Here is a 72,089-nt window from a genome sequence, read left to right on the forward strand (position 1 = left end):
ATATGGCGATAGGTGGTTAGTGTTGTGTTTAGGACGGGAACGTCTACCTTGCATCTCATTGACGGAAGGTGGTTTCACACATCCTAAACATGGTTCTAACTCCAATATTTTGATGCTGGATGGGTCTAGCGGCAAAATATATATAGGGAGTTAGGTTAGGGTTGATTCAGCACCAAAATAAATGGTGCTAAAGTGACGCTAACCATCCATAAATATGGGCCTAGGATTTCAAGTCAACATTTCTTGGTTTTATATACTACCGCGCAGTACTGTTCACCATTTTTCACCAATCACGATCAATGCGCCTTTTGTTTGGAAAACCTACTTGTTATACTGTTGATATGTGTATAGACATGTGTATACATGTATATGTACAACTATTAAACAACTGGTTTTAAAAATCACTAATCAAATTGCATTCTACTGTTGCCTAGGGAGCATAGGCTTAGAGCTTCCTCCAGGGCAACCAGTGTTTATTGTATAGCATGTATACCAAGGTTGCTATGGATACTGGGTTGCCCCGTATTGTGTTTACTATGGAGCCTGAGTAACTGGGCTAGGTACCCCTTCAGCACTTGACTCTCAGGAATAGTGTGATTAGAGATACAGGTGTAGATACAGGTGGTGAATATGTGCTCACAACTCAAAACACACACAGCGGCAGCCCTAAATTAGTCTTCAACCAAATACTCACTTTTTTTTAAAAAGAGAAGTATTTTATTTTACTGCTGCTAACACAAAGGTACATTTGACACTCACACACAACTACACAGTCCCCCTGAGTTTGGGGGTTTGGTGTTTCATATAGGCAGTTCCTTTTCTTCCACTCTCTCCTCACTCTAGCAACAGTGGTTATTCCCTGTTCACTATAAGCAACATCCAAGGTAAGCCTCACTACTAGTCCGGGGTTCAAGAGTCCACACTGACTCTGCATTAAAGTCAAAAGTGTATCTAGCAAGCAAGTTCCCCCTGTGTCACCTGGTCTCAAACCATTCTTATTCGCACCTGCATGGTTGGATTTACCGGAGTTCCTGAGGGCGCCCCCACGATGGGTGCTGGAGAGGCAGCGGCTGTTACAGGAAAGTTAATTGCAATAGCCCAAGGGTGTCAAGGAGACCAGATCCTCTGGGTTTTCGCATGTTCCCAACATGTCCACCTCTTGGCAGCTCCAAACTCCACTAGTTATATAGCACAGAGTTAAAGAATGGCCAAGTGGGGGAATGGGTTTTCGGTTGGGAACAGCGGGGAAGGAGACCTCTGAAAGTAAGAGTTAAACAACACAATAGCAAGATTAATCACAATGACTTTCAATAAGTTTTGTTTCAAATAAACACTTTTGCTGAAAACATGAATGGCCTACGGCTTCACTATAACTAGGCCTCAAGAATCTAGGTACCTGGAAATCAAGAAAGGTTATGCAAGATTTTCTTATGGACATTCCAGAATTAACATATTATATTTTAAACAATAAACTCTCTACAAATACTTCTTAGAATAATCTCTGCATTGTAGCAAGAATCAAAGAGCACATGTTTTTTTTCTCTGCATGAATGAACTGTACTAGAACCAGACTCCAATGCTCAGGGAATATTATGCACCTTAATCAAACTGCACATCTAGATTTCAATGTCAAGAAATAATTGCGCACTCTGCTGATCTGTATTTCAAAGGTTAAACACCAGGAATGAATTGCGCACCTTGTTGCCGATTCGAACATCGAGATTCACTTGCAATGAAACAATCGCGCACACTGTCAATCTGTGATTCAAGAGTTTAATGCCGGGAAAGAATCTTGCACACTGTTGCCTATTCTATTATCAGGACCCAAATACCATGAAAGTATCGCGTGCACTGCTGATCTGAATGCCAAGAAGTAAATGCCTGGAATGAATCACGCACACTGTTGCCGATTCGGAATTCACGATCCAAATACCATGAAATGATTGCGCACACTGCCGATCTAAGTGCCAAGAAGTAAATGCCTGGAATGAATCGCGCACACTGTTGCCGATTCGGAATTCACGATACAAATGCAATGAAATTATCACGTGCAGTGCCGATCTGAATGCCAAGAAGTAAATGCCTGGAATGAATCGCGCACACTGTTGCTGATTCGGAATTCACAACACAAAATGCCATGAAAACAATCGCACATGCGATTTTAAGTTTAGGCCCAAAACTTGATTGTCACTGTAAAACGGAGTCGGGGCCTAACCGGACCTCCGCCTTACCGCCCTGCTTGAAGATCACCAAATAAACGAGGGCAGGCCTGGAAATGACTGGATAGGCCTCCGGGACAGGAGCTCTGGAAAGTGCTGCTGCTCTGCACCGGGACCTCCGAATAGTGAGCACGTGGAGCTGGGCTGGCTCCCTTATATAGAGCCAAGCCCCGCATACAAACCACACCCAACCATGCTGCAAGAAAGGCTTCTAGAAAGTCTTAGAATAAAGGACCACACCCTGTATTCTTATAAACAAGCCTTGCAAATGCACAATGAATTATAAACAGCATTAATTACTTTTCAAGGTAAAAGCTCTGCAATGCAAAAGGTTAACATACTACATGGAAACACAATGCATGAAATATGACTTTGCATAAAGACTGGGTTTTTGCTTTTACGTCGCCCGTAGAGCGCGCACTGTCCTGATGTTGAAAAAAGGGGGGCATGCTCAATAGTCTTTGAACTCCTCACATGTGGTTGTGCAACCGCAGAGTTCAAGGATCTTCTTGGCTCCACCTGGCAGGGTAAGTATTTGGTCCAGGCCATAGTTGACAGAAGTAGTGTAAAGGTCTTGATGCTGATCCTGCATCCCGCTATAGGTGCATAGGTGCCCCCATGATGGCTTCAATCATCCAGCCATGATCCTTACGAAGTCACACTTCTTGCTGATCCTGGTGACTCCCTCTTGCATACAGGGTGACCCTATCTATACTGCACATGGGCTTCAACCCAAACGTGCATTGCCTCCTACATAGGGGGTTGCTGGTCCTCCACCACGCAAGAGCTACAGCCCACTCCACATAGCAATCTGTCCATGATGGCCCATCCTGGCATACGGGGACACATATCCCTCACTACACACAAGCTACCGGCCAGAGGTGGGCAGAACTCGCAGAGTTTCACTCCACAGGAATTCCTAAACAGCTCAACAAGATTCTGCAGAATTCAGCGAGCAGCAGAATTTGGTACGTTGCACTGCTCTTGCTGATTTTTTGTGCCAGGAGCTTATCCCATGCTGAACAATCAGCACAAACGTCTCCACATGACGTGGCAGAAGGCACTACTTCTTTCTGCCACATGTCTTGATTCTCTACTCGAGGGGTAACTTTCTTAATGCTAGCAGCCGCTTTCTCAACGTGAGCATTGGCAAATTGCTGTGATTGCCCATTGTTAGAAATGGGGTTTTTGGTTGGCAGTCAGGTTACCCTCTGTCCAAGCAAAAGCCCTCACTCTAGTCAGGGTAAGTCACACACTATCCAAGATTATCCTGTGCCCACCCTCTGGTAGCTTGGCACGAGCAGTCAGGCTTAACTTAGAAGGCAATGTGTAAAGTATTTATGCAATAAATCATACAATACCACCATATAGCACCACAAAAATACACCACACAGTGTTTAGAAAAATATATAATATTTATCAGGATAATTGTAGGTCAAAAAGAATAAAGTTGCAATGGAAAATTGTAGAAATATCACAGTACAGTGATATAAAGTGTCTTAAGTCTTTAGAATGTAAACAAAGTCTCTTTTAAGCACAAGTACCTGGTTGGGAGTGGAAAAATCTCCTCAGAGGGCCACAAGAGAAGAGGTGCGTGGAAAAAGAGTGTGTGCGTCGATTTCTCCCCAGCACACACGGACTTGCGTCGTTATTTTCCACGCGGGGAAGTCGGCGTCGTTTTCCGGCACTCGGACAGTCTCTTTCTGTGGATCGCGGGAATTACCAGATGTCCGGGGTCTGTGTGTGGATTTTCCTGCTTGTTCTCCGGCTGCGCGTCGGTCTGCGGGGCTGCGCGTCGAAATTACGATCTCACGGCAGGCGTCGCGTCGATTTCTCCTCTGGATGTCGATCTGCGGGGCTGCGCATTGAAATTACGATCTCACGGCAGGCGTTGCGTCGATTTCTCCTCTAGAGGTCGGGCGGCGTTGTCCTTGCGAGGCCGTGCGTCGGATTTTCGATCGTCCCAAGAGCGTCGCGTTGATCAGCGTCGGTGTGCGGCGTTTTTCTCGCCGCGGAACCAGCGGTGCGTTGAAATTTTCAGCGCATGGAGCGTCCAAGTAAAAGAGAGAAGTCTTTTTGGTCCTGAGACTTCAGGGAACAGGAGGCAAGCTCTATCCAAGCCCTTGGAGAGCACTTTCACAGCCAGACAAGAGTTCAACAAGGCAGCAGGGCAACAGCAAGGCAGCAGTCCTTTGTAGAAAGCAGACAGGTGAGTCCTTTGAGCAGCCAGGCAGTTCTTCTTGGCAGGATGTAGTTTCTGGTTCAGGTTTCTTCTCCAGCAAGTGTCTGATGAGGTAGGGCAGAGGCCCTGTTTTATACCCAAATGTGCCTTTGAAGTGGGGGAGACTTCAAAGAGTGGCTAAGAAGTGCACCAGGTCCCCTTTCAGTTTACTCCTGTCTGCCAGGGTCCCAGTAGGGGGTGTGGCAGTCCTTTGTGTGAGAGCAGGCCCTCCACCCTCCCAGCCCAGGAAGACCCATTCAAAATGCAGATGTATGCAAGTGAGGCTGAGTACCCTGTGTTTGGGGTGTGTCTGAGTGAAGGCACAAGGAGCTGTCAACCAAGCCCAGCCAGACGTGGATTGTAAGGCACAGAAGGATTTAAGTGCAAAGAAATGCTCACTTTCTAAAAGTGGCATTTCTAGAATAGTAATATTAAATCCGACTTCACCAGTCAGTAGGACTTGGTATTACCATTCTGGCCATACTAAATATGACCTTCCTGCTCCTTTCAGATCAGCAGCTGCCACTTCAACAGCGTATGAGGGCAGCCCTAATGTTAGCCTATGAAGGGAGCAGGCCTCACAGTAGTGTGAAAACGAATTTAGGAGTTTTACACTACCAGGACATATAACTACACAGGTACATGTCCTGCCTTTTACCTACACAGCACCCTGCCCTAGGGGTTACCTAGGGCACACATTAAGGGTGACTTATATGTAGAAAAAGGGGAGTTCTAGGCTTGGCGAGTACTTTTAAATGCCAAGTCGAGGTGGCAGTGAAACTGCACACACAGGCCTTGCAATGGCAGGCCTGAGACAAGAAAAAGGGGCTACTTAAGTGGGTGGCACAACCAGTGCTGCAGGCCCACTAGTAGCATTTAATTTACCAGCCCTATGCACATAAAGTGCACCTTACTAGGGACTTATAAGTAAATTAATAGTCCAATCAGGTATGATTCAAGGTTACCATGTTTTAAGGGAGAGAGCATATGCACTTTAGCACTGGTTAGCAGTGGTAAAGTGCGCAGAGTCTATAAACCAGCAAAAACAGTGTCAAAAAGTGGAGGGAGGCAGGCAAAAAGTTAGGGGTGACTACCCTAAGGCTGTCAGGTCTAACACCCATGATAAGAAATGTCGTCCAGAAGTGGGGTAGTGCTTGTTTTTCTTGCTTGCCAACTTACCATTGGCAAGACCTGGATGAACAAAAACTCTGCCATGGGGTGTGTGGAGTAGGCAAACCAGTGAAAACACTGTCGGTGGAGTGGAATTTTTTGTTCACCCCCACTCTCCACTCATTCGGCACAGTGATAATCACTGATCACTTTGCAGCAGACCCTCCTAACTTACCAGGGTCACCAACCTTTTCCTGCACAAGGGTGTTGGACAGTGGTTTATTAGGAGGTACAGGTAGGTACCCAAAGCTAGTAATAAGAGCACAATCACATATAAGGTCCAGTGAATGTCTCAGTAAATTAACCCTTGCTCAACTATAGGTAGCTTGGCTCACGAGCAGTCAGACTTAACTTAAGAGGCAGGTGTGTAAAGAATGTAATATTAAAAAAACAGTAAATATACAAGACAGAACACATAATAACAATACAAAATGTAAACATAGCTTATATTTTTATGATTAAAATGACACCAACATGACAGAAACCCAATGTAAGGAACAGGAGATATGATTTTTTAAAGATTAAAAGTAAAACTAGGGCTTAGAAGCAAACAGTGCTGAAAAAGTTAAAAACCAGAGACCCTCCCCCACTCAAAGGGAACCAGAGCCACCGGTAGGTGACTCTCGCGATTGTCAGCGACTCTGACCTGGTGGAATGAATTAGGCACTATCTGCTCTGTTGACACCAGCTGACTCTTGATAGTAGTCATACTGGCTCCTGTGTCACGCAGAGCCTCCATCCTCTGCCCATTAATGGTGACCCACTGCCAGTACTTGGAAGTATTTCTGGGCATGTGGGCCTTGGGCACCATTTCTCCTTCTCCCAGGGACACTAGGGAAATCTCTACCTGCTCCCCAAAGCTAGTTGGGTCCATCTCCCCCCGAGTGCTACACTAGTCAACCCAGGTGCCTGTCCGGTAGTGGACGGTGCCCTCTTGGGGCACTGTGGATCGCCTTTGTAGTGACCATACTGGTAACACTCCATGCATTTGGGGCTAGATTTCCCTGACTTGTCAAATGTCCCTGGCTTTTTCCCAAATTTGGAAAAGGAAGGGTTGCCACCCCCTCCCTGGGAATTCTTTTGGGGGCCTTTAGAGAGTTCCTTATCTGTAAGTTTATCTCCCCCCTCTTTCTTCTGTTGGGAACCCTGACCACCTTTGTGGGAGTCCCCCCCAGGTACCTTTTTGGACACTCTGGTGCTAACCCAGAGGTCCGCCTCCTCAGCAAGCTTCCTGGGATCAGTCAGCTTACTATCCACTAGGTGCTGGCGCAAATCTGTATAAGTAACATTAAGCATATGCTCTCTCAGAATCAAGTCATATAAACCTTTATAATCTGCTACTTTGTTGCCCCGCACCCATCCATTCAGTGCCTTACTGGAGAAATCAAAGAAATCTACCCATGTTTGTGTGGTTTGTTTGGTGCTGTCCCTGAACCTCTGACGGTATCCCTCAGGGGTCAGCCCAAACTTGGCAAGTAAAGTGGCTTTCTGAAGTGGGTATGTGTTTTGATCCGGTGGATCCAATGTGAGAAGTGTGTCCCTCCCCAATGGCGGCACATAACCCCACATAGCTACCCCCCATTGCCCTTCAGGAACCTCATGAGCCCTTAGTGCAACTTCATAAGCAGCTAACCATTTATCTATGTCATCTCCCACCACAAAACTGGGCACCACATTTTTGGGTATACGAACCTTCTTTTCTCCAGCAGGTCCTGTCTGTATGCTGCCACCATTATTGCTGGATTCAGACTGTCTTGCCTTGATCTCCAGCTCCTTGAGACTCAGTTCATGAGCCAACAATAGTTTCTTTTCAGCCAAAGCTCTTTCAGCTTCCACTTGTTTGGCTGCTCTTTCAGCTTCCGCTTGTTTGGCTGCCCTCTCAGCTTCTGCTTGAATTTGTTTGGCTGTTCTTTCAGCTTCAATCTGTTTGGCTGCTCTTTCAGCCTCAGCTTGTTTGGCTTCTCTCTCTGCCCTCCTCTCCTCCTGTTGAGCCTCAATTTTCAGTTTTGCCATTTGCAATTGGAACTCCCTTTCCTCTCTCCTTTCCTCTGCGGTCAGGCTTTGCATGGAGACACTGCTCCCTGGTCTGGAAGGGTGCACAATTGCAGTGGTAACACCATCTACCGATAGTGAAAATTCCTCTGAGGGACCATGTTCTGGCTCCTCTTCCTCATCATCCTCTAAATGGGCTTCTGCCCAGGCCCTCAGCGCCACTTGAAAGTCCTCCTTTCTGGAGGCCCCTTGGGTGGGTACCCTCAATGCCCTGCAGAATCCTCTTAGTTGTTTGACCGTATATGCATCCAACTGGACTAGGTCAAAGTCCCCTGTCTGAGACCCAGTCAGAGACATGTTGAGTGAGGATTTAGTTTTTGAAAATTGTCAGGAAAAGAATTGGGTTTTCAAAAAGAGATAAAAACCAAGTTGACCTTCAACTGTGGGTAGGTAGTGAAATACTTAGCTACTGTATGTCACTGCACAAATACAAGTCCTATCCTCACCGCTGATCACCAATGTTAGAAATGGGGTTTTTGGTTGGCAGTCAGGTTACCCTCTGTCCAAGCAAAAGCCCTAACTCTAGTCAGGGTAAGTCACACACTATCCAAGATTATCCTGTGCCCACCCTCTGGTAGCTTGGCTCGAGCAGTCAGGCTTAACTTAGAAGGCAATGTGTAAAGTATTTGTGCAATAAATCATACAATACCACCATATAGCACCACAAAAATACACCACACAGTGTTTAGAAAAATATATAATATTTATCAGGATAATTGTAGGTCAAAAAGAATAAAGTTGCAATGGAAAATTGTAGAAATATCACAGTACAGTGATATAAAGTGTCTTAAGTCTTTAGAATGTAAACAAAGTCTCTTTTAAGCACAAGTACCTGGTTGGGAGTGGAAAAATCTCCTCAGAGGGCCACAAGAGAAGAGGTGCGTGGAAAAAGGGTGTGTGCGTCGATTTCTCCCCAGCACACACAGACTTGCGTCGTTATTTTCCACGCGGGGAACTCGGCGTCGTTTTCCGGCGCTCGGACAGTCTCTTTCTGTGGATCGCGGGGATTACCAGATGTCCCGGGTCTGTGCGTGGATTTTCCTGCTTGTTCTCCGGCTGCGCATCGGTCTGCGGGGCTGCGCGTCGAAATTACGATCTCACGGCAGGCGTTGCGTCGATTTCTCCTCTGGATGTCGATCTGCGGGGCTGCGCGTTGAAATTACGATCTCACGGCAGGCGTCGCGTCGATTTCTCCTCTAGAGGTCGGGCGGCGTTGTCCTTGCGAGGCCGTGCGTCGGATTTTCGATCGTCCCAAGAGCGTCGCGTTGATCAGCGTCGGTGTGCGGCGTTTTTCTCGCCGCGGAACCAGCGGTGCGTTGAAATTTTCAGCGCACGGAGCGTCCAAGTAAAAGAGAGAAGTCTTTTTGGTCCTGAGACTTCAGGGAACAGGAGGCAAGCTCTATCCAAGCCCTTGGAGAGCACTTTCACAGCCAGACAAGAGTTCAACAAGGCAGCAGGGCAACAGCAAGGCAGCAGTCCTTTGTAGAAAGCCGACAGGTGAGTCCTTTGAGCAGCCAGGCAGTTCTTCTTGGCAGGATGTAGTTTCTGGTTCAGGTTTCTTCTCCAGCAAGTGTCTGATGAGGTAGGGCAGAGGCCCTGTTTTATACCCAAATGTGCCTTTGAAGTGGGGGAGACTTCAAAGAGTGGCTAAGAAGTGCACCAGGTCCCCTTTCAGTTTACTCCTGTCTGCCAGGGTCCCAGTAGGGGGTGTGGCAGTCCTTTGTGTGAGAGCAGGCCCTCCACCCTCCCAGCCCAGGAAGACCCATTCAAAATGCAGATGTATGCAAGTGAGGCTGAGTACCCTGTGTTTGGGGTGTGTCTGAGTGAATGCACAAGGAGCTGTCAACCAAGCCCAGCCAGACGTGGATTGTGAGGCACAGAAGGATTTAAGTGCAAAGAAATGCTCACTTTCTAAAAGTGGCATTTCTAGAATAGTAATATTAAATCCGACTTCACCAGTCAGTAGGACTTGGTATTACCATTCTGGCCATACTAAATATGACCTTCCTGCTCCTTTCAGATCAGCAGCTGCCACTTCAACAGCGTATGAGGGCAGCCCTAATGTTAGCCTATGAAGGGAGCAGGCCTCACAGTAGTGTGAAAACGAATTTAGGAGTTTTACACTACCAGGACATATAACTACACAGGTACATGTCCTGCCTTTTACCTACACAGCACCCTGCCCTAGGGGTTACCTAGGGCACACATTAAGGGTGACTTATATGTAGAAAAAGGGGAGTTCTAGGCTTGGCGAGTACTTTTAAATGCCAAGTCGAGGTGGCAGTGAAACTGCACACACAGGCCTTGCAATGGCAGGCCTGAGACAAGAAAAAGGGGCTACTTAAGTGGGTGGCACAACCAGTGCTGCAGGCCCACTAGTAGCATTTAATTTACCAGCCCTATGCACATAAAGTGCACCTTACTAGGGACTTATAAGTAAATTAATAGTCCAATCAGGTATGATTCAAGGTTACCATGTTTTAAGGGAGAGAGCATATGCACTTTAGCACTGGTTAGCAGTGGTAAAGTGCGCAGAGTCTATAAACCAGCAAAAACAGTGTCAAAAAGTGGAGGGAGTCAGGCAAAAAGTTAGGGGTGACTACCCTAAGGCTGTCAGGTCTAACACCCATGATAAGAAATGTCGTCCAGAAGTGGGGTAGTGCTTGTTTTTCTTGCTTGCCAACTTACCATTGGCAAGACCTGGATGAACAAAAACTCTGCCATGGGGTGTGTGGAGTAGGCAAACCAGTGCAAACACTGTCGGTGGAGTGGAATTTTTTGTTCACCCCCACTCTCCACTCATTCGGCACAGTGATAATCACTGATCACTTTGCAGCAGACCCTCCTAACTTACCAGGGTCACCAACCTTTTCCTGCACAAGGGTGTTGGACAGTGGTTTATTAGGAGGTACAGGTAGGTGCCCAAAGCTAGTAATAAGAGCACAATCACATATAAGGTCCAGTGAATGTCTCAGTAAATTAACCCTTGCTCAACTATAGGTAGCTTGGCTCACGAGCAGTCAGACTTAACTTAAGAGGCAGGTGTGTAAAGAATGTAATATTAAAAAAACAGTAAATATACAAGACAGAACACATAATAACAATACAAAATGTAAACATAGCTTATATTTTTATGATTAAAATGACACCAACATGACAGAAACCCAATGTAAGGAACAGGAGATATGATTTTTTAAAGATTAAAAGTAAAACTAGGGCTTAGAAGCAAACAGTGCTGAAAAAGTTAAAAAAGGTCACGCTGGACCAAGACAAAGTCAAGAGTTCAGGCTGCATATGATGCAACACTTTTAAACTTACTTCTAGAATCATTTCCTGATTCAGGAAAGTGGTCCACAGCACCAGCCAAGGGTTCAGAAGTGCTAGTTTGCCTCTTGGGGTCTGGAACTACAATTCCCACAATGCATCTGTTCAATCCAAGTAAGATCGGGGTGAAGCTTATCAGCTGGAGTTGTCCATCTTGATGATGTTGCAGGTAACCCTTTCAGCATTTTACTACCTATTGCTGATCAAGGAGTCCACATCCCAGCATTTAAGACAGGCCAAGTTATTTTGTTGTGAAGCATTGTACGTGCAGCAGATGCAGTCCATATGACTGTAGTCCACTCTTGTGCAGTCCAAGGGTTCAGCAGGGCAGTCCTTCTTCTCCAGTTGTTTCTTTGGATCTTTGGAGTTCCACAACACCAATCCAAGGTCTGATTTGCTCTTTGGGATGTTCGAACTACAATCCCTACAATGCACCTGGCCAAGTCTTTAAAAGTCTACTGAACGCTAATCAGCTTGGCTCTTCTGACAGGAGTTGATGCATGTGATTCTTAGTAGCTCTTTTATCTGTGTCTTTTACAGGGAGTACACTCCTGAATCCATTAAAAGCCAGACACATTCCTCTTTTGTGAAGCCCAGAGTGTGCAGAAGATACATTTCTTGTGAGTGCAGTCCTTCTTGGTGCACATCTGGGGTTCAGCAGGGCAGTCCTTTGTTTCTTATATTTAGCCATGCCTCAGGGACAACAACTGGGGGAGCACTCCTGAGCAATGGGGTGCAGGTTGCCACCTTTTGTGATGACCACTTGTGGTACATTTCAATCCCAGAAAGCCCTGTTCCAAAAAAAAACAAAATTGAGGACATTCCTCCTGAAGGTTGAGGTCTGGCTAAGCCAGCCAACAGGTGTGGCTAACCTTTACCTTCACTCCCCTTCCAGGCCTCATCTACCTATCTTAATTACAGGGCTCCCATCTGGCTAGGGGTGCAGAAAATGTGGAAGGTCTGGTTTCTGTCCCAACTGTCTTTCCCTCCTTTGAAGACCAGTTTGGTTACCCAGTCTCCTTCCTGCTCTGGTATCTGCTGCTGCAGTTCTCCACCCCCAGAGTTTTTCTTTGTCTGAGCCCAGACCACTTCACACCTCATTAAGGCAGCTTGGTTCACCATGAAAGAGACTGACCAATCAGGACAGGGTACTAAAGGGCTGATTTTAGTTACCTTTAGGAAATAGTTCTAAAACTAATTCCCTGCAATAGTTATATTACATCTACAAGTGGCAAGTTGTTGGATTTATTTTAACTATTAATTTGATACCTTGAATGAAATTTGTAGCTCACTCCTATCAAAAGTAAGACTTTATTAATTAAAAATAAAGCCCTCCTATGTTGGCCTATGGAGCTAATGCACTGCAATGGGGAAAAACAAAAGGTGTGGTTGCTACTTCCAAGGTTGATTTCGACAAGTTGAGTCGGCTGAAAGCTTTATTGTTTCAAAGCATGTGGCCCTTACATCTGCTAGCAAGACCTACGCACTTCAAGTGGCAAGGTCATCGGCGGAGATACAGTCCCTTTTGAATACTAACTTTCCGAGTCACTTCGGTGAACTTGTGGGACGTATATTTAATGCATCTAGCACTGCTGGTATTGCTCATTTTTTCAAAGCCGTTGGTGTTGGTTTCGTTCACACCTTCTCTTCCGTATTCGGTTTGATACCTTCGGCTATACACTCTATTTTCGGAAGCATTTTTGGGGGTTTCCCAATTACTTTGGCTTTATTTGCTGGAGTTTTGCTATTGTTGCTATTTTTTCGCAATGGCTGTCCCGCCGCAACGAGATCCTGTATTGCTGCTCCCGTCAGCGCAGCTGTGTCGTGAACGCATGATGCAGCGTTTTGGAGCAACACTCCTGGCTCATTTGGAGTGTGACTGATCTTTGTCGTTCCGACCGGTTTTGGATTGTGTGCAACCCGTGTTTCGGTGCCTTTGGTGCTCGTTTGAACATGCACTGGCTTTCTGTCTCTCACTGCAGCGCTCTCCAGTGGTTGATCTTGATCTGTTGATGTTCCCGATTAGGGCTCATTCCCAGACTTGTGCACTGCGGTTGCGTTTGCTTCGTGAAGCGGATTATGAGATTCCCTTCCTGGAGGAAGATGGTTTTGTCTCTTTCCGTGGCACTACACGGGGTGCCGCCCTGAATGGTTTTGGGGCTTTGGAACACACCTGCTCCATGGTACTTTGTGGCGTGGATCTTCCGATATTGACATATCTCGAAGTGGAGGAGCTTCTACGTTCTGTTGCTTCTGTTTGACAATTGGATTTTTTTTTTTTTTTCTCTCTCTCCCGACTAAATTGACACTATATTGCAATTCGCTCTATTGTCACATGTTTCCTAAATTTATGACTTTGTTGTCTTCTCATCTTGTCGAAATGTTGGGTTTAAATTTAGGTCATGTTTTTTTTTTATGTTGTTGGAACCACTTGCTACCGACAAGGGGAGGGTGTAGTGTGGTCAGTTTTACGTATATTTTGCGCATTAGCTTCAGGCCTTAGGCCTCTGTGCACTTTGCCCTAAATATATTTTATTCATTTGCTAACAGCTTAGAGCCTCTGTGCACTTTGCTCTAAATGCTTTCTATTAGGCTTCGTACTGTTATTTTACAGAATAGCCAGTTCTACGGTGTTGTTTTTTATTCATATCACACTGTTTTGCCTACTTCAGCACTGGAGTTCTTCATAACATATTCAATCTGTGCTTTAGTCAAGGATACAGTCTGGTACATTGCCGATAGACGTGGTAGGAGTCTAGACTTGCCATTCCTGCGTAGGAACATTTTGTGATCACGATGACATGTTAGTTATAAAATCACTTCCTTGTCCCAATACATAGCAGAGGGAGATTCCGACCAGGGAACCACAACTAGACGCTGACTGCCTCGTTGCAGATGCTGAACCAGATCACAGGCCTTTGCTCAGGTATGAGTGTGTCCGTCTCCCTAGTGATACAGAAAGGCAAGCTGAAAGCTTAACATGCTGTGCTCTAAATAGAACAAGCAGAGGGAGAGTAGAAACGGTTAGGAATTATGATAGCTTTATTTCTATGTTTTACTCTCCTGGTTACTATATCAATCCTACTATGTTGTATTGTTCTGGTTATTGCGGCTCACGCCTTAATATCTAAAATACAGTTGTTTTATTAAAACATTATATAAAACTTATACTGTCTTTGTCATTTGTATATGAGACCATATAGTGAATGAGAGAGTTGGTTTGGATCTGAGTGACCACGACTTCCCTGAGATGTTCCAAAGATGTCATGCGCTCGGCTGCCCAATCATTTCTTCCCCGTGGGAGAAATGAGGCACTGCTAGTTAGCCGGAGCAACAACCGGATTTAGGGTGACAGAGTTCCTTACACGTGGGTCAGACTCAGTCCCCCACACCGTTATCGATCCTGCTGCCTAGAAATCCAGTAGTCTCATTTAGGATAATGAGAGCCCACGCGACAACAGCAGGAGTGACTCCAAAGCTGATAGCCACACATCACAGGTCATGGGAGTAAGTATAGATCACATCTGGATTTCAGAGACATTTATCTGTATATCAAAATAACTTTCCAGGGCCTCAGCTGTACTCTTTACAATTCTCTTATCAGTGCATTCTCCTTCCTGAGATGTACCAAAGTCCCTCCCTTGTGACCCCTCTGAATCAAAGAGCACCTCATGATTTGTACTAGGGGAGCCTGGCTCTCCCTTCTCCAATGTGTTCTACCGAGCTTACAGGAATGCAATAATAAACAAATCAGACTAAGGTAATTTCTCTACCTCCTCTCCTCATGATTCACCATGAAGCCCTGGGTCCCCCAAAATGGAACCCAGCATCTTTCATGCAATGTACCCTTTATCCCCTTTGCTGCCAGGCCTTTTCCCCTCCTGTGCCAAGACTTTTTTGGCTATTTGGGGCAGTTCGCGCTTAGACCCCCATAACGTTTTCTCCACATAAGCTACCCATGCCAAATTTGTGTCCTTTTTTCCAATATCCTAGGGATTCTAGAAGTACCCAGACTTTGTGGGTTCTCCTGAAGGAGACCAAGAAATTAGCCAAAATACAGTGAAAAGTTCGTTTTTGTAAACAAAAATGGGAAAAAAGGGCTGCAGAAGAAAGCTTTTGTTTTGTTCCCTGAAAATGGCATCAACAAAGGGTTTGCGGTGCTAAAATATTTATCTTCCCAGCTTTCAGGAACAGGCAGACTTGAATTAGAAAACCCAATTTTCAACACAATTTTGGCATGTTACTGGGACATACCCAATTTTTACTATATTTTGTGCTTTCAGCCTCCTTCCAGTTAGTGACAGAAATGGGTGTGAAACCAATGCTGGAGCCCAGACAGCTAAACATTTCTGAAAAGTAGACAAAATTTTGAATTCAGCAAGGGCCAATTTGTGTAGATCCTACAAGTGTTTCCTACAGAAAATAACAGCTAAATTTAAAGAATATTGAAATTGAGGTAAAAAACAGCAATTTTTCTCAACATTTTACTCTGTAATTTGTTCCTGCGATGTCAGATTTTTTAAAGCAATACACTGTTATGTCTGCTGGACTCTTCTGGTTGCGGGGATATATAGGGCTTGTAAGTTCATCAAGAACCCTAGGTACCCAGAGCCAATAAATGAACTGCGCCTTGCAATAGGTTTTCATTCTATACCGGGTATACAGCAATTCATTTGCTGAAATATAAAAAGTGAAAAAAAGGTATCCAGAAAACCTTTGTATTTCCAAAATGGGCACAAGATAAGGTGTTGAGAAGCAGTGGTTATTTGCAGATCTCTGAATTCCGGGGCACCCATACTAGTATGTGAATTACAGGGCATTTATAGACATCTTTTTTACACACTGTCTTACATTTGGAAGGAAAAAATGTAGAGAAAAACAAGGGGCAATAACACTTGTTTTGCTATTCCCCTAAATCTCCCAATAAAAATGGTACCTCACTTGCATGGTTAGGCCTGATGCTCACAACAGGAAACACAACATGGACACATCACATTTGTACAATGGAGTCTGACATGTTTTTTGCAAAGCGCCTTGCTGTAGATTTTGGCCTCTAACTCAGCCGGCGCCTAGGGAAACCTACCAAACCTTCACATTTTGTAAAACAAGACACCTGGGGGAATCTAAGATGGGGTGACTTGTGGGGATCTGATCATGTTCTGTTACCCAGAATCCTTTGCAAACCTCAAAATGTGGCCAAAAACACACTTTTACCTCTCATTTCGGTGACAGAAAGTCCTGGAATCTGAGAGAAGCCACAGATTTTCTTCCACCCAGCATTCCCCCAAGTTTCCCGATAAAAACAGTACCTCACTTGTGTGGGTAGGCCTAGCGCCCGTGACAGGAAATGCCCCAAAACACAATGTGGACACATCACATTTTCCCAAAGAATACAGAGCTGTTTTTTTGCAAAGTGCCTAGCTCTGGATTTTGGCCTCTAGCTCAGCAGGCACCTAGGGAAACCTAGCAAACCTGCACATTTTTGAAAACTAGACACCTAGGGAATCCAAGATGGGGTGACTTGTGGGGCTCTCACCAGGTTCTGTTACCTAGAATCCTTTCGAAACCTCAACATTTGGCCAAAAAACAGAAATCGCCTAAAATGAATTCACCCCCACCCCCCCGGGAGAAACCCTTGCCTCATCAAAATAGGCCGATCTGCCCCGAAGGGGGCAGAAATGTCCTAAATATAATTTGCCCTCTAGGGGAGTGACCCTTGCCTATGGGGTTGGTCCCCACCTCTATAAAATGAAAAAAAAAAAAGAAAACTATCCCTGGTGCCTAGAGGTTTCTGCCTCCCCTGGGGGCAGATCGGCCTAATAACAATAGGCCGATCTGCCCCTGGGGGGGCAGAAAAGGCATTGAAAAAAACTGCCCCCTTGGGGAGCAACCCTTGCCCAAGGGTCGCTCCCCTCATGCCAGTTTCCATTCTAAAATAAATCCCTGGTGTCTAGTGGGCATTTTAAAAGCCGGATCGTTTTACGATATGGCTTCTGAAATGCACTGAGAGACTTCAAAGGGATTGAAATTCCTTTCCTTCCCTTTGAAGCCTCTCAGGCCCCCATCACATGATCAGAAGAGAAATGCTTTGCATTGCATTTCTCTTCCGATTGCGCTGGAAGCTCTGATGAGGTCAGCACGTGATCGCGTGCTAACATCATCATACGTCACAGGGGGGGATCGGGGTGGAAGGGGAAGGGCTTCCCCTTCCATTCCTGCCTAGAGGGGTGTGGGAGGGAAGCCCATGGAGGGAGCTCTGAGCTCATGTGCCAGGACGTAATGGTTACGTCCTTGGCACAGTAGAACTGTGCAGGTGGAGATAACCATTACGTCCCCGGCACAGGAGGGGTTAACAGGCACACATATGCCCAGCACATATATTCAACCTGCATGATCTGCACAGCACTGCATTCTTGATGCAATGAACCACTCACAAACACACATATACCCAGTACAACCATTTAACATGTATGCATTGCACGGCATTACATCCATCATGTATTGCACTACTCACAGGTACTTATCTACTTAGCAAATGCAGTTACATGCACGCACAGCACAGCGCCACATCCTTTATGTACTGTACCACTCATTTCCACAGATACACCCAGAACATGCATTTAACATGAACACTCTCCACAATACTGCATTATCCCTGTGTTGTACTCTTCCCATGCAAGCATACACCCAGCGTAATTACAGAAATCATGCACCATGCAGCACTTTACTAAACCATTGTAGACCAAGCGGTGGGTTATGCAGACAGCAGCAGAAATTTAAATAGGTGAGCCTCTAGGATTTATTCCAGTGCAACACATTAAAAAGGACCTGCTCACTCCTAATGATCACTTCATGGTATGCTGCCACTATCACGCCTCTTCTGCTTAACTCCTGTTAAAGTAATAGCCTTTCACTACTATGAGGATACCATTGTGGGTGCCCATCCCAGTACAACAAGAGTGCAATTAGTGAGACAGGCCTATGTCAAGGTGCGAACACATGATCTGTATTAACCTATGACAAAAAAAATCAGCATTGAGGATCAAGACATCAGAACAGTGGGGACGCGCAGAGCATGGGCGCATGTCCGTTGCCATGCAGAGGACCTTTCCATCCCAACAAATGGCATGCACTATGTTATCAAAATTATGTCAGGCCAGATTAAAAACAATTTTAGCAAATCACACACTTTATTAATGAGAAATAACATGCTATTGGGTATTAGAGGTTTGCTTTTCCTGAAGATACTTAGCAATATGCCAGACGAACATCACAAGATAAGGACATGATACACTTCCCCTTTTTCAAATCAGGCCAAAAAAATAGACAAGCAGTGATTTACCAAAGGGTCCAAAAGATTGGTCATAAATGATTCATTTCAATAGGGTGTCATCCTAGGGTATGTCACAAGCATATTTAAAGAATTCTAAATTGGGGCACAATTACATATTTTACTAACACATCCATATTAAAAGTTGATTTTGTGCAAAGGTTCTGTGATCTTGAGAATGACTGATTGGTATTGACACACATCCACATAAAAAGCACACACATCCACACAAGCCACACATTCACAGAGGTGAGGGACACACTAGTACACATTGCATTAGCAGCATAATATGTGGCCACAGTATTAAAGGCCTAATACACATTTTTTGAAAAAGCTAACTTCATGTGACAAATCAAATTTCAAAGTGCAATGAGTACATTCTGTACACTATTTTCTACCGAAGGAAGAGATATCACAATCCGGTCCACTTTTTGGATTCTACACACCAATGTAATGTAACAATTTAGTCAATTTGGTTGGCATGAACTAGGAATACACTCCCCAGAGTGATTGAGGTATGAATTGAATGCCTGATATCAGTGCTTAGTTTGTACTAATGGTTGAATGTGGTTGGTAATGACACTCATTTTTAGGTACCAACACTTATTTTTCTTACCAGACTTTACCACAAACAAGATATGAAGACAGAAAAGGGCAAAATGGGTAAGACAAACACAAGAAAGAAGGTCCTACAACATTGAGAAAAGGAAATCTAGGGTGGTGAAAAAAGAGGCATGTGTAGCTAACCCATGGCCCACCCCATAATAAATCAGCAGGGCTAGAAGTGGCCTTCTAAGAAAATCTTTGTACCCCAGCACTTATACTTGTATATATGGTGGTAAGTAAACATTTGTATATATATATATATATATTTATTTGTTTATTTTTTTTTTCACAGAAAAAAACAAAGGTTACAGGGACTTTATAGTTAGGAAATACAATTAAAAAAACATAGAAATTCACTTAAAAACCAAAGGATACAGGGGTGTTATACTTAGGATCACGTGTACCTCCACCATGCATAGTTTTTTTTGTCAAAAATGTTACTGTAAATATTATCAATGATGTTATCAAAGATGTCCTGAGTACCGTAATTAGTGGGGTAATTAGGAGTGAATAGCAAGGGTGCAAGTTATAGTTGCCTTAGGGCATGAGTTATCCCCTTCGTTGCCAGGCCTTTTCCCCCTGCTGTACCGAGCCTTTTTTTTGGCTATTTAGGGCAGTTTGCGCTTAGCCCCTCATAACGTTTTGTTCACATAAGCTACCCACGCCAAATTTGTGTATTTTTTTTCCAACATACTAGGGATTCTAGAGGTACCCAGACTTTGTGGGTTCCCCAGAAGGAGGCCAAGAAATTAGCCAAAATACAGTGAAAATTTCGTTTTTTTTAAACAAATGGGAAAAAGGGGCTGCAGAAGAAGGCTTGTGTTTTTTTCCCTGAAAATGGCATCAACAAAGGGTTTGTGGTGCTAAAATCACCAGCTTCCCCGCTTTCAGGAACAGGCAGACTTGAATCAGAAAACCCAATTTTTCAACACAATTTTGGCATTTTACTGGGACATACCCCATTTTTACGATTTTTTGTGCTTTCAGCCTCCTTCCAGTTAGTGACGAAAATGGGTGAGAAACCCATGCTGAAAAATTCTGAATTAACCAAGGGGTCATTTGTGTACATCCTACAAGTGTTTCCTACAGAAAATAACAGCTGAAATAAAAAAATATTGAAATTGAGGTGAAAAAATCAGCCATTCTTCTCCACGTTTTACTCTATAACTTTTTCCTGCGATGTCAGATATTTGAAAGCAATATACCGTTACGTCAACTGGACTCTTATTGTTGCGGGGATATATAGTGCTTGTAGGTTCATCAAGAACTCTGGGTACCCAGAGCCAATAAATGAGCTGCACCTTGCAATGGGTTTTTATTCTATACAGGGTATACAGCAATTCATTTGCTGAAATATAAAAAGTGAAAAATAGGTATCAAGAAAACCTTTGTATTTCCAAAATTGCCACAAGATAAGGTGTTGAGAAGTAGTGGTTATTTGCACATCTCCGAATTCCGGGGTGTCCATACTAGCATGTGAATTATAGGGCATTTCTCAAATAGACGTCTTTTTTACACACTGCCTTACATTTGAAAGGAAAAAATTTAGAGAAAGACAAGGGGCAATAACACTTGTTTTGCTATTCTGTGTTCCCCCAAGTCTCCCGATAAAAATGGTACCTCACTTGTGTGGTTAGGCCTAGCGCCCACGGAAGGAAATGGCTCAAAACACAACGTGGACACATCACATTTTTTCACAGAAAACAGAGGCGTTTTTTACAAAGTGCCTACCTGTGGATTTTGGCCTCTAGCTCAGCCTGCACCTGGGGAAACCTAGCAAACCAGCGCCATTTTGAAAACTAGACACCTAGGGGAATCCAAGATGGGGTGACTTGTGGGGATCTGACAAGGTTCTGTTACCCAGAATCCTTTGCAAACCTCAAACTTTGGGTAAAAAAACTCGTTTTTCTCACATTTCGGTGACAGAAAGTTCTGGAATCTGAGAGGAGCCACAAATTTCCTTCCACCCAGCGTTCCCCCAAGTCTCCCGATAAAAATAATACCTCACTTGTGTGGGTAGGCCTAGTGCCCGCGACAGGAAATGCCCCAAAACAGAATGTGGACACATCCTATTTTTGACAGAAAACAGAGGTGTTTTTTGCAAAGTGCCTACCTGTAGATTTTGGCCTCTAGCTCAGCCGGCACCTAGGGAAACCTACCAAACCTGTGCATTTTTGAAAACTAGAGACCCCAGGGGAATCCAAGATGGGGTGACTTGTGGGGCTCTGACCAGGTTCTGTTACCCAGAATCCTTTGCAAACCTCAAAATTTTGCTAAAAAAACTCATTTTTCTCACATTTCGGTGACAGAAAGTTCTGGAATCTGAGAGGCACCACAAATTTCCTTCCACCCAGCGTTCCCCCAAGTCTCCAGATAAAAATGATACCTCACTTGTGTGGGTAGGCCTAGCGCCCACGAAAGGAAATGGCCCAAAACACAACGTGGACACATCACATTTTTTCACAGAAAAAGGTATTTTTTACAAAGTGCCTATCTGTGGATTTTGGCCTCTAGCTCACCCGGCACCAGGGGGGGCAGAAATGGCCTAAAATAAATATTTTCCCCACCCCCCGGGGAGTGACCCTTGCCTGCGAGGTCGCTCCCCCTGTGTTACGTTGGCGCAAAAAAAAAGATCCCCGGTGCCTAGTTGTTTCTGCCCCTTTGGGGGCAGATTGACCCAAAGTCCGCCGATCTGCCCCCAAGGGTCGGCAGAAATGGTCTAAATACAATTTCCCCCCCAGGGGAGCGACCCTTGCCTAATGGGTCGCTCCCCATCTCTAAAAAAAACAAACGAACAAAAATAAACACAAAAAAAAATTGCCCTGGCTCCTAGAGGTTTCTTGCCCAAGGGAGTCACTCCCCTTGCGTGAAATTTGCAAAAAAAACAACAACTCCCTGGTGTCTTGGGGTTGCTGTCCCCCTTGGGGGTAGATTGGCCTCATAAAAATAGGCCAATCTGCCCCCAAGGGTGTCAGAAATAACCTAAATATAATTTTCCCCCTAGGGGAGCGACCCTTGCCCAAGGGTTCGCTCCCCACCTCAAAAATATAAAACAAAACAAAAAAACAAAAAAATTGCTCCCCGGTGCCTAGAGGTTTCTGCCCCCCTGGGGGCAGAAAAGGCCTAATTATAGGGCACTATAGGGCACTGTGCCTCAGGACGTAACCATTATGTCCTGGGCACAGAAGGGGTTATATTTACTTGAGGTAACGCTAACTATAACAGGTGAATTTCTATGGTTTGCTACTTTTAAAATGTGAGTCTAACTATTACGTCCCTGTCATCTTTGTTTTTTATGTGAAGTTCTGTAGTTTAATTCCATTTCCTAACTATAACATCCCTGTAACCTTTGTTTTTTTTCAGTGAATTTCTACTTTTTTTAATGTAAATAAATTTTCATTGCTCTACATTAATCCAGCTACCACAGCACACGGCCGTCTGTAAATCAGTTGCTTCAGGCTTGGGTCACAGGTTCTGCATCACAGGGCCTGCTTGACCACATACTTCTAGTTTGGAGTTAACAGGGAGGTCATGCCGGGTGGGGTCGACAATAGCAAAGTGAGTTAGTTGTTATGCTGGCACATATCATAGCGTACATTGACATTCCCCCCTCTAGTTGAATCTTCAACTACTTTATCGAGCTAATATTTCATGATAGTCAGCATTCAAGGTTTGACATGTTTCTGTTGTGTCCGCTACCATTTCCCTACCTACTTGAACTCTACCTAATTTGACCACTTCATTTTTACGGCATGAAGCCCCCATGTGTAGGAAACAACACTAAAACAGCACCAAAATTAGAACTGGCAGCAATGACATGCACACTCTGACCACCCGCCGGGGGAGCCAGGAAAACTAATCAAATAATTAGCCTTGCTCAGGTGCACCTCCCTTCTTCTTCATGTGGGCTTGCAGATGATGCAGTGCTTGAATGTAGAAAGTCAGTGTCCCATTGTCCAGGTTGTTACCAGGTATAAATGTGAAACAGGATGCACCCTCCATAGCTGTCATTCCAAGACATGTTGCATCATCATGAGGCAGATGGCGCTTAGTTCTTCCTTCATAGTGTTTAGGCCGATCTCAGTACTGTTGCTCATCTTCAACATTTTCTACCTGGTTATCAACAGCCAGTTGGTGTTTGCTTTTGTCTGTAGAGTGAAGAATGTTATGGACCCTCCCACATTTACTTGTGTCAAAGAATAGTCTAAATTCTTCTTGATTGTCCTTGTACTAAGCCCAGCCAAAATAATTAGTAGTTCTTTTCTTTCGAGCATGATGTAACACAGTTGTTTTCTTCTGTAGCAGAGTTTGGAAAAATTTGGCAGGTGTTCTCTAGGGATGTCCAGGGTTGGGGTGTGCACCATAACAAGTAAGCAGAGGCCCCACCATCCGGGGATGAGATAAATGTAAGCAAATTCTCCACACTACCAGTAGTAGTCCATCAGTGCTAAGGTGCCCCAGTGCATGTGTGGTACATGCAGTATTGCTCCACAATTTTCATTTGTGCCAAGAGGGATTGTCCCTTTGCCTCTGAAACATAATGAATACAGTGTACGTTTCTGAACACTTAGGTGCTGCCCCTTCCCTTCCAATCACGTGTACATGTCTATTTCAGTATACCAGATTTCTTGCATTGGGTGTCTATGCTGGTATGTAACTCTCCCCTATGACACTCATTTCCCCTTGTATCATTGAGATAGATGGTCCTATACAGGAACTTCATGTCTGGGGGTCCAATTGTTATGAAAGAAGGCTGCCCCAGACACGCTTAGGGCCCACCTGGGACCACAGACGGAGACAGGGGGTGGACATGTTTGTGCACTGGTGCAGTGGTTGTGCTACTTCCGAGAACCTCTTTTCTGGAAAATATTGGGCCCAAATAGTGTCCTCCCATAGAGTTCCCTGCCTGTGCATCCTGCCTAGTTTGGTTTGACTGTCGCTAGGCTCAGTGTAAAGATACAGTGCGGTATGAACATTTACTACTACTCTGTGGTGTCCTACCCTACTGAGTTGTATCTTGTCCTTGATTCTACGAAGTTACAGGTGGATGAGACATTTTGCTTTCTCTGGGGTTATTTCCTGGGATAGATAAAGCCTATCTGCACTTACAGTCTGTGGCAATAGCGAACAGATGTAGCATGGTCTGGCCTATGTCTGGGCACCCACGGCAGTCGTGCTGATACCATGTGTTCTGTAAGAGTGCGCTGTGTAGTGCATGTGGAATACTAAAATTAGATTCAGTGTAATTGTAAGTGATGTGGGAAAGGCCCCAACGCAAGCGATGTGACAATGTTGAGGTAGGCTCTGTGTGACTAGGCAGATTTCTGGCTATGGATATTAATATGTCACTTTTGAAATTTTGCTAGTCTTAAGATGGTTTTCTGGGGAAATATCTACAATCTTCTTGTGATCAGGGATGTCTTTGCTCTGGTCAAGTGCTGCGGAACTGGGGGAGTCTTGCTTGCATAAGAGAGTATGTAGTAGAATGTCCATAAAAATAGCCCAAAGGGTAGGACAGAGAGGATTTGCCAGTGAAGATTTTAGCAGCACGTCTGAGTGGTGGACCCCGGCTTTTGTTCCTTCCATTTGAAGGGCAGTAGTTACTTTGTAAGGCCCTTCAAACTTGGCCTATTTCCATTTCCTCACTAAGTTTCCGATATTAGCATTGTGGATATAGACTTCTTGCCCAGGTTGAGGTGTCTGGTACGGCAGCTTGGTGGTGGTGCACTTAGAGTTTTGATGACAGACCTATTTAAAAAGGACACTGGCGTTAGTTAACTCAGAGAGATATACATGTAATAGTTCCTTCGAGCTTTCCTCAGCACTTAATTTGGTCCGTGTCTTTGGGATGAGTGTTCCTATCGGTCTGCCAGTTACAGTCTGGGTTGGTGTAAGGTGTTGTTCACTGCTAGGTGTGTTTCTTAGTGAAAACAGGGCATGGGACAGGCAGTGGAGCTACTTTTTGTCAAGGTTAGTGCAGATTTTCCTTACCTTGTTCTTCAACAGGCCGTTGAGCCTTCCAATGGCAGCGTTAGTTTGGGGATGGCATAGCGAGGCCAATTTGTGCATTATACCTAAAAGGGTGCAGATGTAGTCAAACATGGAGTTGAAAAAGTGTCTGCCGTTGTCTGATTGGATAATGTCTAGTACCCTCCACCGTGGTATTGCCTCCCTGATGAGGAATGCAGCTGCTACATTGGTGTCACAGTGCACACAGAGGCCTGCTTCGATCCACCTGGAGAATGAGCAGACCACTACTATCAGGTATTGATAGCACACTGCTTGATCATATCAATAAAATCAATGTGTAGTGATTTGAATGGTCCTGTAGGTTGGGGGATAGGCAATGACACAACCTCCAGTTGAGGTTTGGGTAAGTATAGCTGGCAGATGATACACCCATTGAAATACATAGTTACAGCCTGGGTAAGATTGGGAATAAAACAGTCACTTTGGAGCACAGCTGTCATGTTATCTTTTGCTGAGTGTACCAGTAAGTGTAATTGGGGTAATGCCACATTGACTAGGCTCTGTGGCATGACAGGTTACCCTGTGGATATGTGTTTGCATATAAGGTAGTGTGTAGTTTGTGTGCAACTCCCCGCTTGCTAAAGCCTCTTTCCTTCAGGAAGTGCTGTTTTCTAAAACTCCCTCAAGTATGGTTTTGCTGTCTCAGTGTATGGCATGTCGTGTGATGGTCCTGTTTCCGTAGGTTGAAGTGAGCGGAGTGTGTATCTCTATTTGACTATGCAATAAGGTGTCTTTCTTCCAATCTGATCGACTAACAAGTCATTAAAAATGAGGATGATGCCGACATCATTGAAGGCTGGCATATTGGAGGGTGACGGTCTTGCTGATCTGGCTGTGCAATGTGGGTGAATCAAAGACATGAGTCTTGCAGGGGCAATCCTAGAGGTTGAGCACATCATTGTCCATTCTTCTGCAAAATGAACAGTCGTATTTAGTTTGGCCATTTTGGGAAGTGAATTATTGATAAGGGCAGGTTAGTAACCACACTAAGCAATAGGCCACAAACCCCCACTAGGTCCAGTCAAGGTCTCTATAAATGAATACTGGCTTAACCCTTGGTAGCTTGGTGCCAAGCAGTTAGGCTTAACTTAGGAGACAGTTGTGTAAAGCTTTTGATATCAACAAAAAAGTAAATAGGTAAAACACAAAGCACAATAAAAATCCAACACTAATTTATACAAATGACTTATTCTTTTTTATCTTTACAATGACACCAAAATGACAAAAACCTAATAAAGAGAACTGGCGATATCAATTCAAAAAGATTTAGGATCTCATTACAACATTGGCGATAAGTGCCGCTTACCGCCATGCTGATGTCCGCCAACATACCGCGACGGCAGCGGTATGCCACTACTTGTATTATGCCCCACACTTAGAAATCCGCCACTATACAGACACACACAAGTCCGCCAGCCCAAAGGTCAGTGATAAACTGGCGGTACCAAAACCCACACCGTTACGCCAACAGAAATACGGCCACAGCATCATGAACCACGAATCACAGCTGCGGTCATTCAACTGCGGTAATCCATTGGCGGTACACACTGCTGCGCTCAAAATACACACACACTAACAAAACAACACCACATTGGACAATTCAAAATACACACACCTGATACACATACACAACACACCCACACACCCACAACACTATAAGACACCCACCCACAATACCAGCAACCCTTTACGACCCAAAGATTTTGGCAAGTGAGAGAGAGAGAGAGAGAGACAAGCCAGGAGAACCCACTGAATCTGAGCCACTAAACACCATCACCCATACACCACCCACTCACCTCACAGCACACACCCCAACACATCACCCCACACACCCTCACACATACCACTCACACTACACCCATGACAACTCAAAGACACCCCAGGTCCTCAGAGGAGGAGCTAAGGGTCATGGTGGAGGAAATCATCTGGATAGAGCCACAGCTATTCGGATCACAGGTGCAGCAGACATCCATTGCTAGGAAGATGGAGCTATGGCGGAGAGTCGTGGACAGGGTCAACGTCATGGCACAGCACCCCAGAACAAGGGATGACATCAGGAAGAGGTGGAACGACCTATGGGGGAAGGTGCGTTCTGTGGTTGCAAGACATCAGATAGCTGCACAGAGGACAGGGGGTGGACTCCCACTTCCTCCCCCACAACTAACAACATGGGAGGAGCAAGTCTTGGAAATCATGCATCCTGAGGGCCTGGCAGGTGTAGCAGAAGGACTGGACTCTGATAAGTCAACTCTTTACTACTTTCACCACCCCTACCTGCATGCCATCACAAACTACTACCCCTACCCTCCCCCCATCACTCCACCAGCTCACATATACCCCACCACCAGAACCCACCCATCCCAATACCAAGCCCTGCATGCTACACCAATGCATGGATCCCCATCACAGACCTGCATGGACACCCATCATCTACGTATGCACACTAGTGACAATCACTTAGAAAAACCAATTACATCTCACACAAGCCAAAGCTGCCTTACTAATAACAACCATAGAGGCAAACATATTCATGCACAAGATGGCACACACAGATACAATAACAATGCATTGCACTGCAATTCAAATTCACTGTAATATTTACATAGGTATGACCTGTAGTGGGCAGCAGTAAACACACCAGGAGCCAGAGTGGGGCACAGAGATCTGAAAATAGAGATGCCAAAGGGTACAGTAAGTGGCCATGGAAATAGGGAATTCAGGCTGCCATGTTCAATGTCAAACACAAAACCGCAATGGAAGGTGAAGTTACAGTGTCCTACCTGTGTGTCACTGGAAGTACTGTTGAATTAGTGTATTTCTGTTGTACTCATCTTTTTGCTCTGCCTCCTCTTCGTCACTGTACACAGGCTCCACCGCTGCCACACAACCATCCCCAGGCTCATCCTCCTGCAGAAAATGCCCCTGGCGTCTCAAGGCCAGGTTGTGCAACATGCAACGAGCAACGATAATCTGGCACACCTTCTTGGGTGAGTAGTACAGGGATCCACCCGTCAGATGGAGGCACCGGAATCTGGCCTTCAGGAGGCCAAAGGTTCGCTCAATGATCCTCCTTGTTCGCCCATGTACCTCATTGTAACGCTCCTCTGTCCTTGTCCTGGCATTCCTCACTGCGGTCAGTAGGCATGAGAGGCTGGGGTAACCAGAGTCACCTGCAAATATCGAGAGATACCCGTTAGCCACACACTCACCCTTAGGGCCACACCCATATACCTACTTCAACTGGGTGGGGACCATGGGCTCACCTATTAGCCACACCTGGTGCCTCTGGAGTTCAGACATCAAATCTCGGATGCTGCTATTCTTCAGGATAAAGGCATCATGCACAGAGCCAGGATACTTTGCAGTGACATGGAAGATGTACTGTTCCTCCAAACACACCATCTGCACATTCAGAGAATGAAAGCTTTTTCTATTTCTGAACACTTGCACAAATGCAATATGTGTACCATCAATGGCACCAGTGATGTTGCGGATATGTCCCAGTGCATAGACGTCAGCCTTCACTGTGGCCAAATCCTCCACCTAGCGGAATACGATGTAGCTGTGCATGTGTTTCAGCAGGGCAGGCAACACTGTGGTCGCACGTTTGAGAACATAGGCTGTGACATCCCTGATGCCATGGCCACTGTCGCTTGGAAGGAACCACTTGCCAGGAAACTGAGCACTGACAAGATCTACACTAGAAGGGGGATACCTGTGGGGTGGCGGATAGCTGAGATCAGGTCTGACTCCAATTGGGCACACAGTTCTTGGATTTTGGCCCTATCAAGTCTGTAGGTCAGGATAATGTGCCTGTCCTCCATTGTCACCAGGTCCACCAGCGGTCTGTACATGGGGGAATGTCTCCATCTCCTATCCATCCTCAGTGGTTGAACTCTAGGGTGAAAAACGGTGAGCAGAAGGTCATATACACACATATTCCAACATTAAGATGCCATTGTTTCTTTACAAAAACAGTATGTGAAGTCGTAAGTTAGTTGATGTGCCAATATCTGCTGCGACCCAGTTAGGTGCCATGGCCTGTGCCCCAATTAAATGGCAGCTGCCTGACCTGTGAGGAGGGACAAGTGGAAATAAGGCAGTACAGCATTGGCTATCGTTGGGCCCTATAGGTTCCAGGAGCCAATGGAGAAGTGCGCCGCTGGTGATGGTACGCACCGCCGCAGACGTGACCACAATTTCCTATCTGTTCACTCACTTACTACTTGACCTTCAACAGGAGAGGACCTACACTGCAAATGCTGCTGTGACCTGTGTCTGGAAGCGAAAATGGCTCGAGAGTCTGGGGAAAGGGCCCCTGCCTTCACTTTAGAGCAGTTGGAGAGACTGGTGGAAGGGGTCCTACCCCAGTAGACTTTACTCTATGGTCCTCCAAACAAACAGATGAGTACAGTGTGAGAATGATGTGTGGGCCATGAATGTATGGATTGCTGTGTGTGTAAGCCTCGTGTTGGGGGGGTCTGAGGGGTCCTGGGCAGAGTGCTGCATGTATGGTGGTCAATGTATGTGCGTAAAGCTATAGGGGCGATATGTTGAGCCATGAGTATAACAATCCGGACAGTATGACTAATAGCTTTTCTGTTGTTTTTTTTTTCTGAAGGTCAGCACCCATCAGAAAAAGGGTATTTGGTGTGCCATCGCCAAGGAGGTGCGGACCCTGGGGGTCTTTGACAGGCGGAGCACCCACTGCCGTAAACAGTGGGAGGACCTGCGCCGCTGAGCAAGCAAGACTGCGGATGCCCAGCTGGGGCTGGCCTCCCAAAGAGGAAGGGGTGCCCGTCGTACCCTGACCCCCCTGATGTTCCACATCCTCAGGGTGGCCTATCTGGAGCTGGATGGGTGCTTGAAGGCATCACAGTAGCCACAAGGGGGTGAGTACAGATTCAGAATCATAACTTTGCGCGCGTTAAGGTGCTACCTGGGTGGGGGATGTGAGCTGTGGGTGGCCGTAGGCCAGGGCGAACATGGCAGGGTATGTTCAATGATGGGCAAGCTCAGCCAGGGTGGCCAGAACCCAGCTCAGCACCTCAGCCACCCAGTCCACGGCCACTGTGGTTTCTGCAGCAACTGCAGGTGTGAGAGTCTCCAAGTAGTCACCCATCAGCCCAGCCAGTGTGCCAGCACCACCTGAGAAGGTGCCAAGGCCGAGAAGGGTCCACCACCTAGCAAGGGCAAGAAGGGGACACCAGCCAGCAAGGGGAAGGAGGTACAACCATCCAACAAGAAAAAGGTACCAGCTGGCAGAGGCAACGAAGCACCACCATCTGCCAGGGCCAGGAAGGGGCACACAACACCAGCCATGGCACTTCAGCCATCTGAGGCTGCAGGGATGGGCCTGGAGGCTACCACCACCACTCGCAGCACCACCACCTGCACCGCAGCCAGCACCACCACCTGCACCGCCACCAGCACTGCCATATGCACTGCCGCCAGCAGCAGCACTGCCAGCAGCAGCCACAGTGAGCAGCCGTCCAAGGCTGCAGGTGAAGGCCTGGAGGCTACCACTGACAGCACCGCCACCTGCAGCGCAACTGGCATCCACTGAGCAGCCGTCACTGCTGGCGAGCAGTGTATAGTGGTGACTACATGGGCTGCAGTGCATCCTGGCCCCTGCAACACCTGTCAGTGTGACACACAGGTGAGAGGCTGCGACCATGCACCATCCAGGATGAAGCACACTGGGGACAAGGTCCCCTCCAGAACCAGTGTAAGAAAACATCCACACAGCCCCTCTTTGCCAGGAAGGCACATTGGGCACAAGGCACCCTCCAGAACCAGTGGAAGAAGCCATCCACTCAGCCCCTCCTTGCCAGGATGAAACACACTGGGCACAAGGCCCCCTCCAGAACCAGTGGAAGAAGCCATCCACACAGCCCCTCCTTGCCAGGATGAAGCACATTGGGCACAAGACCCCCTCCAGAACCAGTGGAAGAAAACAACCACAACAGAGACTCCCTAGGTCCAAGCAGTGGGCAAACCGCCCACTAGAGAGACTGTGGCTTTGCACTCCCCAGGACCAAGTAGTGGGCAAACCGCCCACTTGAGAGACTGCGGCTTTGCACTCCTCAGGACCAAGCAGTGGGCAAACCACCCACTAAAGAGACTGTGGCTTTGCCCTCCCCAGGACCGAGCAGTGGGCAAACCACCCACTTGAGAGGCTGTGGCTTTGCACTCCCAGGACCAAGCAGTGGGCAAATCACCCAATATAGAGACTGTGGCTTTGCACTCCCCAGGACCAAGTAGTGGGCAAATCACCCACTAGAGAGAATGTGGCTTTGCACTCCCCAGGACCAAGCAGTGGGCCTGGAGCTCCCTCCAGGCCAGTGGCGTTATACCATCTTCTGGCTGAGATGCCCCCCATTCCCCGTCCCCCTGAGGTGCCTGTTTGTTTTTGACCTGATGCCCCTGCAGTGTTCTCTCCGTATTGAGTCAGGAGTCAAGTGCGGCCTTGGGCACTGTGTTTTGGCCCAGTGGGCCACGGACATTTTGGAGTAGGCATTGTCCCTCCTTTTGTATATATTGTACATACTGTTTGTTGCTTTAAGAACGTATTTTTCGATATTTATATTATTACACTCAATTTAATCCATTCCTTTTGTCCTTGCGTTATTCCTGAGGGTTACAGGGTGTATACGTAATGTTGTTGCATCTGTGTGTGTGTATGTTGTTGGGGGTGGCGGTGTTGCGTGTTGGGTGTGTGTGTCACTCTCTTTTTCCTCCCCCCTCCCTTGTGTGCTAGATGCAGTTCTCACCGTGGTCGTCTTCGCTGGCGTTTATGCTCCTGGTGTATGAGAAGGTACTCCAGCATTGGGAAAAAGTGCAGTTCAGGCTTCATGGAATTGTGGTTCTTCCTCAGGTGTCGAGAGGTGAGTCGTTTCCCTTCCTAGTACTGTTTCTGCCATGCTTTTGATGGCGTTGCTACTGCCATGGAAGAGCTGGCAGATAGGTGTGTTGTAATGCCGTGGGCAGTACATTGTCTTCTGCTTGGCTGTTGGCAGTTACTGCCATGGTGTTTGTTGCTACCGCTGTGGCGGTCAGTGTGTTAAAGTGGCTGTTTGTGTTGGCGGTTTCTGCTGTGGTCATGATTCCAAAGTTTTCACCGCCGGCCTCTTGGCGGTGTTACCACCGCTTTATCACCGACCGCCAGGGTTGTAATGAGGGCCTAAATGTTTTCCAGCACTTAGACATCAAAAACACCAATCTGGACATTTAGCCACACTCAACCGGGGCAAAGTCAAAAGTTGAGACCAACTCAGATGGAGCCCTGTTCAGCTACACTAAGGAGGATGCTTTGGTTAAAGTTTACCTTCACACTTAGTCGTTTTGTTTAAGATTTTTCTTCGACCGAGGTGAAGTCGGAAGTTGAGGCCGACCTCACTGGAGCCCTCTTCGAATACATGTCGCAGGAGGCCTCAGTCAAGTTTTCTACATTAGCACTTAGGGCCAGATGTAGTAAGGTCTGAGATTGTGACTCGGAAATTGCGAGTCTGTCCGACTCGCAATTTCCGAGTCGCAATCTCGGATGCAGAACGGTGTCTCAGACACCGTCTGCGACTCGCTATGGGGTCACAAAGACCCACCTTATCAATATTCATGAGGTGGGTCGCATTTTGCGACCCCATAACGTGTCCCTGCACTCACAGGGATGGTGGCCTGCTGAAGTCAGCAGACCTCCATGTCTGTGACTGCTTTTTAAATAAAGCAATTTTAATTTTTTATTTTGCAGCCCGTTTTCCTTAAAGGAAAACGAGTTGCAAAATTTAAAAACTTCCGAAACCATTTGGTTTCATTTTTTCAGAGCAGGCAGTGGTCCAAAGGACCACTGCCTGCTCTGAAAAAACGTTTGGGGCAACATTCACAAAGGGGAAGGGGTCCCATGGGGACTCCTTCCCTTTTGCAAATGAGTTACCACCAGTGTGACACTGGTGGTAACTGCGAGTTGCTTTGCGACCGCATTCGCGGTCACAAAGCAATTCTGAATTGCGATGCGAGTCGCAAATAGGAAGGGAACACCCCTTCCTATTTGCGAGTCGCATTCACAAATTGCAAGTCGGTACCGACTCGCATTTTGTAAATGAGCATCGCGTTTGGCCGTTTGCATGGCGCAAACTGCGATTTTCGCAGTTTGCACCATGCAAACGGCTACCTACATCTGGCCCTAAGAAACCTTTTCAGGATAAAATCCTTCATCCAGTACCAAGTCAAAAGTTGAAGCCAACCTCACTAGATCCCTCCTCGGATACACTGCGTGGGAGGCCTTAGTCAAACTTTTGCCTTTGGACTTAAAAACTTTTTTGGAGCCTTTCTTCCCTCACATCGGATGACTCTCCTCAGCAAGGCAATATCAAGGCAATGTCATCAGATTGCCTTTCCACGAGCCCCTGATCAAATCCTGGAAGTCTGGGGCTCTGGAGCTTCTTAGAGGGATGAACCTGCAAGTTCGGCCGGGTTGCAGTCGATGTTAGCCGGTTTGACTCTCGCCATCGGGTCGGTCCACTTATGAAGCTTTTTTCCAACATTTCTCCAAAGTTCTCCAAACATTTGGAACTACTTCCAGAAGGTCCTTTAATTGTCCACACTTCACCCTAAGATTCCAGAATATCTGAGTTGCTCCTTAGGGGTTAGGACCAGAACGCACCTGGTTAAAATCCTTAAATGGCCACTTGTGACTGGTCAGCTGGGCTATTTCTGAAAGACTTGATGAAGAGGTCTCTGGTCAACTAATTTTTACCTGTAGCTTACCGAGAGTCCCTTCCTGAGTTTGCAGAAGTAAGACAAAATCCTATTATTGGCAAACTCAAAAGTATTCACCTGGTGAACTCCTTCTGAGCGAAGTGCCCAGGTGCTGGCCAGGGGTTCAGCAGAGCAGTCCTTCTTCTTCTTGTCTTTTTCCAGTAATGATCTGGATTGTGGGGCAGCTCTGCCATATTTATCCTTTTTCCTTGGGTGGCAAGCAGGGGGGTGCTCCTGTCCAATCATGTGCAGGCCACCACCCTCTTGAGTGACCACTTCCTCAGAAGTGTGGCAAAAATCAATCTCAGGGAGCAACATTCCTCCAAAATCCAAGGTGGCAATAATTCAGTCTTAGGGTTTAGATCTGGCTGGGTTCACCCACTGGTGTGGCAAAGGTTTCTTTAGCACACCCCTCTCCAGCCCTCCCCTAATCTAATCAGAAGGCACCTGGCTCTCTGGGGCTGCAGTTGCTGTCCCAAATGTCGTTTTCTCATTTGAAGTCCAATTTGCCTGCTCTCCCCTATCCTGTTCTACCATCTGCTAAGGCAGATCTCCTCCAACCAAATGCTTTATTTGTTTTATCCCAGGTCACTTCACACCACATCAGGGCAGCCTGGTTCAGGCTGCCAGAGGCTGACCAATCAGAGAAGGACACTACAAGGCTGAAGATGGTAACTTTTAGCAAGAGTTCTAAAACTCTTTCACTGTCCAAGTTATGTTCAATTCAACAGTGTCAAGTTGTTGGTTTTATTATTTCTTGTAATGTGGTACCAAACTAGCTATATTTAGCTCCTTTCTATGGAACGTAAGACTCCATTATTTTAAAATAAAGTCTCTCCATGTTAGCCTATAGAATATATTCAGTACAATGTGGAAAAACAAATTTGGCTATTTTTCTTCACCAGGGCTTATAAAACAACTTGTATATAGTCTCTGCTTATGGTTACACTGCACCCAACCCTGGGGACACTTAGGGCATACCTTAGTGGTGACATATGCAGGAGTGTCTCGCTGTGAAATTGAAGGGTGGGGCAGTGCATGCACAGGTGGGGAGGGTTAAAAATAAAATTGCCTAAATCGTTGCTACTGCCACCACCATTACCGCACTTCTCCTCTCCCCTCCAGACAGGCTTCAGGCACAGGCTCCCAGCCTGCCCTGCGGCCAATCCTGAAGCTGCAGAGAACAGTGTCATGATTGGCTGAGAGCACCCAGCCAGGGCGCTCACAGGCAGACTGGGAGCCGGTGTATGCTCTCTCCAGCCCGGCAACTGTGTTGCTGGGCTAGAGAGAGCCTACTACGCATATTTGCTTGGCTGGCCCGAGACGGCTGGCCAAACGTACATGCGCAGTGAGTGGGAGTTTATTAGCTTTTTTTGGTAAAAGGTTTGCAGACCCTTGCATGTCCATGGAATCTTTGGACAGGGGCATGATTGCTTCTTTCAGGCAGGACTTTGTTGCCCATGTGCCAAACAGGAAGCTGGATGGTATGTCATTTATCAATATTGTTATGGTGGGCTCATCATCAGATCGTAGGGTCACTGATAGTACAGGATATTTGAGAGTGGGGTTGAAGGTCTCACCCGTTAGGCGCAGGGTTGACTCGTATTGGCCTTGCTGTCTATCCGGTCCTGTGAGCAGAGATGGAAATGTGACTCGGTCCCGGCCCTGAGGGCATTCTATGCTACTTCTTTGACTCCTGTCTCAACATGTTAAACCGTTCTCGAACGTCTGTGGCAAAACCCTCATTGGTGTTTCCGCCTTTTGTGCCCTTGTGGCTACAGCTGTTCAGACCAGGGTTGCTTGCTACCCATTTAGAGATTCTGCAGCAGCATCCTAGTCGTGTTCTTTCTTCTTCCTACTTATTCTCAGTTCCCTTCTTCCCTCAACTTGTCTTGTTAACTTGTCTTCCCTCCCACCTTACGAGGCATTGCTGCAAGTAAGGGGACTCTGGATTTCCTTTCCCATAGCTAATGCAGTCGTCCACCACTGATATGTCCTTTGGCTCAAAGGACCCTCCTTGGGCCAGGACCATCTGAATTGGTTCCCCTCCGTAATTCAGCCTGCTCATAGGTTGCAGAATGGACGGGCAAAGCTTTCCCCATTGTCCCTTGCTCTTATCTCCCTTGAGGTCAGCTGATAATAACTGAGTGCTTTGGTCTAGCAGAGACTGACCTTGCCATTTTGAATTCCATGTTGGAGTTTATGCTCCCTGCACTGCTGAGGTTTGAAAGGATGGAGCGTGGCAGACGGGGGGTCAAGTTTTGGGGAACCCCAGCCCTGGATCACTGTCCTGCTGGTGGATTGGTGTAACCTAGGGCTGAAACGGCTGGAATGGTAGGCATCAGAGAGAGCACTGTCATACCTATGCATGGTGGAGGAGGTGCGGAAATCTTCCTTTTGGGTTCTGGGTGGTTGCAATCCAGGGCAACCTCGAAGATGGCCCATACATCTAACAGTGCTTCTCTTCTAGCCTTTGTCTGCCCTACAAATCTTGGCTGAATGTGTGCTCTATTGTGTTGGTGTTGAAGGTTCCCACCTCTGGCCAGTGTGTTACATGTGCCTTAGTATGTGTGTGCCATTTTGGCAGTATTTGTCCAGCTTTTTAGCCTGCGTGGGGAATCTAGTTTGAATGTGGCTTAATGGTGACTCTGATGAGTTGGGAAACTTTTTAGGGCACTCTTATAGTTCGAACTTATTTGAGTTTTTAATGGACATAAATCCTATTCTAATCATGGGGGAATTACATACAAGGAACTATGCCAGCAATAATTACTAGCTATGAGATCAACTTTAGGTAGGGATGCATCAAATAGACTTTCACAATACATAAAACAACGCATCTGAAGAATACTACTTGTAAGAAAGTGCAATGCTTAACTTAAACTTCGTAAACCATTTCAGCAGCGGGTTAGTAGCCATGGAATAAATCTCTGTGAGAGAAAGATAGGGACTTCCTTATATGCAAATAAAAACACTTAACGAGACATAGCAGTTCAACATGAAATATAGTTGCAACAGTATATCAGCACAAAAAAATGCATCAACCGAAAACCACAATGGACATGAAGAGTGGGGAGAGGAAACCACAATGGCAATGAAGAAAAGATAGAAAACAAATGACAGATAAAAAAATGATGCCCCCCAAAAAAAAACTTACCCTGCTCCTGCGGCTAACTCATATATCCACCCAACCCCATACTGTGCACTGCCTTCAGCCATGCGCAGTGGCGGTTCGTTGCAGGCACTGCAGCCAACCCCTATAACCACTCAAACCAGTGCAGTACACAGCCTCTGGCCAGGCCCTGTGGCAACCTCTATAACCACCTGGCCGTGCACAGCAGGGATTGGTCGCAGGGCCTTGCCTATGGCCAGTCCCTGCAGCCACCACCCCTAACCACCCAGCCCCATGCTGCACAAAGTCTTAAGGCATACACAGCAGTAGTTGTTCACAGGTCCTCAGGCCCCACTCCCTGGGCTAATTTCAGTCCAGGTGACCACATCCCCTGGGGCCTGGCCTTCTAAATATTTTTTTTGGGGGGGGGGGTGTTGGGGGAAAAGCCTCCTCCCCAGGCCGATTTTACCCCAGGAATCACATCCCCCGGGGTGCAGTCTAAATATTTACTTTACATAGGGGGAGAGGGTCCATGGAATCCCTCCTTCCCTCGCTGATCTTGGCCCAAGGACCCCATTTCCTGGTGCCCAGCCTGAATATTAAATGTTTTTCCATTAGGTAGCTATAGTTAGAAAGTTAGAACCTAGTTTACATAGGAAATGCATTTTTTGGAGATTTGCCAAAAACTTTTGTGCCATTTGATGAACATTGACGAAATTTTCAAAACTAGTTTGCCACTCACTTCCGCTGCTGTCTTTAAAGTTTTGGGATGATTTGTCACGCGAGGGCCGAGAAAAACAGGGGGTTCCAAAATGCTTTCTCCCCCATACAATTTCCTGTAGGGATTTTAGACACAACTACAGCCCAAACCTCTGGATGGAATTACACCAGATTTGGTAGAAATGTAGCTCTTGGTCCAGAAAGCACACTTTTTTCTTTAATGCAATCCGTTCAGTAGTTTTTAAGATATTAAAAGAAAAACAAATTTGTATATCTAGAGGCATGAACACTACGCAAATCCTCCTGATATTGTGCAGAGATCTGATAGGCTGCCAGCACTTCAAACAGGAAGTGTTGTCAGCCATTTTGGAGCTCAGACGCGGTTGAGTCCAAAACAAAAAGAAGAAAAGAGGGCAGGATAGTAATACTCTGACACCCTAGCCTTGGTGCTGGGGTCCCCAGAGCAAAAAAAATATATTGTTTAAAGTTTTGCTGTAAAATTAGGATGATTTGCGAATTTGCTGCAAAAACTAACAAAAAGAAACAGGCACAGTCCCCAGCGCTTGTATTCAGATAAGCCTCTAGGTGGGAAGGTTCTGGGGCATGAGGGTAAATTGTGAAAATGGTAGAGGGGGCATACAAGACCCCCCTCCAAGGGCTCTTTTTAGCCCTGGAGAACACCACCTCCCTGAGACCTCATCAAGAATTGAGAAGGGGGCCACTTGAAACCCCCTCCATTGGGCTGACTGAGCCCCAGGGACCGCCATCTCCTTGGAGCTTTGTTTAATAAAGGACGGGAGCTGCATGGACCTCCCTCCTTGGGACTTTATATGTCCTTGGACCACCACCTCACTAGGAGTAATTACACACTACTGGGGAGGGCGTGCAGACCTCTGGGCCCTGGGGACCACCACCTTCCTGGGGCCAAAATACATATACAAAATGGGCCTTAAAGCCCTCCCTCCTGAGCCACATACACCCCCGCGGACCACCGCCTCCCCGTGGCCAGCCCATGCTATTTAAAAGAGGGGGCGTGGCTCTTCTCCTGGAGCCATTATTGGCCCTGGGGACCACCACCCTTGAGGGCCAGCTCCTGTGTCTCTTAAGGTGTCGACCCTCTGCAGATTGCTGTTTGCTTTCTCTTGCCAAGAGATGTGATAGTTCCCACTAATTGCAAAAAGAGCAAGTGATTGATGGAATGCTGAACAATGTCATACATTTCATCCAAGTACAGATATCTGGCCTAAATCCATTGTTTTTTTGCTATCCATACCATTCCAGTTTGGATCCAGTTATATGCAAATTAGTCTTAACCTTGCTCCCCATGGAAACATTCCAGCAAAAACTCCCAGGTTAGGTCCTCTCTGGACTGGAAACAAGCATCCTGGGACTGGTTTTGGGTGTATCACCCCTCATCAGCCAGGCTAGCTTGACTGCAGTGGCATGGGGCGCACTGGACCTGCGTCTGGGCATACCCGTCCCAATTAGGGCAACAATTGAAAAAAGAGCATGAGATGGATGGAATGCTGAATGATGCAAACATTCACCCTCACTACAGAGATCTGGCCCTAAATCCATTGTTTTTTTGCTGCCCATGCCATTCCAGCCATATGCAAATCAGTCTTGACCCTGTTCCCCATGGGGACAGTCCAGCCCAAACTGTCAGGCCCGGTCTTCCCTGGACTCGAAACAAGCATCCTTGAACTGGTTTCGGGGTATCACCCCTCATCAGCCATGATAGCTTGACTGCAGTGGCATGGGGATCACGAGACCCAAACCTGGGCATACCTGTCCCACTTAGGGCAACAATTGCAAAAAGAACAAGTGATGAACGGAATGCCAAACAATGTCAAACATTCACGCCCACTACAGAGATATGGGCCAAAATCCATTGTTTTTTGCTACCTATGAAAATCCAGTTTAGACTCAGACGTATGCAAGTCAGTCTTGACCCTGTTCCCATGGGAACAGTCCAGCCTGAACTACCAGGCCCAGCCTACGGACTGAAAACAAGCATCCCTGGACGAGTTTCAGGGTATCACCCCCTCATCAGCCAGACTAGCTTGACTCCATTGCATGGGAAGCATGTGATCCACTTCTGGGCATACCCATCCTATTACAGGCAACAATCAAGGGCTAGCAAGAGCAATCACTAATCAATAACTCTGATCCCAGCCTGTCTGCTGTCATGGAGGCAGGGAAACAGATGAAATGATTGCTCTTGCATGCAGGGAGCTTCATTTGTACAGCTACCTGCATGTGGGAGCTATTCCAGGTCCTGCAGGATGCAATTAACCAGCTGGGACCACAGGGACCCAATCAATGAACACTGTGTGCCCTAGGGACAGGACAATCAGGTACAAGTGGTTTGACTACATAGGATGGGGTCCCCAGGGCTGAAATCGGCCTGGGGGGCTTTGCACCCCCACCCCCTTTTAATAGTGTCCCCAGGGCTGAAAATATTAATTACTATACGTTAAAGCAACCTCTGCTACACACAGCCTTTCGCCCTGAAGAGTGGAGTTTGACAAGCCCCTGTAACCACAAAACCCTGCACTATGCAGGAGTTGGCCGCAGGGCCATGCAACCCTGTGTCATGCATGACCTGCAGCCAGGCCCTGCAAACAACCCCTCTAACCACCCAACAGCACGCCGCTCACAGCCTTTGGCCATGAATGGCAGTGGTTGGCAGCAAGGGACATGAAAATTAACACACCAACCCTCAACCTTCAGTGTGAAGGTCTGACACCAAAACCTCTAGGCTATAGGTGACACCCTGCCATGCAGTGTTGAGACATAACTATGACATTCAAACCAAAGATTTTTATGGGATACAAGGCGTAAATTTTCCAAAAGTAGGAATGCGTAATATTCAAAAACCTACTAAATAAACAGACAGTACCATAAGATACCAGGATTTGAACCTTCAACCTACAAGCCCTTTACCATCAGGACGCAGTTGACTCTGTTGTGCTGTGCAGCAAAACATAATTATAACATTCAGACCAAGCACCCTGCCGGTGTGACACTTTGAAGTCTTTGTATTGAGAAACCATTGCAATGACAATCTTTCTCTCCCTCTTTTTCACTCTCTCTCTCTTCCATCCCATTATGGAATGGAGGAGAGAGATTGACAGGACCATGGGGGAGCCTGAAGGCCCCTGCAGTCCAAGCCGGATCCCGACTCCTGTGGGAGCCATAATTTTTCTTCGCCCTAAGGTAATTATAACTTGCGCCCTTGCCAAGCAGTTTTCTTCTCATTAGTTTTATTGCAAATGTTGCAGTGATAATATCAAAGATGCCATACAAGATCTCATCAGTGGTATAATATGTGGAGTAATTAGCTGTGCATGGAGAAGGCAGGAATTATAGTTACCTTAAGGCGCAAATTGTAGTTACTTAAAAAAACTCTAACTATAACTGCTGAATTTCTATGGTTTTGTACGAGTAAGTTCAGAACCTAACTATAACATCTCTGTAACCTTTGTTTTTTTCAGTGAATTTCAATGTTTTTTTTAGAGTAAAACAATGTTAATTACTTTAAGTTATTTCTACCCCCGCCGCGCATCCCAAACCAGGCCTTGCAGCCAAGCCCTTATAACCGCCGACGTTCTTTGGCTGTCGGCAGCGCAGGTTGGCCACAGGGCCTGTCTCTGTCTGTGGATCTGTGAGTGAGTGTTTGAGTGGGTCTGAAAGTGAGTGTGTGAGTCTGAGTGGGTGTAAGGGTGTGCATGGGTGTGTGAGTGGACGTATGAGTCTCTGAATGCATATATGAGTGAATAAATTAGTGCATGAATTAGTCTGTGTTTTTTCTTTCAAATTTTTCCATATTCGCAAATAATTTGAGAAAATTTGTGAATTTTCACAAATATTTTGCATGGTGACGTAAAAATATTTTAAACCCATAATTTGCACCTAAAACACACCTATATCACACCACTGGAGTCAGGTTACCTGCACCCTGACCACTTATGAGATTTTCAATTTGGATTTTCACCCCTGGGATCTGTGTCCCATGAAATAAAATGGCAGCCGCAACTTTGTAGTCAGGTTGCTGTCAGCTAATTGCAGCACTTCTTTGTGCATGTGTATTCACGAAAAATTCACAAAATTTGTGAATTATTCGTGGCCAGAGATATACATATTTTTCCCTTTAATATCTCAAAAACTACTGAACAGATTCACACCGAATAAGCGAAAGTGCACTCTGTGTACCGACAGCTAGCTTTCTGCCAAATTTGGTGTCATTCCAATCAGTGGCTCGTCCTGTAGTCGTGTCTAAAAATCATATAGAAATTAACACGGGAAATGCAATTTTTTTTAGCCCCCTTTTTCTCAGCCCCTGCTTGACAGATCACCCCAAAACCTTCCATGCGCAACAACAATCACCACAACACTTTTTGGGGGGAAAATTTCAGGAAGATTCATCAAACTATGCCACAGATGTAGGCAAGTCAAAAAATGCTTTTCCCATGGAAACATGTTCCTAACTATAACTGCCTACTGGGGACCGCCAGTAGGTAATATATATATATATATATATATATATATATATATATATATATATATATATATATACGTATATATATATATATGTGTAAATATTTATTGATATATATATATACACACACACACATATGTGTATATATATATATATATATATATATATATACATACATACACACACACACACACACACATATATATATTCACAACAACTGGCTCTCAAGAACCACAGGAGCACTCATGGTTTGACTTCAATTTTTTTAACCTCACAAGCATAACGCATTTCAGCTTCCGCCTTTTTCAAATGCTGGATTGACAAGTGCACTCAGAATGCACACCTTTCATAGTTCACATCATTAGTGCAGACAGTTCCCTGTAGGAACGGACTTAATTGTGTTCAATCATTTCATCTGCCATTCTCTTTAGTGTGCGTGCACAATCTTTAAAAATACATTAAACCTTCACCCTTCGTCTCCGCGACAACACCCAGACAGTCCATAGTTACCACAAGACGCTATTCTCAGTGTTCTGCGCCTCTCCGTGTAAATCAAGTCTCATAGTTGGTCAGCAACCAGGACTGGGCATATCGTAGTGTTTCGGGCAGTAAAAATTAATTGACCTCCAAAGTCCACTAAACTGCCGAACTCCTTCTTGACTGGTGCTTCCTTTCACACTAGTGGCATGCATATAATATTCACAACAACTGGCTCTCAAGAACCACAGGGGCACTCATGGGTTGACTTCAATTATTTTAATCTCACAAGTGTAACGCGTTTCGGCTTCCGCCTTTTTCAAATGCCGGATTGACAAGTGCTCTAAGCACGCACACCGTTAATAGTTCACCTCATTAGTAGGGACAGTTCCCAGTGAGAACGGACTTAATTGTGTTCAAACATTTAATCTGCCATTCTCTTTAGTGTTCATCCACATTTTTTAAAGATACATTAAACATACTCCCTTCGTCTCCACGACAACGCTCAAACAGTTCATAGTTACCAAGAGGCGCTATCCTCAGTGCTCAGCACCTCTCCGTGAGGGTCACGTCCCATAGTTAGTCGGCAAACAGGACTGGCCATATCGTTGCGGCTCAGGCAGTAAAAATTAATTCACCTCCAAAATCCTCTAAACTGTCAAACTCCTTCTTGAGGGGCGCCTCCTTTCACGTTAGGTGGCATGCATGTAATATTCACAACTGCCTCCCAAGAACCACAGGGGCACTCACGAGATGACTTCAATTGCTTTAATCTCACAAGCAAAACGTGTTTCGGCTTCCGCATTTTTGAAATGCCGGATTGACAAGTGCACTAAGCATGCACACCTTTAATAGTTCACCTCATCGGAGCGGACAGTTCCCACTGAGAACGGATTTAATTGTGTTCAATCATTTCATCCGCCATTCTCTTTAGTGTACGTGCACGATTTTTAAAGATACTTTAAACATTCCCCCTTCGTCTCCGCGACAACGCCCAAACAGTCCATAGTTATCAAAATGATATCCTCAGTTCTCTGTGTCTCTCCGTGTAAATCACATCCCATAGTTGGCCAGCGAACATGACTGGGCATATCATGGCGGTTCGGGCAGTAAAAATGTAGTCACCTCCAAAGTCCACTAAACTGCCAAACACCTTGGGAAGTGACTTACACAGCAGCTGAAATTGTCAAACTAGTTTTGAAAATGTTGTCAAACGGTGCCAAAGTTATTAGCAAAAAAAAAGCATTCTGCCTATGTAAACTAAGTTCTAAGAACAAGTACCTAATGGCGAAGGACAGTAGGTTATATATAACCTGGCAGTCCCACTACATACTTATAGTTAGGACTTAGTTTCTATAGAAATAGTGTTATTGGCTCTCCTCATTACTTCGGTGCCATTTGATGAATGTTCACAAATGTTTCCAAAAAATATGATGCTTACTTCAGCTGCTGTCTGGAAAGTTTTAGGTTGATGTGTCAAGTGGGAGCTGAGAAAATGAGGGCTCCAAACCCCTTTCCCCCTGCATTTTTCAATAGGGATTTTAAACAGGAATAGTACCCAAACAGTATGGAATTACACCAAATTTGGCAGAAAGGTAGCCCTGGTCCTGAGAATGTTCTTTTTGTTATTTAGTGTAAATCTGCTCAGTAGTTTTTGAGAAATTAAAGGCAAAATACATTTGTACATACAGGGATGCAAAGGCTCAGCAAACCCTCCAGATCTTGTGCTGAGATCTGATTGACTGATCAGTGGAGTCCCAAAAATAAAGACGTAAAAAAAGAAAGAAGGTACACCCTGGCCCCTTAGCTCTGGTGCTGGGGCCCCAGAGGTACCTACCCAAGCAAAAAAGTATTATTGCTTTGACATTTTTGGCAGGAATCATGGCAGATCTGCCGACCTATTGAAAATATATATTTTTTAAAAGTAGGCTCCCATTCTCATTTTGTAAACAGCCCCCAGGTGGGCCAGGTCCGTGAGGCACTGACATTTTGAATGTTGGGGGGGTTGCCTGGCCCACTGCAGCCCAGGGGACCACCACCTTCCCATGGTTAAATTTAAATAAGATGGGGCTCTGTTGCAGACCCCTGGCCCTGGGACCACCACCTCCCCAGGGCTAATGTTGCAGGGGATGTGTGCCCCCCTTGTGGGGCCAATAATGGCCCGGTGACTGCCACCCCCCCAGGGCCGGCTCCTGCTATGTCCTCGGGTGCCCACTGCCACAACATAGCTGCTTGCTCTGACTTGGCAGGAGCTTTGACAGCTCCCACCAAGTCAGAGCAAACACTCTGGTTCCAGCAAGAGATGGAGGCAGTGAAACAGAGGAAACTATTGCTCTCACAGAGAGGGAGCTGCATGTTTAGCAGCTTCCTGTCTGTGACAGAAATGCCTGCTCCCCCAGGAGGCGGGGAGCTGGCTGGGACCACAGAGGCCTTCAGGCTACCGCCTTGGTCCCCAATGATAGTGAATGGGTGCTCTGGGGGCACCCAGGTGACATGGTAGGACCCCAGGAGAAAGGGTCCCTGGGGTTGAGAGCAGCCTTGGAAGGGGGACCGTGCAGTCCCCGTTTGCCCCAAAAATATAAAATGTTTAGACAGTCCTCCAGGAGATGGGGTCCTCGGGGTTTTCTGGATGCGTGGGATGGTTGCTAGTGACTGCTGGGTGGAGTAGAGGTGTCTGGCAGGATTATTGAAAGATATGTGATGGTTCAGGTAGGCCGGTCCGATGTTGTGATGGGTCTTGTAGCTGTGGGTCAGTACTTTGTAGTTAATTTGCTTCTCCGCTGGGAGCCAATGGAGGATCCTCAGGTTTTGGGAGATGTGTTCCTGGCTGGGGAGGGTGAAGACGAGTCTGGTGGCCACGTTTTGGATGAGTTATATTTTCCTGATGTTCTTTGTTGTGGTGCCAGTGTAGAGTGCGTTGCCATAGTCGAGCTTGCTTGTGGCAGTCGACTGGAATCCATTTGAAGAGTTTGCGGAGTTGGTGAAGGGTGTGCCAGCAAAAAGAGGTGACTGCGTTTACCTGTCGGGACATTGATAGGGAAGAGTCGAGGATGTTTTGAGGATGATTCCTAGGTTGTGGTCAGTCGGAGTATGCAGGGTGTTGAGTGATGTGGGCCACCAGGAGTCATCCCAAGCTGAAGTGGACATTCCACAGATGATGAGCTCGGTCTTGTCTGAGTTTAGCTTGAGGCCGCTCTCCGTCATCCAGGTGGCGTTGGCTTTTATTCTGGTGTGAATGATCCTCTTAGCTTTGCCCGGATCTTCATTGAGGGATATGATGTGTTGTGCGTCATTGGCGTTTGACACAATGTTCATTCCGTGGCCTCTGATGATGGCTGCAAGCGGAGCCATGTTGATGTTGAAGAGTGTTGGGTTCAAGGAAGATCCCTGAGGGACTCCGCAGCTGACTTCAGTTGGTTTGGACATGAAGGGTGGGAGCCTGACTCTCTGTGTTCTCTAGTAAGGAAGGAGTGAATCCATTGCAAGGCTTTTCCGTGGATTCCTGTGTCATGGAGTCTGGTGCATAAGGTGCTGTAGGAGACTGTGTCAAAGACTGCTGAGAGTTTGAGGAGTATGAGTGCTGCAGTATGGCCACTGTCGAGGAGTGTGCGGATGTCATTGGTGGCTGTAAGAAGAGCTATCTCCATGCTGTGGTTGCTGCGGAAGCCAGACTGGAAGGTATCCAGAGAGTTATTCTCCTCGACGAATTGTTGCTGCTGTGAGTTTATGGCTTTTTCCAGGACTTTGGCAGGGTAGGTTAGTGGCAAGATAGGTTTAACAACAAAATACACTGTTCCAAAAGTGGCAGCAGGAAGGAAGAGTCCTAATTATAGGAGCAAGAGACCTCACACACCCAACTGGGTGTCATGCTTCATCATCGGAAATGCTCCTCGTCAGACCGGCGCTGCAATGTCTGATGGGCACACCCCAAAGGGGGGTTCTTTGCCAGAGTTCTTTTAATCGATGATGCCAAGACCCCACAGGTGAACTTGGAAGAGAGGAGAAAAAGAAAGAGAGTAACAATAAGAAACAATAAGAAATAAAATTGGCTCTGGGCCCTATGCCTAGGGATAACAATTTTATTCAACCATAAAGGGTCAGGGCCAAGGTTAAAAATAATGAGGAGAGTGGAATAAACAATGATCAAAGCACTCTCAACCACATATATTGGAGAAGGGAAAATATGGAATTACCAAACTATCCCTGAAACAAGGGTCAACATGTTTTGCGTCATTAATGGTTCAAAAGGATCCAGCGATGCTTCTTCAGGACCAGGTGGGAATATACTTCTCCTTCTACACAACTGAAAAAAACCTCCTATAAAATGAAACTATTGGATGTCAATATTCCAGTCACTTACACTGCTTATGTGTAGCTAAAATGTCCTATTCCTAACTGTCGCCCCTCCTACTAAAGGGACGGGCTTCATGGGACAGCGACCCCCCAAAGGCCGAGCGTGAACTTATTTGTGTTGCTTCAACGCCGTAGCAGGGAACCTACCCCTGGCCGCGCTCCTGTAGGAATGTGGCAAGATAGGCCAGAATTAATTTAGCTCTGATTGATCAGCTGTGGGTTTCTTCTGGAGGAGGAGGACTTCGGCATGTTTCCAATCTTCAGGGAAGGCGGCTGTTTTGATAGAGCAGTCCAGCGTCTTGCGGAGTTCGGTGGCGATGGATGCACAGATGTGGTGAGGACAGGGGTCTGTGGGACCTCCGGAGTGAATGCTGTTCATGATAATTTCAGTCTTATCTGTGGTGAGAGTGGACCAGCTGTGGACAGTTTGGGTGGGTTCTGGGTGGGTTCTGGGTGGCTGGATCGGTCATAGGTTCTGATGCTGGGCATGTTCTGTGTGAGAAAGCTATTATTTATGGCCTTAATCTTGTGGTGGAAGAAAGCTAATTTGTCACAGAGGTCTTGCAATGGGGGGGTGATGGTGGCTTCGGAGGGAAGATTTGTGAATTTGTTGATTATTGTGAAGAGTTCTCTCGTGTTAATGCGTTCATAGAGTGCAGCTTTTTTTGCATTCTAGATGCGTTGGTGATGGGTTGCAGTGGCGGCTCTGAAGGAGGGGAGGACTTTGTTGGTTTTGCTGTTTCTCCATTTCTTCTCTAGGTGCCTGCAGGTGCAATTGGATTCTTGGAGTTTGGTGGTGAACCAGCTGGCTTTTTTTGGCATGCGCTTGACCGAAGTTGATTGGAGGGGGGCTAAGAAGTTGGAGCACTTTGTGATCCAGGAGTTGAGGTTGCGTGCTGTGGTATTGGCTTTGTTGGTGGGGGTGATTTGCTAAGGGTGGTGTTGAGTTGTTCATCTGTGATTTCGTTCCATTTCCTGTTGGGTGCCCTGGGGACGTGGATGTGGCTGTTGAGTGCGGTGATGGCAAAGTGAGGGCAGTGATGGTCAGTCCAGTCCAGGAAGGAGATATCCTTGATGGTAATTTGGTTGCTTGAGGTGAAAATGTGGTCTAGTGTGTGTCCTGTGTCGTGTGTGGGCATGGTGATCAGTTGTCCGAGGCCGAGGGTGGTGAGATTGCCGAGTAGGGAAGTGGTGTTTTGGTCGTTGCGGTCCTCAAGGTGGAAATTTAAATTGCCCAGGAGAAGGTAGTTGGTGGACACAAGGGGGCGGCGATGTCTACAATTGCATCGAGGAAGGCTGGATGGGGACCAGGCGGTCTGTAGACCAGGATGCCACGGAGGAAGGAGTTGTGAGTGGCATGGATCTTGAACTGTAGGTGTTCCATTGTGGTGCAGTGTTCCTCCTTGTTGACCGTCATGCGGAGTGAGGATTTGTGTCCTATGGCTAGTCCTGTGCCCGGATAGGAGGGCCGGTCCTTCCTTATGATGTTGTAGCTGTCCAGGATTGGGGTGGCGATGTCTGGTCTGGAGGTAGGGTGGGTCCAGGTTTCGTTAGGAATATAGGGGGTCATTCTGACCTCGGCGGTAAAAGGCCCTTACCGCCGGTCAGAAGTCCGCCATTCTACCGCCGCGGCCGCGGTAAACCGCCACGGTCATTCTGACCACCAACTGTGAAACCGCCAAAAATCCGACATCCAAGGAAGGCCGCCACATCAGCGGGCCGCGGAAAACTGGAGATGACCAAACCTCCACCGTCACGCCAACACAAACACGCCCATGCCATTCTGATCCACGAATCCACGCGGCGGTCTTTCAACCGCAGTATTCCATTGGCGGTATACACCGCCGCGGTCAAAATACACACCCAGCTCCAAAACACTGCCACATTGGACATTTTGAAATACGCACACCTGAGACACATACAAACAACACACCCACACATCCAATCAACTATAAAACACACACCCACATCACCCACAAACCCCCACTAGTTGGAAATCGGAGCGAAGGCGAGAGCGAGAGCGAGAGAGATAGAGATAGAGAGAGCGAGCACAGCAATAGAAAACCCCAACACACACAGGAACCCAACTTCATCACCCACACCACATCTACGCACACATCACCACATATCACCACGCACATCACCACAAACACCACCCCACACCTCATCCACACCACCCCATGGCACCCCAAAGACACCCAAGGTTTTCGGACCAAGAACTCCGGGTCATGGTGGAGGAAATCATGAGGGTTGAGCCCCAGCTTTTCGGCACACAGGTGCAGCACACCACCATAGCAAGGAAGGCTGAGCTATGGCAAAGGATCGTAGACAGGGTCAACGCTGTGGGACAGCATCCCAGAAATCGGGAAGATATCAGAAAGCGATGGAACGACCTACGGGGGAAGGTGCGCTCGATGAGCTCCAGGCACAACATCGCTGTGCAGAAGACTGGCGGCGGACCCCCACCCACTCCACCCCAATTCACAGCATGGGAGCAAGAGGTGGTAAACATCCTGCATCCTGATGGCCTCGCTGGAGTACACGGAGGAATGGACTCTGGTAAGTCGAATCTCAACTACTTCACCCCCCCCAACCACCAGCATGCCAACACCCCCACCCCCAATCTCAACCCCCCAGCACACAACCTCCCTGCCAATGTCTCACCAGCACAACCCACCCTAAACAACACCAACCCCTGAATGCCAACACAAACCATAGACAGCCACCACCAAAGCATGACCATTGCACATACCCATACACCCCCCCCCCAAACCCTCACAACACCTCCCACAAGGGAATGCCAGCACTGGGGGACAAGGGCACTCAAAATGCACGCCATGGCACACACAGAAACAATAACCATACCCCTTTACCCCTGCAGGGCCCGAACGCCAACACACCGCCACGGAGGGTTCAGATTTGTCCATCACACCCCCAGAACAGGCCCCCAGCGAGGACAGCAGCTCTGTCGACCTAGAACCTGACGACCAGCCCGGACCATCGGGGACCTCTGGACAGTCGGTTCCCCACACACAGACACAGGCCACAGCAGACCCAAACCCCTCTGGGAACACCAGCACAGCTCCCACCCAGCGGGCCCATGCCTCTGTCTCGCGGACGCGTCAATCAGCGGTGTGTCCGCCACTACAGGGCACCCAGGCTGACCCAACAACAACAGGGACCTGGGGGCAGTGGTAGTGGGCACACCGTCCAGGGGACAGAGGCCCGGGGAAACAGGGCAACTGGGAGGGCTGCTGTGCGACAGGGGGGGGAGGACAGGCCCAGGGAACCGACTCTCCAAGAGGCCCTCACCACCATCATGGGAGCATATCATCACTACCAGGAGACGATGGCGACGGTACTGGCCAGGTTCACTGAGATCCAGGCACAGCAGGAGGAACGGTACATGGGGTTCAGCAATGAACTCCGGAACATTGCTACCGCTATGGGGACCATAGTCCAGGCCCTCAACCGGATAGAAACCACATTGCGGGACCATGTGGCACCGCAAAGGGCCCCTGTCACTAGCCAGGAACAGCCTACCACTTCCGCCGGCGCTAGTGGTCAGGAGGCCCCCACAGAACGACGGGCCACCAGAACCCCACCTCCTGCTGAAGAACAACCACCCCGCAAGAGGAACCTGAGATCTCAAAGGAAGACAGAGTAGGATGCCAAGACCCCCGCCAGCCTAATATCCCCCCGGATGTCATTCCACTGTCCCACAGTGTCACCATGTCCAACCTTGAACTGCCCCTGCTCCATCCTTCCACAGGCATATGGACAATGCACCTGTGCGACCGAGAACTGGACTCTGCCATGGACATAACTCCACCCTCACCCATCACCGTTTTAATATCATGTACCAATATATAGCACTAAAAATAAATCACTCATTGCACAGAAATCATTCTGGAATCAGCCTGTATTATTTACAAATGTATAACACATTACTTATCAATAATGTTCTGTAATTTGGGTGTGGACAACATACCGATGTCAATAAGCATTAGTCCATGGGCTAACCAAGCAGAAGTCACGCAGTGGGTCATACAGCACTGAAAAGGGAAGGGAAAAGCAAACTTCAGTTTAAAATAACTGGGGGGAAATACACAAAGTAAAGATGCAGGGGGCATTCAGTAAATGTTAAATGGCGTGGGTGATTCCTACCTGTGTGCTACTGAAAATACTGTTGGATAACTCTGTCCCTGTTGTCTGGGTCGTCCTCTTCGTCTTCCTCCTCTTCACTCTCCGCAGGCTCCACAGCTGCTTCAACACCACCATCTGGACCATCCTCCTGCAGGAAGGGCACCTGACGTCGCAATGCCAGATTGTGAAGCATACAGCAGGCCACGATGATCTGGCACACCTTCTTTGGTGAGTACATCAGGGATCCCCCTGCCATATGCAGGCACCTAAACCTGGCCTTCAGGAGGCCAAAGGTTCTTTCAATGATCCTCCTAGTTTGCCCATGGGCCTCATTGTACCGTTCCTCTGCCCTGGTCCGGGGATTCCTCACTGGGGTCAATAGCCAAGGCAGGTTGGGGTAACTAGAGTCACCAATTAGCCACACACGTTGTCTCTGTAGCTGTTCCATCACATAAGGGATGCTGCTATTTCGCATCACATACGCGTCATGCACTGACCCAGGGAACATGGCATTCACATGGGAGATGTACTGGTCAGCCAAACAGACCACCTGGACGTTCATCGAATGGTAACTTTTCCTGTTTCTGTACACCTGCTCATCGTCTTTTGGGGGTACTAAAGCCACATGGGTCCCATCAATGGCACCAATTATGTTGGGGATATGTCCAAGGGCATAAAAATCACCCTTCACAGTGGCCAAATCAACCTCCTCAGGGAATACAATGTAGCGCCGCATGTGTTTCGTCAGGGCAGACAACACTCTAGACAAGATTTTTGAAAACATAGGCTAAGACATTCCAGATGACATGGCCACTGTTGTCTGGAATGAGCCACTTGCCAAAAAATGGAGGACTGACAGAACCTGCACTAGAGGGGGAATTCCTGTGGGTTGGCGGATGGGGGACATCAGGGCTGGCTCCAGCTGGGCACACAGTTCATGTATAGTGGCTCGGTCAAGTCGGTATCGTAGTATGATGTGGCGTTCTTCCATTGTCGACAGGTCCACCAGCGGTCGGTACACGCGAGGATTCATCCTTCTCCTCGCAAGTCCCAGCGGACGGTGCCTAGGAAGGACAACATGGCGCACAGAGTCAAGCAAATCACAGGTACGTTCACCACTGCATGCACGGCACACGATTATCTATGTATTGAAAGGCGTGTATGTGTGGCAATGTGACGCAGTACAAATAATGCCATGTGGGCCCTTGAAATGGCGGCTGCCTGACCTGTGAAGTGGGACAATGGGATGTGAGGTCAATGCGCTGGCGTGGCACACCGTGGCGGTAGGCGGTCGAAGGCCGCTATACGAAGCCGCATTGGCTAACATTGAGGCCTATGGGTTTCAGGAGCCAATGACGAGGTGCGCCGGCGGTCGCCGTACGCACCGCCGCGGTACGCACCGCCGCGGGTGTGACCGCCATTTTCTATCTGCTTAATCACTCGAGACCTGATCATCCACAGGAGAGGACCTATACTGCAAGTGCTGCTGTGACCTCGGTCTGGAAGTGACAATGGCTGCTGCGACTGGGGAAAGGGCCCCTGCCTTCACGTCTGAGGAGTTGGAGAAACTTGTGGATTGGGTCCTCCCCCAGTATGCGTTACTCTACGGTCCTCCAGACCAACAGGTAAGTACACTGGGTGCACATTGAATGGGCTATGCCTGTGTGGAGTGGGGTGGATGCTAAGTTGGTGGGGTGGGGGGCGAATGAGGAGTGCAACGCACGACAGATGAGAGCATGTGCCATATGGCAAGGTTGGGGAGGGGGGGCCAATCGCATCTAACATGCAGAAAAATTATGATTTTTCCTTCCCACCCTGTACATGTCAAATAGGTCAGCGCCCATCAGAAAGTGGACATTTGGCATGCCATCGCCAAGGAAGTCCAGGCCCTGGGGGTCCACGTCAGACGGGGCACCCACTGCCGCAAGATGTGGGAGGACATCCGCCGAGGGACCAGGAAGACCGCTGAGTCACTGCTGGGGATGGCCTCCCAACCTAGGAGGGGTGCCAGTCGTACCCTGACCCCCCTGATGTCCCGGATCCTGGCGGTGGCCTACCCTGATTTGGATGGCGCTTGAGGACATCACAGCAGACACAAGGGTTGAGTATCAGCACATTCTGCTATCTCTCTGCGCAGTGGAGGCGTCTGGGTGGGGGAGGAGGGTTGGGGGTAACATTAGGCCAGGGCGCTTTCTGTAGTGTAGTCCTCTCCTTTAGGCATGGCCCTGTGCTCCCGGCCCCCACCTCTGTAGGGTGACAAGTACAGCTATCGATGGTCCAGCATCACACATGTGCGCCTTTGTCGTCTCTAGACCTGTTGTCCTAGTCCGAAGTACTGAGTAGTGTACCCCGAATGTGCGGCTTAGTGCATGAGGCTCCTGTGTCTGTCCTCTCCGCCAACTGTGTTGACATTGCATGTACTCAACCTGGTCTTCGTTTTTCTCCCCCCACCCTTCTTCTTCGTCTTCTTGTGCATCTGTGCATTAGCATCATCAGGCGGAGGAGAATTGGCATCGGAGCGCGAGGGAGCTGCAAGTCACAAGGCCCCGGTGGGACCAGGAACAGACACCGAGGGCACCAGTGATCCGGAGGGCGAGGGGAGCACCACAACTGGGACCGGTGGTGACACCAGCGACAGCGACACGTCCTCGGATGGGAGCTCCCTAGCGGTGGCGGCAACATCCGGGCCCCCCGCCTCTACAGGTACAGCCGCCACCCAGCGCACCAGCCCCGCCCTCCCAGCAGCCCCTCAGCCTACGCTCTGTGCCCGCTCGCCCAGGAAGGCGGGCGTCTCCTTCACCCCAGGCACCTCAGCCCCTGCCCCTGTTACCCCTGCTGCCCTCAGTGAGGAGGTCATTGACCTCCTGCGGACCATCATTGTTGGGCAGACTACCCTTTTGAATGCCATCCAGGGGGTAGAAAGGGAGGTGCATCGGAGCAATGCCTACCTGGAGGGCATTCATTCGGGTCAGGCTGCCCATCAACGATCGTTCAATGTTCTGGCCTCAGCACTAACGGCAGCCATTGTCCCTGTTTCCAGCCTCCCTCTTCTGACTGCCTCCAGCCTGTCTCTGTCTCCTGTTCCTCAGCCTATCCCATCCACACCATCAGACCAGCCTGCACACACCTCAACACCCAAGGGCAGCTCATCCAGACACAAGCACCACAGAAGCCACAAGCATTCACGCAAGCAACACCCAGATGCAGACATTCCAACAGTCACTACCACCTCTGTGTCCCCTTCCTCCTCATCTCCCTCCTCCCTCCCTGTGACGTCTACACTCACACCTGCATGCACACCACCATCAGCCAGTGCTTCCATCACCAGCACACCCTCCAGTCCAGTCCGCACACGTGCAGTCACCACCCCCACTACCATTTACACGTCCCCTGTGTCCTCTCCCACTGTGTCTGTCACCCCTCTTCCAAGACACACAAACGCAGGCAGCCACTCACCCAACAGCCATCCACCTCACGACAGCCTCCAGCACAAGCACCTGCACCCAAAGACAGCACACCTGACTCTCCTACAACCACATCCTCTTCCTCCACTTCCATCACCACTTCTCCTACCTTTTACCTTGGTCCTAAGAAAGTTTTCCTTGCTAATCTTGACCTCTTTCCCTCCACTGACCCACCCCCTCCATCTGCAAAGAGTCCCAAGAGCACCTAAGCCACCACCAGCCCAGCTTCGAGTGTCACTGTGGTGCATGGGTTCTGGAGCCCACCCTTTGCCAGCAGTGACACCCTTACATATAACATTTAAGTAACGTTTCATGCATATCTGTTTGAAACTAACGCTTTGAAAGTATTATTCTGCATAATCATTTTATATATTCTCACATGTAATGCTTAGAATTCATTTAATGTGGAAGCATATTCTTGTTTTATTTACATGACTGGAGTGAAAGCCTACACCCATATTTTTCTTCTTTTCAAAGTTAACTTTCATTGTAGAGATTGTTTTTCTTAACGTTTTACCTCAGAGAAGCAGCCTATCAATCCGTCAATCCGGAAGGTACTACCCCTTATAAAGATATAAAAAAAAGTATTCTTGCACGTGTAGGCCATGATACGGAATACTATCGGTTAAAGTTCCGAAAAATAAAGTGGAGTACGAACGAAGACCCTCGCTCCTTCTACTTCCGGGTGAAGGACTTGGCTTTGAAGTGGCTGGGTCCCATAGGGACCACCCGGGAGGATGTCATTACGACTATTATCTTGGAACAATATTTGGATTCCTTACCCCCTAGTACTAAGAACTGGATCCGGCAACACCCAAAGGTGGACACTGAGGTCGCTATCGACCTGGCCTGCGCTTACCATCGCTCCACAGAAATCAAACCCTTATCACCAAGGCCCTTCCAAAAGAACCCCACACCTCCACCAAAACCCGTCCCCAGATACATTCCGGAAGAAGCCCGGTTCCCTAAACCAGTGGAACATCACCCTATGCAGTCCCCACAATGCTTCCACTGCGGAGAATGGGGTCATATTGCAAGGATATGTCCTAGGAAGCCGGAAGGCCCAGAACCCATGGAAATCGGGGTCACTCATCGTAGGGTGCTCTGTACGGGAAAAGGGAATGAGAAGTTTAAATACACTGTTAAGATAAATGGACAGGCCATCTCTGCATTAATCGACTCGGGATGTAGCCAATCAGTAATCCGGAAAGACCTAATCAAACTTAACACCCTAGCCAGAGATCAGTGGGTCTCTATCTGTTGTATACATGGAGACAAAGGAAATTATCCCCTTTCAGTGGTCAAAGTAGAATGGGGGCCCTTTCAGGATCTGGTCCCAATAGGGGTTATGGACCGCCTAATCGAAGATTGCATTATAGGAACTGACTATGTCCGATTCTACAATCTCCTAGACCAGACACGCGTCCATAACCTACTCCCAGACTGGTGGGCCGAAGCCCCTTTCTCCAATGTCACCATTGAAAGCCCTCCCAACCGGAAGAAACTCACTCGAACAGAGAAAAGACGTGAAAAGCTCGATATCACGAAACCCGAGGGACTAAGGGGGACCCTAAGATAGTGGCAGAAATTAGCAGCACGCCCATGTCCTTTCGGACCAGTCAGAGAGAAGATCCTACCCTTTCCCACGCATGGAGCTCGGCCAAAACAGAGATCACCAATGAGGTGGGTCCTTATTTTCTTGTCAAGAAAAACCTCCTTTATCGCATAACCACGATTGTCACGGGAGAAACTAAGCAGCAGTTAGTAGTCCCGGAACCATATAGGGTCCAAGTATTATTTCTGGCCCATAACCAACCCGGGGGAGGCCATTATGGCCGGGAAAAAACTGAAGAATATCTCATGCGTAGATTTTATTGGCCCGGGGTCTATGCCCAGATAAGGAAATATTGCTCCCAATGTCCTAGATGCCAGTTAACTGAACCAGGAATGCCCCGGAAAGCACCTCTATACCCGTTACCCATCATTGATATCCCTTTTAGCAGGGTGGGTATGGACCTAGTTGGTCCTTTGCTTCCCTCCTCTAAAGGACACACCTACATTCTAGGTATAGTAGACTACGCGACTAGATATCCGGAAGCCATTCCCTTGTCCAGTATGACAACAAAAACAGTAGCACAAGCCATGATAACAGTTTTTTCCCGAACAGGTTTTCCCCAGGAAATCCTGACAGATCAGGGTAAGCCCTTTATGTCAAAGCTCATGAAACAAATATGTCAGATTTTGGGAATCACTCAGCTAAAGACTTCGGTCTACCACCCCCAGACAGACGGGTTGGTAGAACGATATAATCGTACTATTAAGACATTGTTGCAGAAAACTATAGATGAGTCCGGTCGCGACTGGGATCAGAAACTACCCTTGGTCCTGTATGCCATACAAACACACAAACAGTCCTCTACGGGACACAGCCCGTTTGAATTAGTATTCGGGAGACAACCGCGTTGTCTCTTAGACATGGCCGCTGAGACATGGGAGGAGGAACAGGAGGAAGGGAAGCCCCTGCTTGAATATGTCCACCAATTAAAAAGTCAATTACAAAACCTGTGGGAAGATGTCCATAAACATTTAGCGACGGCTCAAACCCAACAAAAAACTTACTATGACAAGGGAAGTAAACTACGCTCTTTCCTTCCAGATGATCAGGTCCTCATAATGCGGCCCACATCTGACCATAAACTAATCGCTAAGTGGCAGGGCCCCTATAGGGTAGTAAGAGCAGTCTCTCCGGTTACCTACCTCGTAGAGGTAAACACCCACCCGAGAAAAACCCAGATTTACCATATAAATTTATTAAAATCATGGAGATCTACAGAGGAGGCAGAGGGACAAACAGCCACTGGTTGTTTTGTCTCACCATGCAAAGAACTTGAAATAGACCTGTACCCGCTAAGACTAACAAATCCCGATGAAAAACCCGATATTAATAGGACCCTCACCGACACTGAGAAAAATCAACTATATTCACTTATAGAACAACATCCCTGTTTCTTTTCAGAAAAACCGGGTAAAACTACGCTGATCCGCAACAATATTAAAACCCCTATAGGACACATAGGGGGTGATTCTGACTTTGGAGGAGGTGTTAATCCGTCCCAAAAGTGACGGAAAAGTGACGAATTTACCACCAGCCGTATTACGAGTCCATTATATCCTATGGAACTCGTAATACGGCTGGTGGTATATCCGTCACTTTACCGTCACTTTTGGGACGGATTAACACTCCTCCAAAGTCAGAATCACCCCCATAGTGCGTCTTCGTCCTTATCGCATACCTGAAGCACGAAAGCCCATAATCGAAGACGAAATCAAAAAAATGTTAGCACTAGGTGTCATTGAGCCCTCTACCAGTCCTTGGAATTCCCATGTAGTATTGGTCCCAATACCTGACGGGTCCATTAGATTTTGTATCGATTTTCGCAAGCTTAATGATATTTCTTTATTCGATACATACCCTATCCCCAGAGTCGACGACATCTTGGAAAAGTTAGGGAAGGCCCGATACTTATCCACTCTTGACTTGACCAAGGGGTATTGGCAGATTCCCCTTAACCCGGACGCTAAGGAAAAAACAGCCTTCTCAACCTCGTCCGGTCTCTATCAATTCACAGTTTTACCTTTTGGTCTTCACGGCGCCCCCGCGACATTTCAGCGCCTGATGGATCAAATCTTAAAACCATATCAGACCTTTACCGCAGCATACCTAGATGACATTGTTATCTTTAGTGAGACCTGGCACGATCACTTACGCCATCTTCATGAGATCTTTTCGGCGTTAACAGAGGCCGGATTAACAGCCAACCCTAAGAAGTGTATATTAGGGAACACTGAAATCTCATACCTCGGGTACATAATAGGGAACGGCACTCTCCAACCTCAGAAAACTAAAGTGGAGGCTATACTCCAAGCAGCTAAACCCAAAACGAAGAAAGATTTACGGTCATTCCTAGGCTTAGTGGGGTACTATCGACGATTCATCCCCAATTATTCGACCATTGCAGCTCCTCTGACTGACCTATTGACTAAACATAACCCCACGAAACTCACACAATTCACCGAAATCCAAAACTGTAGTTTTGAATGTTTGAAACAATCCCTTACCAAAGACCCAATATTAAAATGTCCTGATTTTTCGAACACCTTTCACCTGTATACTGATGCCTCAGACGTTGGTCTCGGGGCTGTACTTAGTCAGCCCGATGATGTGGGGTTCGACCACCCTGTTGTCTTCATAAGTAGAAAACTGTTTCCTAGGGAGATCCACTACCCTACTATTGAAAAAGAATGTCTCGCCATTAAATCGGCGATTGAATCCCTGCAATATTATCTTTTGGGTAGATCCTTTGTCCTCTACACCGACCATGCCCCTCTCACGTGGCTCGCCTCCCACAAAGACTCTAACTCTCGAATATTGCGATGGTTCCTAGAGCTTCAACCATTTACGTTCCAGGTGCGCCACGTTCCTGGCTCCCAACCGGGTCCCGCCGACTACCTCTCGCGGTTTCCCCCCTCTTCCTCCTCGGTACTCGAGCAGTCCCGTTCCTGGGAAGGGGAGTGTAGACGGGTCTCGGAGACCGCGTCTCTGATACCTCGGATCCGCCATCATTCCGCCGGCTGCATGGATACGACGCTGCGCTTCCCTGGCAACGAGGGGACGCTACGCCGCGGCAGCAGCGTCAACTTCCTGGTTCAGGGAGTTAAACAGACGACGGACAACGATTCGGAGGTTCAGAACGCCACAGAGAGGACGCCGACCGCAGGAGAAGACGTGCAGGAGACGGAACCCCCGAAGACGCAGGACCCCTTCAACGGAACGGGTGACCAGACGCTGGAGGCCGGGAAGACACCGAAGACGCGAGATTCCCGCCACGGCCCCGGAGGGTCGTGGCTTTGGAAGGCTCCCGGAATCCGAGCGTGAAGTCCGCTTTCCCACCATCAGGACAGGACCGGCAGAAGAACCTAAGGAAGAAAGAAGAACGTAATTAGAACCGCTACCAGGAAGAGCCAAACAGACCTAGAAAAGTATAAAGACCGAACAAAGTGAATGTTCTGTGAAAATACAACAGAGAATAAAACTTACAGTATAAAACCCATATATTAGTTCTCAGAATCAGTTTCTATATACGCTTGTGTACAGTAGCCTACCACAAGGGCCATGTGCCTTTTATAAAGTGTTGAAAATATACACTCTCGGCTATCTTATGCATGGTAAATGCATGCACCATAAAATCTTTGGAAGTGAGTTAGGGAAGTGTTTGGCTGTATCACACTCAAATATGTTCAGACAGGTGGCAGAATGTGAACTGCTTACAGGAGAATCTTTCGAGCTCAGTAAACACTTAGCATTTTGCACTTTACCACAAGAGTTTCAATAAAAAAAAAAAAACACATTTTTAATGTCGAAACATAAAGGGTGGCCGTGTTCATGTGTTTGAGAATAAATCAAGGGCTTTTCAAGATAAACAAGAGGTTCTCTTATGTATACAATGACAGGTCATCACAAAATGTCCAGTGCATTAATGTCCTCATGTGTGATAGCGTGGCTTCTGTTGGAGAGAATGTAACCTTGAGAGTAGGGTTTGGGATAATAACAGAGTAAACACTTCTAGTTTATTGGTCGTAGGAAGGGCACCTCTGGCTCACCGTCAGCCTGTGCAGGACACTATAATCAAAAGGGCTGCTTTTGCAGTGTACAGGGCACAGGGCACTGGACAGGTTCAGAGGTCCTCAAAGGGGCTTTCACAAGTGGATGCTGTAAAGAATGCAGTGTGTTGGCCACAGCGGGACTGTATACAGGGCCAGGTTAATCCCCGGAACCTAGAAACTCACAACACTTACTCCACAGCCCATAATAATATCATATTTCTCCTGGAGCTAGGAAAAGCGCATATGTATTGACGTTTTCTAATTTAACAGCAAGCACTTTATCAGTTTCGAAAGGAGGAATGGGTGTGAGGGTCTTGCTGTGAGTTGAAATTGTAATCTTCAAAGGTTGAATTTGCTGCTGATTGATGGATCCACTGCAAATTCATGACAAAATTAGAAAAAGAAAAAATGTCTGGCCCCAGGCCTAGGAGGTTAGGTGTTCCTACCTTGCCTCCTTGTGTCTTTTTTTTGTTTTCAATTATGACTTGAAAGTCCTAAGATAGCTTCAACCACTTCCTGGCTGAGGTAGGGACAGCCAATCAGAACTCAACTTGAGATCTGTCAGGTCTTTGAGGCTCTACATCCTTAGATATTCAATGTTTTTGGGCATTAATTATTAAAAAACTACTGAAGGGATATACATCAAATGACAAAACAACACTCTTTCTAGACCCCAGGCCCTGTCTCCTGCTATGTCTGTGGTGCCTGCTCCTGTGTGAAACCTGTGCTCCCACTTAGGCTGAGCAATTTTGAAGCTCCCACCAAGCAAGAGGAATTACTCAGTCTGCTCCTAGTGGGCAGGAGCATCAAAAATGTTCTTGCCCACTGAGAGCAGACTTTTCGTCTGTTTCCCTGCCTGCACTGAAGCAGGCAGGAAAACAGATAAAAAAATTGCTCCTGCACACAGGGAGCAGCATTTTTTGCTGCTCCTTGTGTGCAGGAGCCATGCTGGTTCCCACTGGAGGGAGGGAGCTGGCTGGGACTGTAGGGGTATTGGGGCTGCCTCCTCTGCTCCTAAAAAACAGACACTGGGTGCCATTGACTGGCCGGGCCTCAAAGGATGGGGTTCTTGGGCTGAAATTGGCCAAGAGAAGGGGGACATGTGGCCCCTCCACCAATTTTAGTTGTCCATGCCCAGGGAGGTGGAGTTCTTGGGGCCAATATTGGCCCAAAGAGGGGGCATGTGTGCTCCCTTCACTACTGAAAAAGGTACTGGGCCTTGGGGGATGGGGTCTGCATTTGATCGGGAAGGGGTGGCCACATGATTCCCTCCTCCTCATTTTAAATACCCGGGACCCAGGCGGTGAGCTGCCAGGGGCCACAATTAGCCTACGGGGCTCTGTGCCACCCTCCCAGGTTGAATGCATGGTGGGGGGCCCTTGGGCAAACTACCAACCAAGCAAAGGCCTTGTGCAGTTGGTGGCTGGTGGGAGGATAGGATGGCAGCAGGGCCTGACCTTTGCTATGCCTGTGTGGTGCCTGCAAGGGTTTCCTGTCAGTTTGCTGTCCGCCAGTCTGAATCTTGTTTTTCCCCAGGATCTTCAGATCCTCAGCAAGTGGATCTATGTAAGATCTGTGTCCCTAGATATCTATATTTGTATTTCTTAATTAACTCCCAGACTTCTGAATAGGTTTAAAAAATTACAAAATGGTCTCTTTCTAGACCAAGATATACCTTTCTGCCAAATTTGATGTAAATCTGTTGAGCAGTTCGGCTGTAGCCATATTAAAAAAATGTAAAATCCCAATAGACATTGCATGGAGGAAAATATTTTGGGACTGCCTCTTTTTCTCAGCCTCTGCTTGACAGGTCAAGTATGGAAACTTTCCATGCTGAACTAGGCACAGTGGGATACTTTATTTGCAAATGTCATGATGTTTTATCAAACAGTGCCAAAATTATTAGCAAAACAAAAACTGCTTCTTCTATGGTAAAAGTTGGTCCTAACTATACCTACCTACTGGTTATCATCAGTAGATAATAAACTGATTTACACCAAAATTGGCAGAAAGCTAGATCTTGGTTCAGGAAAGAGTGCATTTTGTGATCTGGTGTAAATCCATTCAGTAGTTTTTGAGCAATTAATGCTCAAAAACTTGCCATATCAAGGGATATGGAGCCTCTGTGGATCCAACAGATCTCCTGTTGAGATCTGGTCAGCAACCAAGAAGTCAACCAGGAAGTGGTGGCAGTAATTTAGGACTCAGTCCCGGGTCTTAAAAAAAACACCAAAAAAGACATGAGAGGGTCAGAGTAGGAATATGCTGACCCCCTCGGCCAGGTGGTGGGATCCCAGAGGTGCCCCACCTAGGGCCAAAACATTTTTTTTTAAATTTTGCTGTGAATTCACAGATGATCTGTGAATCCATGGCAAAATTCAAAACAGGAGTGCGGGCAAGGAAACAGAAAACATACTGCCCCTGGACGGAGGGAACATGCAAAGATAGATGCTCCCTCCAGAGCAAGAACAATGCTGGCTCCTGCACAATGTGGGGAGCCCTCTAGGGCCGCAAAGGTCTTGGGGCTTCCCTGCAGCCCCCAACAAGCTACTTGTGGGTGCCACGAGTGAGCACAGAGGTACTCACCTAAAAAGCAGAAGTTTCTGCCTTGGGGATGGAGTCTCTATAGCCCAAGAAGGCTCAGGGAGGGGGTCACAGGAGGGGGCCCCACACCCACCTCCCCTTCTAGTTCAGCCACAGGGGATCAGGTTCTGGGACCTATTAAGGCTCGGGAAAGGAGCCCACACTCGCCCGAGGTATGGGGTTCTCAGGGCCTATTAAGGTTTGGTAATGGAGGGTCAATGCCATTTCCCCTTTCATATATATGTTTCAGCCCCAGGAGTGAGGGTCCCCGGGGTTTGAAGGCCAACACTATGGTGTGTCACTATAGGCTGTGCACGATATTGGCAGCCTTTGGGGGGGGGTTGCCTTCAGGTGTTGCACACAAGGCCTAGTCACAGGTGTGGGGTTGGCTGACTGCGCTGGAGGTTGGCTACAGGGCCTGGCCATGTGTTCAACTGCTAGCCGTACACCGCCAAAGGCCATGTGTAGTGTGGGGTTGGCAACTGCATGTGTTAATCGGAGAACCTGGCCACACAACACCCCACTGTACATGTGCCAAAGTCTGTGCGCAGGGTAGGATTGGCTACTATTTGGGTGGTTTGGGTTTGGCTACTTTAATGAAATTTTACTTTATGTTAAGCAAACCTTAGAAATTCACTGAAAAAAAGCTAAAGTAACGCTAGAGTTAGAAATGTTCAGTAACAGCATAGGCCTTCATTACAACCCTGGCGGTCAGTGATAAAGTGGCGGTAATACCGTCGACAGGCTGATGGTAAATACTGGCAAATTATAACCATGGCGGAACAAGCTCAGACAGACAGCCACTTTACCACACCGACCGCCAGGGTGGAATCAACAGGCACCATGGCGGTAGCCACCTACAACCAGGTGGAAGTCAGTGTTCCGCCCACTGTATTAAGACACAGTAAACCACCACCTTTTCCGGGGTGACAGCAATGCCATCAAAAGCCTGGTGGAAACAATGCACAGAAGGGAAATGACTCACCTTTGGAGACTCATGGAAGAACCATGCGGTCATGGAGCCTGAACTGCATATATTCCCAATGCTTTTCTACATCCTGCTCCACCACAAACACCAACGACGATGAAGACGACCATGGTGAGTAAAGCCACCTAGCACACAGGGGAGGAGGGAGGAAAAAGAGAGTGACACACACACGTAACATGCAACACCCCTACCCCCAATTCCATACACCATACACACAAGCAGATGTAGTAATAAAAAATAATTACCCTGTACCCCTCAGGAATAATGCAAGGGCAACACAAGTACATCAAAGTGAGTGTAATAAGATAAATACAGTAGTAATACGTGCATCCAATCTAAAATTATATACATATTTACAAATCAGGGACACTGCCCAGTCCTCAATGTTCATGGGCCACAGGGCCATATTACAAAGTCAAAAGCCCCACTTGACTCCTGCAACAACATGGAAAGAACACTGCAGGAGCATCAGTTAGAAAATAGGCAGGCACCTCAGGGGGAAGGGGAATAGGAGGCACCTCAGCCGGCAGATGGAACAACACCACTGGTCCTGGAGGGGGCAGCATACCCTGTGCTTGGTCCTGGGGAGTGCAAGGCCACAGTCTCTCAAGTGGGTGACTTGCCCACTGCTTGGTCTTGGGGATTGATAGACCACAGTCTCTCAAGTGGGTGACTTGCCCACTGGTTCTGGAGGGGGCATCATGTCCTGTGATCTTCATCCTGGAGAGGATGGGGTGAGTGGGTGCCATACCCACTGGTTCTGGGTGGGACATCATGCCCTGTGATGCAGATCTTGGTGAGTGCAAGGTCACAGTCTCTCAGCTGGGTGTCATAACCACAGGATTTGCAGGGGGCAGGCCACACAACAGCCCATGGACGCAGGACTGTACACTGTCTGCCGGCGGTGATGCCTGCTCAGTAGTGGTGCTGCTGCTGCTGGTGGTGGGGCGAGGCTCCAGCCCACCCCCTGCAGCCTCGGATGGCTGCCCACTGCTGGTGGTGCTGGTGGCGGTGCAGCAGCTGCTGGTGGGGACGGCTGCCCACTGCTGGTGGTGCTAGTGGTGCTAGTGCTGGTGGTTGTGCTGCTTCTGCTGGTGGTGGTCGGGGAGGCTACAGCCCATCTCCTGCAGCCTCAGACAGCTGCCCAATGCTGGTGTTGCTGGTGCTGCAGCTGCTGGTGGTGGGGGTGGGCTCCAGCCCATCCCTTGCAGCCTTGGACGGCTGCCCACTGCTGGTGGTGCTGATGGCGGTGCTGCTGCTGCTGCTGGTGGTGGTTGGGGGAAGCTCCAGCTCATCCCCTGCAGCCTCGGATGGCTGCACCACCATGGTTGGTGGTGGGGGCTTTGACTGAGTCCCAGTACCAGTCCCCTTGTCCTTTCTGCTTGCTGGTGAAGGCCCCTTGCCCTTCCTTGCAGCAACTAGGGGTGGCTCCTTGCCCTTCCTGGCAACACTTGGGACAGGCACCCTTTCTGTGTGGCTGCCTGGTGCCCCACCACGAGTTGCTGTGGACACTACTGGTCCCGTGGACTGGGTGGCTGAGGTGCTTTCCTGGGTTTTACACACCCAGGCCAGACATGAAGGATGGGGGAGGAGGGGTAGGGAAGAGGCCAATGGAGGAAAAGAAGAGCTGCTTAGGAACATTGGGGTGGGGAGAGGGAGAAGGTTTGGCAGTGGAGGAAGAGGGAGTGGTTGTAGGAGGAGTCTGTCTGCTGTGTTTGGGTGCAGGTGCATGGGCTGGATGCTGCTATGAGGCGGATGGCTGTTGGGTGTCTGAGTGCTTGCATCTGTGTACCTTGGGAGGAGGGGGCACAGACACAGTGGGAGAGGACACATGGGACGTGTGCATGGATGTTGAGGTGGTGACTGCCAGTGAGGTGTGTGCTCTGATAGGTGTGCTGATGATGGCGGTAGTAGATGAGGATGTAGTGCAAGATGGTGTGAGTGTAGACGCAACTGGGAGTGAGGTAGAGGTGGAGGAGGAGGGGGACACAGTGGAGACAATGGATGTTGGTATGTCTGCTTCTGGATGGTGTTTGTGTGAGTGCCTGTGGGATGAAGTGTGGTGCCTGTGTTTGCCTGTGCCACTCTTGTGTGTTGTCTTGTGTGCATGGTGGTCTGCCTGTGAGCTTGGGACAGGTTGGGTTAGAGGGGAATGGGATTGGGTAGAGGAAGCTGGAGGGGAGAGGGTGAAAACAGGGACAACGGCTGCCATCAGAGAGGAGGCCAGAGCCTGGATTGATCTCTATTGGGCCGCCAATTCAGTGTGAATGCCCTCCCGAAAGACATTGATCTGTTGCATTTGGGCTGCCAGCCCCTGGATGGCATTCACAATGGTTGACTGCCCAACAGAGATGGATCTGAGGAGGACAATAGCCTCCTTACTCAGGGCAGCAGGGCTAACTAGAGCAGTGCCTGAGCTGCCTGGGGGGAAGGAGATACCCACCCTCCTGGGTGAGCGGGCACGGGCTACTCGATGAGGGGCTGCTGGGAGGGAAGTGCTGGTACGGGAGGTGGTGGCTGTACCTGTAGCTGGGGTGGGCACAGAGGTGTCTGCCACCAGGGAGCTTCCATCGGAGGAGATATCCGTGTCTGAACTGTCCCCTCCAGTGTCCACTGTGGTGCTCCCCTTGCCCTCCGTCCCACTGGTGCCCTCATCATCAGTGGACTCTGTCTCCTGGGACCTGTAGGATGCAGCTCCCTCCATCACCGGTGCCTCTGCTCCTCCTCCAGATGATGCTAATGCACATTAGGACAGGATGACAAAAAAAAAGGGGAGAAGGGACAAAGGATACACTTGGTCAATGGCTGCACCAACACCACCGTTGGCTTACACAGCACCCTCACATGCAGGGAACAGCTCTACGCACTATGCAATACACTCCCAGTAACAATGCTGGTCACCAAGGCATGGGGAAGGACACATACCACCAATTGCAGCATACCTGGGACCCACACTCCCCTGCCCAGTATAGGATGCCTACTAGCTAGGTTGGAGCAATTTCATATCAGAACCCTGGGACCTAATCTGCAATGTCAGGCCTGGCCGAGGGGCACCCACAGGCACAAATCCCCCACCCGGATACCACCCCACCAGGCAGAAGTCGTAATGATGGGCACTTTACTCACCCCCTTGTTGCTGCTGTGATGCCCCAAGCACCCATCCAGCTCCGGATAGGCCACCGCCAGTATGCGGGCCATCAGGGGGGCCAGGATTCGACGGGCACCCCTTCCTCGTTGGGAGGCCATCTCCAGCTGGGCCTTCGCCGTCTTCTGTGGCCAGCGTCTCAGGTCCTCCCACCGTTTCGGAGAGTGAGTGCTTCACCTACCATAGACCCCCAGGGTCTGCACGTCCTTGGCTATGGCACGTCATATACCCTTCTTTTGATGGGCGCTAACCAGCAGAAGAAATACACACAGGGAAAGGTATTAGTTAGACCATCCTGCCTGTTACACTTATGGCCCACCATAGCCCTTCCATCCCCTTACACACAGACGTGGCCCAGCATACATCCTGCACGCTGCCCAGGGCCAATCCACCAACCCCACCTACACGAGGCCTTCACACACAGCACTCCATGCATTCATGCCCCATGGCTCGTGTTAACAGTGTACTCACCTGTTGGTCTGGAGGCCCATAGAGCAGTCCGTACTGGGGTAGGACCCCATCCACTAGTCTATCCAACTCCGCTGAGGTGAAGGCAGGGTTCATTTCCCAAGTCACACAGGCCATGGTAGGTTTCAGACGCAGGTCACAGCAGCACATGAAGTGTAGGTCCTCTCCTGTTGAAGGTCAGGGAGAAAGTGAGTGAACAGATAGAAAATGGCGGTGACGTCCACGGCGGTGCATACCGTCGGCGTACATCACCATTGGCCACTGTACCGCATAGGGGCCAATAATAGCCAATGAGGAGTTGTGCGGCGGTTCCCGACCGCCTCCCGCAACGGCATCAGCGGAATTCCCTCACTTCCACTTGTCCCTCCCTACAGGACAGGCGGACGCCATTTCAAGGGGGTAACAGGCCATGGATCATAACTGCGTCACAGTTCACAATTGTACATTCAGGACAACTGCCACTAATGCATTAAAAAAAATCACATCATACATTGAACTGTACTGGCTACATTGTACAGATTATGACCAACCCCTCACTCTTTTGCCCCATAGATTGCAATCACTGCGGATGATTCAGAGATGGAGACATCCTCCCATGTACAGACCCCTGGTGGACTTGGCAACAATGGAGGACATGCACATTATCCTCACCTACAGACTTGACATGGCCACAATCACGGAGCTGTGTGCCCAACTGGAGCCTGACCAGATATCTGCTATCTGTCACCCCACTGGGATCCCCCTCTTGTTCAAGTGTTATCAGTGCTCCATTTCCTGGCAACTGGTTTTTTCCAAGTGACAGTGGGCTTGGCAGCAGGAATGTCAGAGCCAGTGTTTTCAATAGTGCTGACCAGAGTGTTGTCTGCCCTGATTGAACACATGTGCAGCTACATAGTTTTCCGCCAGGGAGAGAATTTGGCCACAGTGAAGGCTGACTTCTATGCAATGGGACATATGACCAAGATAATTGGGGTGATTGATGGAACACATATTGCATTTGTCCGTCTCCCCGGCAAAATGAACAGGTCTTCAGAAACCGAAATAGGCCAGGTTTTGGTGCCTCCATCTAACTGGTGGATCCCTGTGCTACTCAACCAAGAAGGTCTGCCAGACAATCATGGCATGCTGCATGTTGCACAACCGTGCCTTGAGAAACCATGTGCCTTTTTTGCAGGAGGGGGAGGCTGGAGATGGCTGTGTGGCATCAGTGGTCCCTGTGGACAGTGAAGATGAGGAGGCAGAGGATGAGGACAACAGATCTGCATGATTACAAAACTTCCAATGACACACAGGTATGACAGTGTAACTTTACATTTCATTGACAGTTTTTTGTTTGACATTGTCACTGGAAGGCTGTTATTTCCCACTTCTATGCCCACTCACTGTACCCTGTGGCAACTCTTTGTGCAGATGTCGGTGCCCCACTATCGCTCCTGGTGTGTTCACTACAGCCAACCACAGGTCTTTCCTTTGTAAACATTACTGTACAGTTGAATTGCAATGTTTAAACATTGTTAAACAAATACATACTTAAATCATTTGACATACTCCATACTTGTATTTTTTCAAAGTGTGTTTATTGCAGTGCTCTGAAAAAAAGAGGGAAGTGCAATGGGCTGGGGTGATGATGGAAGAAAGTCCAGGGTAGAGTCCAGGCTATTTGTAGCAAAGGTGCATTGTCCAAGGGGGCCTAGGAAGGGGAGCAATGGCAGTTCAAGGTGGACAGGGTGGGACAGAAGCGTGACAATCAGGAGAGTCTTATTTCCTGGCGCGGGTCTTGGCAATAGTCTCTGGCTTCTGCCTGGATCGCAGGGAATGTTTGTGGGGTGGTTCTCCTTCTGCAAGGGGAGGGGTGCTGGTGGCCTTTTGGTCTTGTGACGGGGCCTCTTGTCCACTAGCAGCAGCGGAGGTGGAGGGCTCTTCAGGAGTCTGGCTAGTGGCAAGGGCCCGCTGATGTGACACTGCCTCCCTCATTCTGTTGGCCATGTCTGCCAGCACCCCTGCAATGGAGACCAGGGAGGTCCTCCCTGATCCCCTGATACTGTCCCTCCTGCAGCCGCATGTTTTCCTGCAACTTGTCCAGGATCGGCCCAGCATATCCTGGGAATGTTGGTATGCTCCCAGGATTGTGGTGAGTGCCTCCTGGAGAGTCAGTTCCCTGGGGCTGTCCTCCCCCTGGCATACAGCAGTCATATTGTGCATTGCCGGGCTGCCCTCTATGATTGTCATTGCCCTGGCAGCTTTGCCTCATGAGAGTTGTTATGTGGTGGGCTAGGTGATTCTCTCTTGTGTGCATGCTTATAGGTGTCCATGCAGGTCTGTGAGTGATGTCCATGCATTGGTATGGCATGCTGGGCTTGGCATTGGGATGAGTGATATGTGATGTTAGGGTGTCTGGGAGGTGGTAGGGTGATGGGAGTGAGAGTAAGGGTGGGGGTATGTGATTGCATGCAGGTAGGGGGTGAAAGTAGTAAAGAGTTGACTTACCAGAGTCCAGTCCATCTGCTACTCCTGCCAGGCACTCAGGATGCATGATTGCCAAGACTTGCTCCTCCCATGTTGCTAGTTGTGGGGTAGGAAGTGGGGGTCCACCGCCAGTCCTCTGTGCTCCTCCCATGTTGTTAGTTGTGAGGGAGGAGGTTGGGGTCCACCGCCAGTCCTCTGTACAGCGAGCTGGTGCCTTTATTCAATGGAACACACCTTCCCCCGTAGGTCGTTCCACCTCTTCCTGATGTCATCCCTTGTTATGGAGTGCTGTCCCATGGCATGGACCCTGTCAACGATTCTCCGCCACAGCTTCCTAGCAATGGATATCTGCTGCACCTGTGATCCAAATAGCTGTGGCTCTACCCGGATGATTTCCTCCACCATGACCCTTAGCTCCTCCTCAGAGAATCTGGGGTGTTGTTTTGGTGCCATGGGTGTAGTGTGAGTGGTGTGGGTGAGGGTGTGTAGGGTGATGTGTTGTGGTGTGTGTTGTAAGGTATGTGGGTGGTACATAGGTGATGGTGGTGTGTGTCTCTGGTCTTGTCTGTGGTCATGGTTTCTCTCTGGTGGTAATTGTTTGTAATGCTAAAGGGTTGTGGGTAATGTGGGTGTGTGTTTTATAGTGGTGTGGGTGTGTGTGTGTGGCGTGTGTATGGGTGTCATGTGTGTGTTATTTAACCAATGTAGTGTTATTTTGTATGTGTGTGTGTATTTTGAGCGCGGCTGTTTGTAACGCCAATGGTTTACCACGGTTGAATGTCCGCTGTGGTGATTCATGGGTCCTAATGTTGTGGGCGTAGTTCTGTTGGCGTAACGTGTGGGTTTTGAAACCGCCGGTTTATCACTGACCTTTGGTGTTGCGGACTTGTGTGTGTGGCTGAATAATGATGGAGTGGTGTGTGTGTGTGTCATAATAGGGTGAATGGATATCTGCCGCAGCGGTGGTATGTTGGCGGCAGTCAGCATGGCGGTAAGTGGGATTTACCACCAATGTCATAATGAGGGCCATATTGTTTTAAACTCTAAAAAACAGATGTTCACCAGTTATAGTTATCTCAAGTAGCTATAGTTAATGCAGGATTGCCGGCAGTGAAGGCAAGTCAGCACCCTGCCGGTAGGAGATTTAAACATGCGCTTTTTGCATTTCTTACCTGCTGAGAGCAGACTTCTGTTCTGTTTCTCAGATTTCACACTGCTGAAGGCAAGAAAACAGAACTGAAATTGTTCCTGCCCAGAGGGAGGAAGTGTAAATTGTTGCTGCCTTTTTGTGAGAGTGATTGCATCTCCTGCACCATGAGGGGAGCCAGCTTGGGGCTTGGAGCACTGGGCCCCCACGGCCCCTTATACATGCAGGTTGTGAGTATCCCAGGTGGGCAGAAAGGCATACACCTATGGTCCCAGGATTTGGGGACCTGGAGCACAAAAAGGCTCAGGGAGGGCAATTGTGTGCCCTCCTGTTAATTATGCATTTCCGCTCTGAGGATGGGATCCCTTGGGTCCTAATAATTAAGGGAAGGGGATATGTGCCCCTTCCCTTTTTTATTGATTTTGGCCAGAGGACTAGGATGCTGGGGCCTAATAAGCTCAGGGAAGGGGCTGGATGCCCCCTCGCATTAGAATTTAGACCCAAAGATGGGATGTATGGGATCCCTGATGCCAAGACAGTCGGGGAGTAGCTGAACGCCCCCTTCTCTAATTGTGCAATTCAGCCCCAGGGGATTAGCTAATTGGGGCCTAATAAGAATTGGGGATGGGGGCCTGTGTGGCCCTCTCCCCTCTTTTATTGAATTTGGCCCTTGCAGATGGAGTTCCTGGGGCCTAATAAGACTCAGGGAGAGGGTCTGCATGCGCCTCTACCCTTAGAATTAGGTTCTGGGGAATGGGGTTCCTGGGAACTAATAACTAATAATTTTTGTTGAATTTTGTCCTGAGGGTTTGGGTCCCTGGACCCTGCTAAAGCTTGGGAGGGGGGCTGTATGTACCTTTCCCTTAACATATGTGTTGGACTTGGGGGATGAGGTCACGGGCCCGAAAGTCACCATACGCTGCACCACCAAAGACTGTGCATGGTGTTTGCAGCCTGCATGGGTGTTTTGGCTGCCTTTTGGTGGGTTGGCAACAGGGCTTGGCTACAGGCATGGGGTTGGCTGCCTATGGGGAGATTGGGTGAGGCCCTACCCACCTGGACAGTCCCCAGCTTTCAATTGCCAAAGGCTGTGCGTAGCGTGTGATTGGCTTTCTATGAGGGGTTGGGCAGAGGGCCTTGCTGCAGGCC

This window comes from Pleurodeles waltl, chromosome 6, assembly GCF_031143425.1.
Source record: "Pleurodeles waltl isolate 20211129_DDA chromosome 6, aPleWal1.hap1.20221129, whole genome shotgun sequence".
In the NCBI taxonomy this organism is placed as follows: Eukaryota; Metazoa; Chordata; class Amphibia; order Caudata; family Salamandridae; genus Pleurodeles; species Pleurodeles waltl.